The 72,089-nt window shown below is 39.2% G+C and overlaps 1 protein-coding gene across 1 annotated transcript; it reads right to left on the reverse strand.

Moving 5' to 3' along the window:
- Positions 1-12,388: 12,388 nt before the first annotated feature.
- Positions 12,389-40,383, reverse strand: HAS2 (hyaluronan synthase 2). Its single transcript, XM_024741247.1, has 4 exons — positions 39,859-40,383; positions 26,771-27,397; positions 15,951-16,052; positions 12,389-14,019 (listed from the first exon to the last, which is right to left on the reverse strand). The coding sequence occupies exons 2-4, from the start codon at positions 27,395-27,397 to the stop codon at positions 13,090-13,092; spliced, it is 1,659 nt and encodes a 552-aa protein (XP_024597015.1). The 5' UTR covers positions 39,859-40,383; the 3' UTR covers positions 12,389-13,089.
- Positions 40,384-72,089: the final 31,706 nt, after the last annotated feature.

The raw sequence follows: 72,089 nt of genomic DNA on the forward strand, positions 1-72,089 counted from the left end.
GACTTTTGTTTTGTGTTTACCATGGGATTTATATGCGTGGCCTGCTGGTATAGTATTTGGAGCTCACCAGCCATTTGTGGGTTACCTACCCAGGGGTGTGGGTATATTAACTATCTTCTTACCTGTATCTTCATGGTTCCTTCTGTATATCTTTAGTTGTGGAATATCTTTTCTTCTAGTCTTCAGACTAGAAGACTAGAACTATCATTGTTCTCAATGATAGTTGCTCTGTAAATAGTTGTAACTTTGGTGTGTTTGGGGAGGAGGTGAGCTCAGGGTCTTCCTACTCTGCCATCTTGGCCACTCCTCTTTGTATTATTTCTAACAATGGTATTAAAATTACAATTATTATGAACATTTAAAAAAATATATCAGCTCCAAAAAGAAATGTTTTGTGGTTAACAGGTACAGGTCATTCTAGTCAAGCTCTTACTGACTGTAGTATCAACAACTCTAAGAAAAAGGATTTATCTTATATGAGAAAGTATTATCTTGACTTATTTCTTAAGTAAGAGGGATTGGAATTGATTAAGCTGTCTTTCTCCACAAAGGATTCTCCTGCTGTATAATAAAAGAACATGCACAGATTTTCTTTGTTGCACTTGTGAATTATCCTTGCCTATGCCTGTCTAGCTTGGTAGAAAGGATTCTTGAATTTGTATTTTCAGAAAACCTGAATTTAGGTCTAGGCTATGGCACCAAAATTTGCTTTGCTTCTCTTTTCAGATTCAGGGTTCTCAGCATTCTTAGTTTACTCTTCTGAAATACAAGAGGATGTCAAGATAAAGAATGACAATGACTAGCCAATCTCTCTAGTTTCAGCTACATCTAAAAGGTTGTGACTCTGGACTTCCAGTCCTAGCACAAATGTTCTTTATAGGCACAAATAACCCTCCACATTTGGGCTTTGAAGAAAACAGCTGGAGGCACCATTCTTACTTTTGTGTAATAAAGCACACTTTTACAGAGCAGATTTGGGGACAACCTCTCACTCGATTTTCATTAAAGAATAGCCAAGAGTGTTAATGACATCCCTCCAGGAGGCCCTGAAATTTTGTCCCAAGTTTTGGTAATAAAATGTAATATTTTATCACAAGTTGGTTAGAGCTGGGCTTGCTGCCTTTTGGAGAGATTGGCATCAATCTACAACCTCGTCAGGAAAAAAAAAAGTGAGAAGAAATTGAGGGAAAAATGAAATGGGCCTTGTACTTATAAAGATCTATCCTGGGTAATCTGGCAAGGAGAAGGTCTTCTGATAAACAGGAAAATTCTGACTGAGAATGGGGAGAGAGGAAGAATATTAAGAGAATATTAAGAGAAGAATATTAAGAGAATATTAAGAATATTAAGAGAAGTGCTCTTTCAGTTGAGACATGGACTTCAACATTTATTGAAGTAATTTTTACTAAAACATAGTCAGAAGTACAAATTATATGAGAATTTTCTGGGCTGTTGTTGAGACGTACAGACTCCTAAGGTCCACCAAGGGCCTATTAACCAAAAAAGCTCTAATCACCTCGAATCTGCATTCTTAATGAGCACACCATAGTAGAGGCAATTCCTATTTCCATGCTTTAGGACAGAGGTACTTATGCCCCCAGCTACTAATAGTACTATCTGTTGTTAAATGACAGTTGAGTTACTCCCTGGGAGTTTCCCAACTCTGAATTCTTTTCCCCTGTCTCTGCCCCAGAATATCCTTCACCCAATTACTGATTGATATGGAGGGAGAGGGGTATTAACAAAAACATGGGCCCCTTGCCTAAATTTAGGAAAACTCTGGAGGCCCATTCCATTTCTAGAAGCTCTGAGGGGTAGACTGGGACCTTAGTTTCAAATGCACCTTAAACAACTTTTCCTCTGTCCATTCCTATTTCCCACACTATCTTTCAGTTGTTTTTTGTTTTTTTTTTTCAAAAAGCAGACCTAATAACCCACCTGGAAAATAAAAACTTTAATTTCAAAGTATTATTACTGAGGAATTGGATGGAAGACACACTGTAAATAAGTATTTTTCTAGGTGCTTATCTCTAGACTTCAGAAAAATCAACAACAAAAGACCTCAGTCCTGGACTATGGTGTTAAAGCCCAGGAATCTGTTTTAATCTTCATGGGTTGCCACCTACACTCTTAAGTCATTCAAAAGTTGCTGCAGAGGACCAACTGGAAAGGCCGGCTGTAATGAACGTGTTCATTGTGCAAGTAACAGTAGAAATGGTGACCACAAGAAACATCAGCAAGAGAAAAGCAATGGAAGCAATGTTAAATGGAAGCTGCAACAAAGCAAGAAGACAGCTTCAGAGGTAGTCCAGTGGGGTGCCAAGCATATAGAGCAGCATCACAACCCCTCGTGGAAGGAAAGGACTTGGACAGTCACTTCGGAGACTAGACGTCCTGTAAGAAGTAAAGTCAGTGGAAGACAGGGGCAGTTGGCATTCCAGCAGTCATGTTCACGAGGGTTCACCAAGAGACTCATTATCGACTTGTGGGTTTACTGTTAGAGTCTGGGACAACAAGTGTAGTTGATACATACAAAATAGTCTGCTCATCCTTCCTCATCTTCTGAATTCTGCTCTCCATGGTCACCATGCAGGAGGGTGACTCTGCTTCACAACACACCTACACAGGTGAGGGGTATACTGAGCTGAGCTTAGCGAATCACAATTTCTTCCTCAAGCCCCCTTGGAGGAGATGACCTAAATGACAGGAAGAAGCCAACCGTGCCAAGTTCATAGAGAAGAGTGCTTTAGGAGCTACAGGTAATGATTCCAAAGTGGGAAAAAGCTTGTCTTGGCTGAGAAACAAAAACTGCCAATATATAGTGTAGTAAGGAAGAAAGATAGAAGCTCAACAGGAAATCATGGAAACAGACAGAAGGCAGATCGTGTAGGACCTTATGAAACAGGGCATCCTGAGACAGAAGACATCTGAAAGCTTCTAAGCACACGAGTGACATGATCTCACACTGGCTGTTCCCTGGAGAAATACAGATGAGCAAGTGCAGAAGAAAGATAGATAAATAGGTGTCTCTGGCAATAGACACAGGGTGATGGCAGCGTGGCTAGGGTGGAAGCAATGAGGATGAAGACAAGTGTCTACAATGACTCAGGTCCTAATCTGACCTGTGCCATGGGAAAATCTGAATGTCTCCTTCCAATGCTCAGAACTAATAACAAGAACTCAAATTGGAAGAGTTTTCTGAATTTCTGGCATCCTATGAGGTTTGTAAAGGGGAGTCCTTGTAGTTTTACAGGTAGAGAAATTAGGGTGTCCACCCACAGTCAACCAGAACACGGACAGTGGCTCCAGGACTCAAATCCATTGGATGATAATGCCAGGCTCTTCCTACTGGCCCATCGACCACACTTTAGATGTTCCAAAGCATTTGTTTTTTCAGATGCAGAATTGTCTGTACTGAGTTCTTCTGGAGGTCAGAACAGACAGTTATAGCAGTTGTCCTGTCTGTGTCTAAAGGAGAAGAAGGCCACCTATTTCTAGAGAAAATCTTAAGGCTGTAGCAAAGCCCCAAATTGGGTGAATTAAAATGCACTTTTGAGGGCTTCCCTGGTGCCGCAGTGGTTGAGAGTCCACCTGCCGATGCAGGGGACACAGGTTCGTGCCCCGGTCCGGGAAGATCCCACATGCCGCGGAGCGGCTGGGCCCGTGAGTCATGGCTGCTGAGCCTGCGCGTCCGGAGCCTGTGCTCTGCAATGGGAGAGGCCACAACAATGAGTGACCCGCGTACCGCAAAAAAAAAAAAAAAAAAATGCATGTTTGTGAAGTAGAAGTCCTTTATATTTGAGTTAAATGTCCCAGTCCTTGGTCTAGTGGTTTGCTGAATAAAGAAAGTTTAGAAAACAGTAAGGAATGAATGAAGAAAAAAACGAGGAAAGGAACATTAATGCAGTTAGTTGTTTAGGAAAGAGGGGAGAGAAAAGAAAACTGTATTAAACCTCTATTATGTGGAAAGTATTACTTCTAGGTACTTTTCATATGCTATCTTAATTACAAATAACTCTGAGAGGTGTCATTCCCATTATCATTTAGATAAGGAAATGACGCTCCAAAAAAGTGAAGTAAGTTTCTATAGCTGATGGGTAGCAGTGTAATCGTTTGAATACGAGTAAATCTGTAACCAAAGCCAGAATACGCCATGAATCAAAGTTCTAAACTTGTTCTGGCCTTGTGTACTTCCAAAGTGAGTAACAAGGTAAAACTTCATTTTGGGGTGAGAACTTTAGAATCTCCATTTTTGACATGTTATGATATTTCTTAATGGTGCTGAAAATTTCAGGTACTGTGGTAGACTACCCAGGGTGGCTTTTTATTTAAAATCTAAATATCAAAGACTCATAAGCCTTAGAGCTTATAATTTACAATTCCTTTTGGTGGAAATGGATTCAAGCATAGTCTCGATGTCAAATTTAAGAGTAGAGTAACTGCCCAGAAATTGCAGATTTGAGGTTTTCTGCATTACAAATCAGGTCCAAAATATCTGGGTAAAAGAGACCCAGATGCTAGCCTCAGGGTTTATAGCCAGCTGTGAAGCCTTGAGAACAAGGTGCTAAAGTTAACTGAATTGTAGTTTATCTTTTGAGATAAAGATCCTGGACTTTCTACCCTCTCCCTTTCTTTCTTTGTACCTTTCCCCATTCCAACAAAGATCTGAGGCAGCTGAGTTGCACTGAATAACTTGAAGTTTTCTTTCTACACTGATTCTGCTAATAGCTTCATAAAACTGGCCAATCAACTTTGATTCGAAAAGGTCCTTCTTCCAGGACTTTTATTTCCTGAAAGCTTTCATCTGGTTTTTTTTGCTGTTTTTTTTTTTTTTTTTTTTTTTAAAGAAAAATTTTTTTTTTTTTAGTTAAAGAGACACTTCACGTGTCTGGAGAGATGGGATGGGATGTGTACTTACATGACATACTCATGCCTCTGTTCTTTCTAAGACTGAACACATGTAGTGTAATTTTATCCTGATCTGGTCAAAAAATGATTGCATTTGATCTTGTGACTCAACTCAATCCGAGGCAGAGAATAAAATGCAACCTTTCCCTTATTTTATACAGCAGTTGTTCCTCTTTTGAGTCATTGCTGTCATACATTGCCAAAGTTGTTTCAAAGAGCAGGCTCACCCACTCACTGTACTTTTCCCCAACATATCAGGATTAAACTCCTTGCTGCCCTGAATAGCAGAGCTAAAATAAGCCACTTAGGCTTGTCTTAGCTACAGTGTGGAGAGCTTTCTGACAGCAAATGGGTAAACCAAACTCTTTTGAGAAGACCCTGTTTCTATAGCTCAGGGGCAGAGACAAAAGATCCTGCAAGCTCCTCCCTCTTTCCCCGTGGTCTTCACATCTGGAGCTGATTACTCAAGTCATAAGCAGGTTAAGCTCTGAGTGTTGTTTCTCAATCTTGAGTGAAAACAAATCCAACTTGTGGTGTCAGGCATTGTATACCAGCATTGTCTAAGCTATGTACTGCAGGACGATAGTGTTAATCCAGATATTAACCAACATCCTTGTGGAAAGGATACCATAGTTATCAAAGTGTAGAGATTTCTGTACGTAATGGGCCTGTTTTGCTGATTCATAAAGCTCATCAGCACGCTGAAGGTTTGTGAGAATTTCTTCAGTGAAGAAACTTGATATCCTCAGTGTTTCCTAATCACGCCTAAGGATAACACCCTTTTATTTCATGGAAGATCACTCATCATCTCAGAGCACTGGAAAAGCAAGCACTTACTCCATTAAGAGTTTTCCTTCTAAGCACGGAGCCTGGTATATAGTAAACTCCTAATAAATATTTGTAGAAAGTCAAATAAGTACATGAATGAGTGAAATTCTATAAAGTAAGGATATATATTTATCTACACAGACTTGTACTGTGAATAATTTTTTTCTGACAGAAGTACATTTAACATCACTCAACCCATGTTTATTGAGTTCCTGCTAGTTAAGAGGCTCTATGCTAGGAGTTGAGGACTGCAGAATCTAGAACAAGATGATGGTAACACAGTATCATATATGGAAGAGAGATAGTAAGTATATGGTGCTATGGAATATATGTGGCAGTGGTACAGGGTAGATTTCTGGAGAAGGTGATATCTGAGTTGAGTCTTAAATGACAAATGAGAGTTAGCCATGCAAAGAGGTGACTCTACGAATATATCCAATGTGCATGTATAGGAAAGTCCTCACATGTGCTGTATTTAAGCAATTGTTAATCATTTATTATTACCCATATATTTTATGTTTTGAAGACAAAACTCACTATCAGAAATGCTTTTCTTGGGTAAGAGGACTGACTTTATATTCCAGGAAACCAGATAACAGAGGAACACATGTCAAAAATACCCAAAATATATCAAGGAAAACATGAACCACAAACCAAAACAGGAAATGCAGCGTTTAACATTAAGTTATTAAGTTAAAAATGTGATTTTTTTTCCAGAATTGTGCATCCTTATTACAGGAATTCTAGTGAATCACTGCTTCACCTTTCTCATAACTGAAAAAGAGCCTCCTACCCATAGATGTTCCTTTCTCTTAATTATGAAAGCCTCACAATCTCTATTTTCTCTTTCTGCCTTAAGTTATAAGACTGTCCAGGGATAAAGGAGTTCTTTATAACTCCTGGACAGTTCTTTACAAATGGAAAGCTGGGAGCTTGATTTTTTTCTACAGAACTTCAACACTGGCTGTTTCTCAAGCTGTACTGGGAGTTTCACTCTCTCACCCACTTTTTTAGTTCACAAGCTTTTACGGAGTTCCTACCATGTGACAAACTATATACTAAGATCGGAAGATGGGAGGCAGATACACTCTCACACAGTTCCTTCTTGCACTGAGTTCATCCACTAGTAAGAGAGACAGATATTAAGCAATCATAGAGATGAAAAAAAAAGTACTAAAAATGTTCTGTTAGATAGAATAGGGGAATGAACCTCATTATGGTAGTTGTGGAAGGCATCCCTGAGGAAGTAATGATTGAACTGCGTAGTATAGAAGATAATTAAACAAAGATGGTGGTGGGAAGGAAATTAGGTTGGGAAAAGCTTTTGGAAATGCCCACAGGAGAGTAAGAGCGTGGTTTGCTGGAGAAACTCAAAGAATTCCTTTAAGGCAAGCAAAATTTATTATTTTTGAAATCCCAGCAAAGTCTGGCACATAATCACACTCAAAATCTGTTTGTTGAATGAATGCCTTAACTTGGTAGACAATGCCAAGGTAACTCTCTTTCTGGTGATAGAGGTATCAGCCCACTGCCCAAATCAAAAAGAAAGTGGAATCCTCACATCACAAAGCTATTCCTGTAAGCAAACTGCAAAGAATGCCACAGATTTTCTTTAAAGAAAATTCATTACTTGAGTCCATCCTTTATTCCTTGTTCTTTTATGTATTCATTTGCTTATTCACCAAATTGCTAGTCACTAAGGAGGATTCAAAAATGATGAAAATGTAAGTGTCACCTTCAGAAACCTTTTGGTCTACCAGGATATTAGGATGTGCACCGATATTCATAACACAAGGCAGAAGAAAAAGCCTGGACTGCATGACAGAGATAAAATGAAATATGAGAGTAAGGGGGAGCAAGAAATCCCTTTAAGTTGAGGCATTTGGGGAAGAAGATGGTAGTAAAATTATGCCTTGAATGAAGAATATAGAAGAATTTTGACAAATAGATATGGGGAGGGAAAAAGCCATTTCAGGTTGAGAGTAAAATGCAAACAAAGATAAAGGACAAAGTGTGTGCAAGAGGGAGCAAAAAATCTAGTTTAGTTAGACAGCAAAAATAGGAAGATGAAGGCTTGCAAGAGAGGATATAAGTAGATAATCATCAACCCTGAATCTTTTTTTTTTTTTTTTTGGCTGCATTGGGTCTTCATTGCTGCACATGGGCTTTCTCTAGTTGTGGAGAGCGGGGGCTACTCATCATTGACATGCTCAGGCTTCTCACTGTGGTGGCTTCTCTTGTTGTGGAGCACAGGCTCTAGACACGCAGGCTCCAGTAGTTGTGGCACGTGGGCTCAGTAGTTGTGGCTCGTGGGCTCTAGAGCACAGGCTCAGTAGTTGTGGCACGCGGGTTCAGTACTTGTGGTTAGTGTGCTCTAGAGCACAGGCCCAGTAGTTGTGGTGCAGGGGCTTAGTTGCTCTGTGGCATGTGGGATCTTCCCAGACCAGGGCTCGAACCTGTGTCCCCTGCATTGCCAGGCGGACTCCTAACCACTGCGCCACCAGGAAAGTCCCCGAGTCTTTATTAAACATTTAATGCTTTTATCTTGTTGACACTGAGATTAAGTTAAACCTTTGTATTCAGAGTTAGACCTTAGAAGGATAATTTTCACAGAAATGTAGAGAATCCATTGGATGAAACTGAAGTGGGGGAAAACGAAGGATTTAGGAAGTGTTTTTAACAGTTCAGGTAAGAAATACAGAACATCTTAACCAATGTGAGAGATGAATTTGAGGGACAAGGCAGAGGTGGAATCAAATGGTCGTAGTGACCTGCTGGTTACAGGGGGTATAAAAGAAGGCAAAGATAGTATTTGGGCAACTGGAAGGTTGTGATGCTATTAACTGAGGATGTGAAACGAGAGGCAGACTTGGAGGAAATATGATGAGAGTAGCCAAGGAAGTGACTGGAAGAACAATACCAGTTTATTATAAGCACACTTGAACGAAATCATGTTATAACCATAATGTTTGTGTGGGATATTCAAATCCAAAACACCATAAAGTAGTTCAGTTTACAACAATGGTAGCACCCTATTCAAAAATATCTGCATGCACTACGATCTTTCAAATTTAAACATCACATTCTAGTGTTCCTCCCAGTTGGATTATTGTCTTCCATGACCCATCCTGAAATTTACTTTCTGTAGTTAAATCTCAACTCTTACATAATACACAGCCTATTAATTAAACTTGTCAATTCTGTTTTAAAATCACATATCAGAATCACACCTCTATTGTCCATATTAATTCCCATATGATTCTTTTCATCTAAAAGTCCCTAGTTCCCACCCAACTTTGCACATCTTTAAGAATCACCTCAATACCATGCTATCTCGAAGCCTACCTTTACAGAACTAATTGTACATTTCATTCCTTCTTTTTTTATACCACTATTTACACTCCTATTATTTCCTTTTGTGTCAAAAGCTCATATAATTATATCACTCTTGCACAGTTATAAGCTTTTGGGGTATAGAGAAAATGTACACCTCTTGATTATGACAGGTGTTCAGTAAACTTAATTAAAACCAGATATCTACCAACATACATATATGATAATAAAAGTAGAAAAGTTCAATAGGAAAATACAAATTTTTGAATTGAGTTATCATAGAAATTATACTCAGTCTAAGGGAAACAATATAAAATACTAGATTAAAGCAACACTTCTCAAACTTGAATATGAGTAAGTTTTGGGGATCTTCCTAAAGACAGATTCCAGGGCCTAGCTTGAAATTTTGATTCAATGGGTCTGGGGTGGGGTCACGAAGTTACACTTCTAACAAATTCCCAGGTTATGCTGATGATTTTGAAAGAGGAAGACGTTTGAATAGCGCTAGTTTAAAGGGTCAGTCTGACATCAGAATGCCTGGACTTAAATTCCACCACCACAATTCACTAGCTTTATGATTTTACGCCTCTCATTTAATTTTATCAGTGAGAACTATTAATAAAATAGTTGACCCATAAAATGTGTTTCTGGCAGTACCTGACACATGACACATGCTCAAAAATTAGGTGTCGGTGTGAGAATTCAATGGTACAAAGAAGTCAACAGATTCCTAAAGACCAGAGTGGTTAAACTGTGGCCTGCAGTCCAGATCTGGCTCACCACCTATTTTGGTAATGCTAGTGAACTAAGAATAGTTTAAAAATTTTTAAATGATTGAAAAGTACCAAAAGAAAAATATTTTCTAACACGTGGAAATTATACAAGATTCAATTTTAGTGTCCATTAAATAATGTTATTGGAATACAGCCACACAAATTTGTATACATATTGCCTATGGATGCAGAGTTAAGTAGTCACATGACAGACCATATGGCCAGGAAAGCCTGCATTGTATACTATCTGGCTCTTTACCTTAAAAGGTTGACAACCTCTAATATAGCACCAAGTGACTTTTATCAGTAAATTACTGGGACTAGAACCATCACTATTTTGGTGTCTAGAGTGGCAATAATGGTCAATGGCTATAGTGTTCTGTTCTTAATGTAACTGTACCGAGGTAATAAAGGATTCTTAGGAACCGAACAATAAAAAGGATTGGGAAATAAGATGAATTTGAGGGATAAGTAGTAAAATGAATTAATTACCACTAAAGCTCCTCAAACCAGGAAATGCTATTAGATGCCCCAACCCACTTTTTAAAGAAAGCAATATTTATTGTCCTTTTCTGATTATAAAAGCAATACATGATTACGGTACTTGGAAAATACAAAAATGTATACAGAATATAAATCGGTCATATTCCCAAGAGTTGAGATAACCACGTTTAAACATTTTTGTTTTTACAAAATTGGGATATTAACTGTACAAAATGGTTATATATTTTTAATGTAACATTTCTCCAACAACTTCATATTCTGAGAACATTATGTTTAATGGGTAATAATATTCCATTGTTTGGAAATGCCATAATTCATTTATTTATTTCCCTCATCATTAAATCTTATTTTAAGTTTTTGTTATTATTTGTAAATAATGCTATAACAAACTTGCCTATGACGTCTCTGAAAAATTGGTGATTTTTTTCCCACTATGACAGATTACTATAGTAAAGCAATTTTAGCCTAAATTTGGGCTGTTTTCAGGGAAGGAGAAGAAAGAGAAGATTAACGAAAGACAAGGGTTGTGTTAATTGGGACTCTCTCTCTCTCTCTCTCTCTCTCTCTCATTTTTCCAGATTTCCAACTATACCAACTTTGGAGATTTCTACCTCCTGATTAGTAACATTAAAAAACTTCCATTATCTTTGACCAACAATGTTTATTTTTCTGTATACCCCATTCTTAAATCCATACCCTTACAATCAAAATAAAACATTTTGTTTCGTTTTGTTTGAATTCCCCCTTCCCTTAGAAAAAAAGGCAATAATCTTATCAAAAATATTTTATTTACAAAAAAATTCAATTATACTATACATCCTATACTGGAAATACATTGAATAATTGCTAAAATAAATACAGGCAATTAATTCAATCTTTTATAAGAATGAGAGAATTTGACATTTGAATGTTATCAAAGCTTAACTTAGAACATAAATAGTTAAAAAGGCAAACTCAAGTTTTAGTTTCATTTAATGGCATGGTCTGTTTGTTTTCCACAAGCTCCCCAATCAGTGAGAGTCTAAGTTGTAGAATGTTATATACTTTTTTGTGCTCTGAAGGTAGAATGTGTAGGTTTTTTCTTAGACAGGATGGATGAAATATAGAAGTCTACATAAAAAGGAAGCAGAAAGGCAGGAAGCACATGGTTGAACACTTCACATTTCTGCTTCATCACAATACTTTTTTCCTGCAACTCTTCATGTGTTCAATTGTTTTTAACACAGGTCTACACAGCACCAGCTACAAGGCAAGATGGGTCATGTCAAAAGTCAAACTGGATAACTGAGGCCCCGGAGTAGCTAAATTAACCAGGCCGAGGGTCCATCAATTTTTTTTATGTGCCAATTCTTGATACAACTGTTAAACCTTGATATCATGTCTACTATGTAAACACATTTATTTAGGTCAAGAACAGAAGAGATGAAGCAATTATCTGTATAATTCAGAAAAAATCTTCCCTAGAAAGTTAAAGAGTACACATGGAGCTTGATTTGGCCAATTTTGAATCTATATGCTTTATCCTTATTATAATTTATCCCACTCACCCGTATAAACCTCATACTAACATGTAAAGTGAACTGACAATCTGGGAAAAAAAAGGTAGGTAAAGTATGTTCAACATATAGACAGGATCCAGTGAATACAGGTCACAGAACAAAATGATGAACTGCAGTGTATTTGTCCAAATTATACCGTCAATTTTTCCCACTTTCCTTTTTCCTTAGCCTGGGAAAACACTGTGAGAATCTCCAAAAACAATCTTTGATACCCAGATTTTGTCCACTGCTGGATGCCTAGTATTTTCTTTTGAGAACTGGCATTCCCTTTTTTTTCCAATCTTATGAAAAAATTGCACTTTTCTACCCCTTTGGCCTTGATTTTCAATGACTTCTTTTTTGTACACACAAGTATGAATTTCTACTCCCGAAGTGTGACAGGTATATTGGCCTTTTCTAAAAGAAATGAAAAAAAGTTAAAATATTGAGACTTTAAATACTTTTTCACAGAAATAAACTATTCAATTTTAAAGGTAGAGAGAGAGAGAGAAACATTTTATTCTTTCTATCATGAACATCATCAGTCAACCAAGCTTCACATTTTGGGTAAAAATTTTTTAAGTATGAATTTTTTCAGAACCTATTTTATTAAAAAAAAAAAAGAAGAACAGGTGTATTTTGGCAGAGAAGTAAAATATAAAATATGCAAAATTTGTTTTAAAATTGGCATACAAAATTTTAAAACACAGTACAATTATATAAAAATACAGCACAGCCAACGGCCTGTAAATTTCCTTTGGCATTTCATTTGGTAGAGTTAAACAGAAAAACCTTTCTAAAAAAAAATTAGCTATCAACACAGTACATAAGTTAGGTTGTATATGTTGAAAGAACTTTTCCTTGAGTTTCCAAAATCCTTTTCTTACATGATAACCCACATAAAGCATGACTAGTGAGGTATATAGGGCAAAACACTTAGGCAGATGTACAATAAGGAAAAAGTGCATAAACAAAGAATTCTTCCCATTTTCATAGAAATATCAGGTTAAATCTGAGTTCTTCTTGATGTATCATTTTACTTTGGCAGAATTAAAATAAACCCATACAAATGTCTTTGTTCAAGTCCCAGCAGCAGTGATATGTCTCCTTTGGTGGCATTATCTGACGCCACAACCAGACAGTCCCTAGAGGAAGTAAGGTTTTGTGTGTGTCTGCATCTGTAACTGCAAACATCAAACGTAAGATCATACATCAAGCACCATGTCATACTGTTGTCCCTTCTTCCGCCTGCCACATTTATTGATGAGAACCACATACAGTGTCAAAAGCATGACCCAATAGCATGCATACAGCAACGTTCCAACAATTAAAACTGTCTGTTTGGATTCTGAGAATGGCTTTTTAGATTCCTTATAAATGGTGAAAATCACACCACCCAGGAGGATTGTAAACCAAACTGATACTGGAATGAGTCCTATGAAATTAACAACAATGGTTTTCCTTCCAGATGTGCCCCACCCAGCTTTGTTTATCGTTGCAATTGCAAACATCTTGGCGGGAAGTAAACTTGACATGTATAACACTGAGTAGAGGGACATGAAGACCATGACGATATTTCCTCTAAGGCAGCTGGCAAAAGATGATTTTATGAGACCCACTAACTGGACAGTTAACAAGAAGAGGAGGATGTTCCAAATTTTACCCCTGTAGAAAAGCTGGATTACTGTGGCAATGAGAAAGAAAGGGAAGAACCCAGTGATGACTGCTTCATAGGTCATCCACAAGTGATGTTTATGAAACCACATGGCATTGTACAGCCACTCTCGGAAGTAGGACTTGCTCCAACGGGTCTGCTGGTTTAACCATCTGAGATATTCTATAGGTGTTTCAGTAAGGCACTTGGATCGAGCTGTGTATTTTGTTGCATAGCCCAGACTCAGCACTCGGTTCGTTAGATGCCTGTCATCTCTAAAACTACATTGGCTGCCCATAAATTCTTGATTGTACCAGTCTTCCACAAATTCATGCAATAAGGAGTTTCTGTACATTCCCAGAGGTCCACTAATGCACTGGACACATCCAAAATAAGACTGACAGGCCCTTTCTATGTTAAAAGCCATCCAGTATCTCACACTGCTGAGGAAAGAGATCCAGGAATCATACTTGTTTAAAATCTGCAAGAAAAATAAAAGTAAAAATAATTAAATAAAGGTAAGCCCCAGCTAAAAATTCCAGCAAAATCTGCACCATTGTGAGGTTACTACCTAGAGTAATGTTTGTTTTTGTTGTTGTTTTTTAATAAATTTATTTATTTATTTATTTATGGCTGCGTTGGGTCTTAGTTGCTGTGCGTGGGTTCTCATTGCGGTGGCTTCTGTTGTTGCGGAGCACGGGCTCTAGGCACGCAGGCTTCAGTAGCTGTGGTTCGAAGGGTCTAGGGCACAGGCTCAGTAGTTGTGGCGCACGGGCTTAGTTGCTCCATGGCATGTGGGACCTTCCCGGACCAGGGATCGAACCCATGTCTCCTGCATTGGCAGGCGGATTCTTAACAACTGCGCCATCAGGGAAGCCCATGTTTGTTTTTTTATCCTTCTATTTAGCCTCTTTCCTTTTTTTAACACAATTTTACATTATTTTCTTTGATTTTATATACTATATTAATTTGATAAGTCGGGTGTACGTGTTGGGACTTCTTGACAATAATTTTTTTCTACTCCATCACGCTCTGTTCTCTTTTGTTATGTGTTTTTTTTCTTTTTCTTGTTATGTTATAAGATTGAGATTTTTTTAGGCTTTGGTTCTCAGCCCTTAAATTATTCTCCCACTGGCAGTCCAGTGGTTAAAGATTTCGCCTTCCAATGCGGGTGGGGGGGGGTCCATCCCTGGTCGGGGAGCTGGGATCCCACCCACACGCCTCACGGCCAAAAAACCAAAGACATAAAACAGAAGCAATATTGCAGCAAATTCAAAAGAGACTTTAAAAAAATGGTCCACATCAAAAAATCTTTTAAAAAAAATTATTCTCCCACTTTCTTACTATCTAATATTTGAAAGTTTTTAAGTCCTATGCTCTTCTCTTTTCAACTCATCCAACTCTATTATTCTCCTTCCTCCCCAGTTTTAGCAATGCCAGTGATAAAAGGGTTTGCTCTGGCTTCACCCCAAATCTGGAATCCTGAAATAATGCTTTACACAAAGGCTATTAAAATTATTAGTTTTGGGGGGCAATATTTCTTAATTCTCTCCTCTGTCTCAATTTTGTTCAGTTTTCATCTGGGTTTTACATGCTTCCTTTTTATCACCAGGGTATTTCTTTGTCCATCTAGTGTACTTTCTTTGCCTTCACTATTACCATGCATATAAATATGGGTTATACAGCAACACAATACCTACATTTAAAGGCAAAATTCCATGTGCTTCTCACATCTTTTGCTAAAATCTAGTGCACTTTTGCAAAGGGCTCATTTTAATCTTCATATATTTTCACATATTTGTTTTCCCATTCCATAAATTCAAATCACCTTCATTAATATTTGTTTCACTTATTGTTTCTCTATTGATAGCAAAGAATGGGAAATAAATAATAATTGGAAAACTCACTTAATTGTTCCCTTGACTTTCTCTCTAGTGTAAATTTGAGTTGCTGTTTCTCTATTTTTTCCTTTGTATTCCAATTTGGATTTTTGACCAACCATACATTGTTCAGCTTTTAAATACATAGTTATATGACATAGACTCCATCTCCTGCCATACCTCCATTTTTTAACCCTTGTACTAAATGAATTCCAACATCATTTTACCAGAACATTAAGTTGTGGCTCAAGAAGATATGGCAGAAATTATTACACATTTACATTATATTTTATATAACTTATCAGCCACTACATACTTGTGTCATAACCCAGGATTAAGCAAAGAAATCATAAGTTACTTCAATTTAGACAGCAGAAGAGGTATAAAGTGGGTCCAAGGCACATTCTAGTATGTCTCTGGCACCAGAAACAATACCGGGCACAGATTTGGGTGTATAATAAATGTATGTTCAAAGAATCAGTGAGTGAGGGTACTACTAAAAGTGACTCATGCAAAAAGTAAACTCATGTACCTGGACATCTCCCCCGACACCTCCAACCATGGGATCTTCTTCTAAAACTTTTACCATCTCCACAGATGAGGCAGGGTCAAGCATGGTGTCTGAATCACAAACCTGCAAAGAAGAAAGTGAGAAATAAGTTAAAGAAGAGAAGATGATGAGTGTACTCCGTGTAGTCAAAAGTGGGCATATATATTATGCCTTCAGCCTATTGTCACAAGGCCTCAATAAGCGAGTAACACAGGGATGAGCGTTTGCTACATGATGGCCAATACAAAGAACCTGCAAACTCAATATTTAAGCTAATGACATGGCTGGATAGAACAGCTAAAGTGATGACCTAGGCATGTCATGTAGGGTGACCAGGTTTGCCTGGTTTGCCATGGATGTACACAATTTTGGCAACGAAAGTCTCATGTCCCAGGTAACATCCTAGATTTCCAGGACGTGGAAAACATCTTGGGTTGGTCACCATAGATATCTCTTTTTTTAAAAAAATTGCCTTCAATAAGGCTTTTAGATATCTTATCCCTCAGGTCTGAATGATGATAGGAAACTCCTATGACAGTATTGAAAAAAAGGCATGTTTAACAGTGATTATTTTTCTCTATTTTAATATGGTGATTAAGACAGGAAAGCAGTTCTACTAAGGCTGGTTGTATAATTAATTCTGAAGCAAGATGTCCATTTGACCTGGGCTTAGCAGATGACATTCCATTAGAAAGGAAGCTAGCCTGATGGTCAGACCACCTTTTTATTTTAGAGTATTAAGTATTCGTCTAGCTCTTTATATACAGAAGTAGATGTTAAATTATCTTAAGCTTTTCTAGAAGTGCTAATTATTATTCTTAAAAACAAACTTTATACAGGACAAAAAAACAATTTTGAAACCAAACCAACTACAACTTTAAGAAAATTATTAGGATTTGTCTATACCCATTAGCCGCTCCCAGAAATTTCTACTGGAGGCCAAAGGTACAGGGTTATAAATAGTACTTTTCTTCCCAAGCTGATTTATGAACTTATTGAATGAAACAGAAAAATAAAGGAGAGGAGAAACCAAAATATTACATGTATACTCGTAAAGCTGGTATGGAGAATAGGGCTTATATCAATGGAGTAGCAGACTTTGTAACTATGTTCCCCAGAATTAGACTGATGTACCAATTCCAAATAGCATCGAAGTGGCACTAGTCTCCTGAAGACAGTTAATGCCCCTTCGAAAGGTATGGCAGATGCCTGCTCCTTCATGGCAGCTCACTTCTAGAAGAAAGGGGCAAGAAGGAGCTAGGCTACCCCTTACTCCTCCCGTACTCACCAATCAGATTAAGTCACTTCTCTTAGGGAGATATTAGGTACGTTACACCTGTGGATGGAGCTCCTTCCACATGATCAAAAAAATCAAAAGTAGGAAAAGAGCTGTCACCTCTCTATTCCTGGTTGATATTAATAAAATAGTATCCTTTTCTGGAAAATGCAGCCAGGTCCAAGTAGACATAAAGTGATGAAAATTGACATGTAATGGACCAGTTTCACATCACCATCTAAGCAATAAATGATATGATTGGCAGAGACGGGAGTGTTATCTGCAATTCCACTGTTTTTCTATGTAGTCTGGCTACATTTATGAATTTAATCAAGATTTAGTCTCTTTATTTATATAAAAAGCAAGTATTTGTGCAGTTCTCAGAGCTGCTTCATAAAAGTAGTATGGATTTGGAATACCAGTTTTGAATGAAAATAATATTTAGAAGTATGAACTCTGAGTTAAAGGGGATTTTATATGTCGGAGGGGTCCCTCACATACATAGCTAAGAAGTCTCAACATTTAAAAAAGAGTGCCTATCTTAATTTTATTAATAGTTTTTTTCTGAAAAACATTAATATATATTAATAAAGAATGTTGGTGAAAAGAGCAATTTAAATGCCTTACTGTAACATGACTTAAGGAGTATATAGGGTATCCAATTATAAAAAGTGAAATCATCACCTCTCTGGACTCAACTAATTATAACAATTTTAAAGTTAATTTCTGAATTTTGTATATTACTTTACCTATTTAGAAACAGGCATTTTCTAAATAACCTACTGCCCCATTTTTTTTGGGGGGGCATTCTATTTTGGTCTGCATGGTCTTACTTATTTTAGAGGAAAAAAATAGACAGCAGCTAGGCATTAGTATTCCATTAAAAAAATAGGATTTTTCTAATACTTCAGTTTATACTCAAGGGTCCCAAGCCTCAGAAACCTAAGCAAATTCCTCCAATAGCGATATTTTGCCTCTCTCGTGCCTTGTCTGTCACTGTTTTGTATACGGCCAGTAACTAGGGTAGTAGAAAGTGAAGGCATAATTTCAAACCCACCTTTCAACCTCTCAGCATCCAGAGTTTATGGCCACACCCACCTCTATTGACTCAAGCTGGGAAAGGTAAAACCAGAAAGCTAAAATAAGACTAAAAACAACAGGAAGGGGGCAACCTAGAATTAATGTTCAAGTAACTCCGCCTGCTTGTAAGATAAGCAAGCCAAGGGAACCGCCTCTGTGAAATGACTAAACTTGAACCAAACTTCTGAGGTTCTGCATATTTAAATTGGCCCTGCCCCTCCCAGTTTCCAACAGCAAAGTGCCAGAAGTTCTCTGAGAGAGATTGTTCACATGGTGAGTTTAACTGTCAGAAGGGAAAGCTCTCAGAAATCTCCTGGGAGGGGTTTGTTCTAGTGAGATCAAAGAGTTTTCTAAAGAAGTTCAATTTCTGGATGTTCTTTGGTGATAGAATGCCAACTAGAAAACCACCATCGATGACAGTCTGTGAAAGCATGTATATTCATGGATATAACAGTATTAATTTGTTTGTGTGTAAAGGGTATAACTCTAGCCCTTCTTAAAATCAGTCTAGTAGGAACAGGATTTCTAGCTGTCTCCTCACCAATTAATGAGAAATGTGTGATTTCACGAAGGTTGGCTGTTCAGCTCTGGGCTAGAAACTGTGGGAGAAATCCACCAGTTCACAAGGAGCTTAACCTCACACTGGGAAAAACCACAGGACTGATTTGCACCCAGCAAACAACTGGAGAACAAATCAAAATGTCTTTCTGTCCACGCTGAATGTATCACTGTAATTTGTTTAAACTACATGATCGCCAGTCATAAGATTTCCCACTAGGAGATATGGAAATGAGGCAAAGTCACCAAATTTTGACTAAAATGAGTGGAAAATGTCAAGACAAGAAGACGTTATTGGGAGGAACCAGCCACCTCAGTCTTAACCACAGAATCATCAGCTAAATTGCTTAAGACCATGGCTCCCCCTCCTTCACTGTTCTAGCCAAGAGACAGTGCCGCCGTTTTCTCCGTATCTAAAACAGGAGTTGGCGAACTAAGGTCTACGGACGAGTCTGCCTTCCCACCAATTTCTATATGGCCTGGGGGTTAAAAATAGCTTTTACCTTTTTAAATAGCTGAAAAAAAATTTTTTGTGACACATGGAAATTATATGAAATTCAAATTTCAGTGGCCATAAATAAAGTTTTATTGGAACCCAGTCATGCACATTCAGTTTCATATTATCTATGGCTGCTTTCACACTAAAACAGCAAAGTTGAATAGCTGCAACACAGACCATATAGCCCACAAAGCTTAATGGTTTCTATCAGGCCTTTTACAAGCAAGTTTGCCAACCCTGAGCCTAAAAGAATTGGTTGGGGAGCCGGGGGTGGGTCTCTTTCATAAAAAAACAAAGAACAAACTAAAAGAACAAGTTGAGATAAAGTATGTTCTAAGTCCCCATTTAACTCTACTAGAGGTTTTTACGATTGCCTCTCTCTCCTATTCTTATAATAGGCCAAGATTTGACTATTATAACAAATCAAGAGGCTTACTACTTTTATGACCTTGAACAAACTGTACCATCATCATGATACCAGAGTGACACACTGTATGTAAAAGTACTTGGTAAATTACAAAGGTTCACAGAAAAGTCATATATGCCATTAGTATAGGGTAATAATCTTTAATTGTTTATTCTTGCTAAGTAAACCCACTTATTACCATGAACAGGTGACTCAGTAAAGAGAATCACCAAAAGGAACATGAGAATGGATTACATATCAAGAATATTTTGGGCTTCCCTGGTGGCGCAGTGGTTGAGAGTCCGCCTGCTGATGCAGGGGACACAGGCTCGTGCAATTGTTTAATTGTTTATACTTGCTAAGTAAACCCACTTATTACCAAGAACAGATGACTCAGTAAAGAGAATCACTAAAAGGAACATGAGAATGGATTACATATCAAGAATATCTTATCACAATGAACAAGTTCCAATGTATCCAAAACACCTGTAGCAGTTAGATATATAAATTGCTATAAATGTGTTAAATAAGCTGTTAGACTGTAAGTCCATTCCAATTTATCTCACTGATCTTAAAGTTAATCTACCTCACAACAATTTAAATATCCTGTAGAAATATTGTTAGTTATTCTACCATATGTTTTTCAACTTCTAAGACCCAAGTCTAAAATGCTGAGTATCCATGTTTCACCTTTTTTTAAACATATTTCCTTTCAGACTGACTGGTGGATTCTCCACCTCTGCCTGCCCCGCACCACTTCAAAGGGCTCTGAGAGCTACACAGCAAGAGGAAGGCTTAACTATTCTGGCTGCCTTCGATGAGGAAACAGGCTGAAGATAAATCAAGACTCATTCTGTTGCTACTGCTTTCACCCTTTGCCTGCTTGTAAACCTCAATCCTTTCTTAATCTTGACCCTTCATCTTAACCTGAACCCAGGGAGATGATTTATTTCAACCATGTTTGAAGTTTACTATTGGTCATGATCTCACTGCCCAGTTTCCCTTCCAAAGCTTAACCACATAGTAAATGGAAAGTACCCCCTACCCCCTCTTTCCCCCAGGACATTCCCCCTAGTGAAAAGAAGTCAGCCAGAATTTTAAAATTCACCAATAGTTATTTACTGGCAAACACAAGATGGTGCTAGCCCCCAGAACTCATAACAGTACAATGCCAGAGTAAACACACTACTGAAAGGAAAAGAAAGCACTATGCAAAACCTTGGAATCAGACAGATCTGAGTCCCAATCCACAACTGACCAGTTATATTCCCTTGGACTAGCTTTGTAACCTTAAACTCCTTACCTCACCTTTCTAAGTCTCCATCTCTCAGGTGAAAAATATGGATAAGCACATCCACCTCATAAGTTTGCTGTAATGGAGAATTAACTAGATAATGTATGTATAGCAGTTATAAGGGCTAGCTCATAGTAAATGCTCATTAAAAGGAAGACATATCTACTAAGAAGTGATCATCAAAACCAGAGGCACCAACTAAGAACACTAGTCCAATGAGGGAAGGGGTCCTTCTTATCTGTACTGCAAATAAACCATGACTCGCTCAGAGAGCAAAAACTAATGCCTTGTCCAATGCCCAACAAATTTAAATTAAACAAGCTGGATTATTGAGCAGGCAATATAAAAATCCTTAGATTGGGCTGTCTACTAGGGAAAAAGATTAGAGAGCAGTTTATGGCAGACTGTGAATGGCAAAAACAAAATCATAAAATGTAAGAATTTTAGGACTAAAAAGACCTTTTGAAATTAATCAGTGAAACCATTCCAGGAAAAAATAAATGCCCTCAAAGAAAAATACAGAAACTTTTTTGGGGGAGAGGGATGGGGGATAGGGAAGATGATTCTCTCATAGTAATTTTGTTTATGGTATAAGACCTCAAATCTAGCCAATAAAAAGCCTCTAAATCATAAAAACCTCAACAATTTGGCCCTTATTTGTTGCTCTTTTTAAAAGGAATTGGGAAGATATATACCTTTCTTGTTAGAATGTGTTACCCAAATTGTTATAAAGTGACATTTGCCTTCACGCAACCTAGAATCTTTTTAAGACATTAAGGAGTCATTTGGTTTTTCTCTTTTCTTTTTCAGGAAGGCTTATACACAAGTAATAGTTGTAGGTGTAAAGCAAAGGTGACAAGCCAGCTGGAAAAATGAGAAACCAAATGTTGTCACCTCTAGGCTTAAGCCAGGAAACACCCTTATTCCAAATGGTTGGAAATCACGTAATGGTTGCCTTAAATCAGGGTTTACATTCAAGAACCCAACTTTGAGGGAAAGTGTAGATTAAAAATGAAAAGAAAATTCTAATGCTATACTCCCTTTTGTGTTGTTGCTGTTTGTTGTTTTTGTTTGTTTGACCCCAATCTTGAAAAGCATAGATATGTTGCTAGAAAGAAATTAAGACAGTCCTAAGTTAGAGTCTTTAGCTAAAAGTGATCTCAGAAATCATCTCTTCTACCAGTTGAGGCCCGTAGCAAGTAAACAGTTAAATCAAGAATTCAGATTTCTCCATTCTTATTTCAATGTGCTCAATTTCATCCTCTAAGATGAAGCATACAAAGTCACATTAACATTCTCAACATGACCCTTCAGAAATTTTCAGAAAATAGGAACCAATCAAATGTTATACGCAGTCAATCCTCATTATGCACGGTAGTTATGTTCTACAAAGCTTCCATGAACAGTGAGTTAGCAAATACTAAAAAATTGCTTCTAGCGGACATATAGAGTTAGGTTCCTCAAAGTCTCTGGTCACGGCATTTTTGTCTAGTGATCAATACCTAACCTTGTTGTATTTGTGCTTACTTGTTTATTTGTGTCACCTTATTTAATATGCATTGTTGATTCATTAACATTGAAATCATGTCCAGCAGCATTGTAGCTCATGCCTGAACAAAGTTCATCTAACAAACCTATTTTCTCCATGAGGCAATTATAGCCTTCTTGTGTTACTACCACTAGACAACATTTCAACACTACACTTGGGGACCATGTTAAACAGCTACATCAGCAACCAAAAGCACAAAAATGTGAAAAACATGATATTAAACAGACTAAAGAAGCTACTTGTTTACAGTATAAAAGGTAAAACAAAAAGGCAAAGCATAATCTTGTGTGACCTCAGCTGGGAACATGCACAGCAGATGACTCACTTTTTTTTTGCCATTCTGCACATGTCTGCAAATGATCCCAAAAGCACTGCAGCTACTGATTTTCGGGTAATAAATACATTTTAGTCAGTAGGTTAACTTGGAAACACAGAATCCATGAATAATAAGGGTCAACTCTACTCTTATGAATGATTTAGTCTTAGTTTCCTTCTGCTCAAAGAATCTTGGATAGCTATGGTACTGCCAGATTAAATTAGTAATAAAATTGCTTCCTATAATCTTCCCTTTTAGAAAATGTTCATACTTATTGTATAAATTTTACCTGGGAAATTCTTAATACACACACCAGATGATACTGTTTTTTTCCTTTGTTATATAGACTGGTGGCCACTTATGTGGAAATATCAATGTTCAGTGAAAAGAGATATGAATAAAGCAATTATCTAATCTAGATATCAAAAGACACTTTAAAAGTCTTCTGATATTGTTAAGTAAAAAATACAGAAAAGTAAACATGATATAATCTTAAAATTGTTTTTAAAATAAGGAAAAATAGAAGAGTACATGCTGGAAAGTATTAAATTTGATTATATATGGGTCATGTATTCGCTTCAGATGATTTTTTTTAATTGAAGTATAGTTGATTTACTATGTTTCATGTGTACAGCAAAGTGATTCAGTTATACATACATACATATCTATTCTTTTTCAGGTTCTTTTCCATTATAGATTATTACAAGATATTGAATATAGTTCCCTACACTATACAGTAGCTCTTTATTATCTATTTTATAGATAGTAGTGTGTACCCGTTAATCCCAAATTCCTAATTTATCTTTCCCCTCTCTGCTGCAGATTATTTTAATTTTGCTCATTGCACTTTTCTACATCTTTGTAAAAGTTTCTCCAGAAAATACTTTGATTCAAAATAAAGAAAATCTTCCTCATTCACCTCCTTATTTCTCATTCGCTGTATTTGATTTTCTCACTTTAGTTTTCTTCTTCTGCTTTTCTATCTTCTCTACCTCTGGAAGCAGCCACTAGCATCATAGATGAATTTCCTACCATGCTGGCTTCGTCTTAAACTAAAGCTTCCCTCCATGTTCTATGTCAGCATTTATTATTTGAGAGGCTACAAGGCTGAAAGAGTAATTACTATAGAAGACTAGAGATGAGAGAGGAGAGATATAAGAGGTGGTGATGGAGAAAGGCTTGCTCTGAAAGAGACCAGAGGGAACCAACCCAGAAGGCTCAGGAGTGCAGGTAGAAAGGTTAACCTTGAGATAGGAGGTGAGGTGTGGTACCCTTGAAACTGTAAGCAGAAGAGAGTCAGATCTTGACGGTCTTCACAGCCTGTACTTTTGCTGTTCTCTTCTGTAGAAGGCAAGATCATCTGTTTGTAGTTAAGCAGGGAGGAGTTTGGGTAAGGCCCTAGGAGAGTGATGAAGATCTGAAATAACAGACGCGAGAGGAATAAGCAAGACATCTATTCAAGATCAAGCGAAAAGAGTGCTGACTAGTGCTGAGGATCCAGCTGCAACTGGAAACCAATCATTTTGGCCATCTCTCTGCACAGTTAAACAGTGTTCTCTAGCCAGGTTAGCAAGTATGAGCAGATGGTCAATTTCTTCCCCTAGCCCCCATTCTCTCTTGGGTATTAGCACCTGAATTTTGCTTCCTTCCATCCCTAACCAACTTGAACTCCACATTCAATCACTTGTAATATTCAGGAGACAACATCCTCAAACCCCTCCCTCTTTGTCTTTCTGTGGCTTCTGCTCTGTAACTCTTGGACCCTGGGTCAGTCAGAAGGAAGGATGAGAGTACTATATTGGATTGAACTTTATGCAATTTCTATTTTTACAGGGCATAGATGAGGCATGGCAGGATAGTATTTACTAGTTTCAGAATGCCAAAAGGTTTTTTTACCCCTGTTTGAGTGCTCTGAATGGACTGGAAGTCTCAAGCGGATTTGGGGCCCAGTTAACAGCTGCTGCTAGGGTCAGTCTATCTGGAGGCTTCAGCCTGAAGGAAGGAAAGTTCTCAAGCCTGATGAGGGCACTAGCAAAAAGCCTACTCTAAAATTTTATATTTTGTATTAGTTTTTCCTGGACAGGCACAAGTCAAGTCGTCAAGGATAAAAACAAAATTCCAAACAAGATGTTGGGAGAAGGGGCTTTGGGAGAAGCAGGTTAAAAAACAAAGAAGAAAAATCTCACAATAATGTCATGATTAGAAAGGACAAATGTAAATTGTTTTAACTAGAATTAAAGGCAAAACATCAAAACAGATGTTTTCTCATTTTAGGCCCAGAGCTTCATTCTTCAAATCCTCTGTAAGTTCCCTAGCCATTCCTTATTTAAAAGTTTCATTTCATCCTCCCATCTGGGCCTGAAGTTGCAATAGGTAAATATGTAAAAATGTCTTGGTTTAGCTAAAACAGCCTTATTTGTGAAAGTTCTAGAAATTAGGAGACACTTGGGGTTGAAACTCTAATCAACTCCCTTTTATGCAGATGGTATGAACTGAAGAAATACCTCAAAATTCTTCAGATATTAGCTAAATTAACAACATGTTAATTAGCAATTGACATGTAGTATCGTTTTCAAGTAAGGACTAGATAATCATATAAGAAATAATACTTTAACAGCAAACGCTTTAATAATATTAACAATGCCATTATCAACAACTTTCACTAAGCCCCTTTGGATACAGAATTTGAAATAATTTTCTCAAATCCCTTGTGAGATTGGTTCCTTCTAATCAGGTAACTGAGGTTTGGGAGGTGGTCTTGCTCAAGGTCAACCAGCTACAAATTGTTAATTAGAACCTCAGTCAATTGACATTGAAGCCAGTGGCCACTGCCACCCCATTACACAGAGAGACACACTGGGCATCACTTTGCCTTGATAAATCCCCTAAAACATATGATGGGTCTTCCAAAAACAAGGATTTCACATTTAAGAAAAGAGGAAAAGTGTCCGGATGGATATTTGAAGCCAGAGATAGTTCTCCTTTCTCAATATCATCATGAATAAAATCTAACTAAAATATCTGCACAAAAGTACAACTAGAAAACTCACATGCACCCTATTAATGTTCTAAAGAAGAAACTTTCAGTGAGAACTAGAAGAGGAGAAACCGTAGAATTAGCAGTCAGGGAACTAATGAGAGACACAGCCTGTCTAATTTTCAGGCAAGCAAACACCATCACAAATGCTTTCAAAGGTCAAGTTGCATGGAGTGAGGTAATGCTGTTTGGGGAGTGAAATAAACATGACTTAGATTTTGTTCTGGGAAGGTTGTTTTTTTGTGTTTGTTTTCCTTTTCCCTTTTTCTTTTTCTATGTGTTTCAGTTTTGAATCCCTACACTTTTAAATCAAAATTGTTTTTATCGCCCCCATTTTGCCTAGTCTCTGTGAAAAATATTTTATAGCTTTCCCTTGGCCCTGCAGATTTTCTCAAGCTCCTTCTGCTGGAGCAAACACTATTTTCTTACAACGCTGGAGATTTTAAGAGTGTGGAAAATGGGGTTGGAATTGATTTGGCAGAACCAAGGGGGCAGAGAAGGTAAGGGAGGGGAAAAGAAGGAAGGAAGGGTCTCATGTTCAAAATAATCTTGATTTCCAACCAATAACACTGCACAAGCTAAGCATTTTCATAGATAGTTTTAACCGTTTTACAAGATTTTTTTTCTCTCTCTTTCAGAATGTGCTTTCAACAGTCATGCTGTTTTCAGATGAACTGAAAGAAGCACTGTGTCCAGAAGGGACAAGGATGGACTATAGCATATGACTGGAGAGATACAAAAGATGCTTTATTTAAATGTGTTTGTCCTGGCAGATGCGGAAACCTACCTGTACATAATCCACACTTCGTCCCAGTGCTCTGAAAGCCGTGTACATGACTTCTCTTTTTCCACCCCATTTTTGCATGATGCAAATACTCTTGTTGGACAAGACCAACTGGGTGACATGTTGTGAGCTTTCTTTATGTGACTCATCCGTCTCACCAGGGCCTTTCACGTGAAAGTTGTTTTTCCAGATATAAGTGGCTGATTTATCCCTGCCCATGACTTCGCTGAAGATGTCCATCATGTAAAGGTCATCTTCTGAGTTTCCATCTATGACCATGACAACTTTAATTCCAGGGTAGGTTAGCCTTTTCACAGATTGCAAACATTTCCGTAAGTAGTCTGGATCTTCTTGATACGCAGCAATGCAAAGAGCAACAGTTTTGTTCAACTTAATGGGGGTTTCTAGAGATTTTTTCATTTTTCGGTGCTCCAAAAAGGCAAACAGGCTTTGGATGATGAGGTGTGATGCTAAAAAGGCACCATATAGTCCAAAAGAGAAATAGTAATTATCTGTTTGGATAAATTGGTAGCCAACAATATAAGCAGCTGTGATTCCAAGGAGTAGAGAAACTCCAAAAAGTGTGGTTCCAATTATTCTCAGGATACATAGAAACCTCTCACAATGCATCTGTAAAATAATCACATGATATACTTGGTTAGCCACTCTTGTCCCATACTTGTTGTATACATGGTATCTCAGGGAGAGCATTGGACTAGAAGCATTCCAGGTGTTCTAACCTTGAGTTTCTCACTTAACTAGTTGTATGACTTTCTACATCTCAGTTTGCTCATCCACAGAACAGGGATAAGGATGCCCTCTCTGCATACTTCAGAGAACTCTTTCAAACATCAGATGAGCAGCGTGCCATTGAAAACCGTAATGCACATATGCATTATTTTTAGGACGTTAGATCATTTGTCTAAGGACACACTCTATGTATGTGGTCATAGCTAAGCGTAAAATCTAAATATTTTAGTGAGCCAGGCACTCTTTCTTCTTGTGCCATCGTGTTCCCTCACCCCAAGACTGACCAGTGAAAAATCTACAGGTTTTGCTAAATTTCTTATGTGTAGTTTTTTTTTTTTAATACATTTATTTATTTTATTTATTTATTTTGGGCTGTGTCGGGTCTTCGTTGCTGCGTACGGGCTTTCTCTAGTTGTGGCTCGCGGGCTCTAGAGCGCCGGCTCGGTAGTCGTGGCGCACGTGCTTAGCTGCTCTTCGGCATGTGGGATCTTCCCGGACCAGGGCTCGAAGCTGTGTCCCCTGCATTGGCAGGCGGATTCTTAACCACTGCGCCACCAGGGAAGTCCCTCTCATGTGTAGTTTTATCTCATCTCCAGTGGAAATCCCTCAGCTCACACCTTTCCCATGCAGCTAGCCAAGGTTGAACATGAGGATACGTGGATTCTATCCTTCTAGGTCTTCCATCAACTAGCTGTGTGACTTCCAGCCAGTTGCTTTTCCTCTCTGGGCCTTAGTCTTTAAAAATCTGTTAAATGAGGGCATTTAGACTCAATTATTTCCCAAGTCTCTGTTGCCATTAAAATTTCTTTATGCATAGATATCCTACACAGACATTTATCAAAGCCCCTGAAATTCTGTATTACATTCCTTTGTTCAAATGGCTGTCTCCCTCATCCACCATTAATACCAGCTGGTTCGAACCTGGTAATCAGGAACTTTACTGGAATACGGTAGGAAAACAATAAATGTTTGCAGAAATAAATCATACAATTAGAGAAGAAATAGCATCATGCTTAATTTCAACAGGTAAATTTTCTTTTGTCTTAAGAGCTTTAACACATTAGACCTAAAAACACGTCCCAGTTCTTAATGATATACAATTTTGTACACCTCCCTAGCCTTTGTGAATCTCCTGAAATATTTTGAACTAGAGTACAGGAGGATCATATATTTCGTATTTCTCAAAGCATCTCCAATTATGAGCATAGAAGAGGTGCTTGGTAGACCTTTAAAATTTGTTTCTTTTTGGTTTCCTAGACCCAGTTCCAACATGTGGAGGAGAGGGGGTTTCCTACACGTCACAAACAATTCTGTGGACACCTGCTGGATGCCTGACAATTAAATCAACGTTGATATCATATGCCTGACAGAGTCAGATTCCACAGGCTAAGAGGTCCGTCCTACAAGACTGCCCCCCACAAACACCCACACTTCAGATGCCAGTTGCAAGCCCAGGTTGTTACCTGTAATTACGATAAACTGGGTAAAAATCAGAGGTTCACAAGACCCCCTCCCGTGTTCAATTAATTTGCTAGAAGGAACTCACAGAACCAGGAAACCTGTTTACTCATTAGATTACTGGTTTATTATAAAAGGATGTAACTCAGGAACAGCCAGATGCACAGGGCAAGGTATGGGGAAAGGGCATGGAGTTCCAGGCCCCACTCTCCCCAAATCTCCACATGTTCATCGATCCATAAGCTCTCTGAACCCTCTCCTTTGGGGTTTTTACAGACTCCATTATATAGGCATGATTGATTATATCATTGACCATTGGCAACTGAACTCAATCTCCAGCCTGTCTTCCCTCCTCAATGGTCTGGGCAGGGAAATGGAAGTTCCAACCCTCTAATCACATGTTTGGCTCTACTGGCAACCAGCCTCAACCAGGTGCATTCCAAAAGTCACCTCATGAGCATAACGAAAGACATCTCTAAATTTGCAGGTAACTCCAATTTAATCTTTTCCCTTAATTCAACTAGTTTTTGAAAGCTAAGTAAATTTATTTTCAAAGTTACTTTGGGCTAAGCAATTACCTCTGCAAAATCTCTTATTGGATATGCTATTTATATTTCCCTATTCCACATTAAGACTTAAAATTGAATGTTGAGGACTTTCCTGGTGGCGCAGTGGTTGAGAGTCCACCTGCCGATGCGGGTTCGTGCCCCGGTCCGGGAAGATCCCACATGCCGTGGAGCGGCTGGGCCCGTGAGACATGGCCGCTGAGCCTGCGCGTCCGGAGCCTGTGCTCCGCAACGGGAGAGGCCACAACAGTGAGAGGCCCGCGTACCGCAAAAAAAAAAATATTGAATGTTGACATAAAACCTATTAACATCTTGGTTTACTAGCTGTGTGGCCATCACATCCCTCAGCTCCAAGTGCCACCATTCACATTCTAGCCCCTGTGGTCATCACTGAGGTGGTCCTGAGTGGGTATGCATTACACTTTAGGGTAGCTTACTGTGACTGCTCACCAACTGTGTTTCCACTCCTTCTGAGCAGACTGCTTGATGTGGCCATGGCATCCCAGCCTTTGTTAATCTGAGATGTGTCACGTCCAATAGGGCTTTTAAGGAGGAGAATGGGCCTCCTGCAATATCTCTTTTCCCTCCACAGTCTTGATGTACATATCAACAGGTCCTAAGGGATTGCAGAGCCCAAAGATAGAGGGAGCTTGGTCCTTGAACTGCCACATGGAAGGAAGCCAGCCACCAATGCCACCAATCAGGAATACCTGCCTTGGACTCTTATGTTAACAAGAAATAATTTTTGAGTTTGTGTTTGTTTGTGTGCCCATTACTCATTTTGGGTTTAGTTTCCCAAACTCATTACAATCTAAGTAATGCAGAGCAGGCTGGAGACCAGGGTTTGAGCTCGTGGACGTTATTTTTCTTTGTGAAATGGAGATGATGGTACTTGTCAACAGCCCTTCACAGGGCTACAGTGAGGAGCAAAATCAAAGTGTTTGTGAAACTCTTTTTAAAAAATCAGAAACACAATACAAAGTATCAGCTAACATGGAAGCTAAAAAAACAAAGCAAAACAAAAACCAAATGTGCGTTCCACTTTTAGCACATATATAGGATTTCATAGAATGCAACAAGTACCCTGATAAAGGTAATCACAACACAAATGGAAAGTTCAAGCTGCTGGGCAATGGTGAAATGCTGAGTTTTCAGTGAAAGGCAAGAGAGCACAGCATCCCTTGTTAATTAAAACTTCTGATCGGATGCTGAAAACTCCCAAAGTGTACATTAACTAATGCCTAAAGGTGCTGGGAGCACCAGACTAGGAACTTGTCTTTTCCAAGACATGAGTCATTCTCCCAAGAGTGAAAAATTTCAAGGCGACTAAAACTCTCTGCCTGGGAGAAGCTTAAAAGTGCGTTCTGCTTGTGTTTCAAATCAGCACAGCCAGCAAAAGAACCGCCTGCCATTCTTTTCCATTATTCACATTTTCCTTGCTTTTATCAGCACGTGTGGACACAGAGAGTGTTCGCATAGTTCGCTGGCCACTGCTGAAGTGGGAACACCCTCTTACATCATAGGAGTCTACAGAATGTCCTTTTTCAGCCTGGGAAAAATTGCTAGTAAACTGCAGCCATAGAACCTTTCTATTTCTGCAAGGTATCGCGTTGTTGCCTAGCACGACACATGTAGCATCTCAGTACAGGCCAAAGAGTTAAAGAGCCAGCTGCATTGAGGGAATAGATTGATCTCAGGGGCTGACGCACAGGATGTTTCTTTATAATTTCAGAGATATGGGCACCATATGTGTGAGACTTTCTAAGACAATCCCCAATTCAAATACTCTGTTTCATAAGCAAACCCTCCTTCTCAGACATATGGTTTATTGCTAAATTGGAAAATATGGTTAGTTTCACCCTAGATCATTTGCTGAGAGAAGACTTAGAAATCTACCTCCCATAAAGAGTGAAAATATAATACTTGGATTTTTTTTTGCCCAGGATTAGACTTTAGTCTATTAATTGATTTTTAAGTTGCTCTTGGACTTGATACCAATGATTCACCAAGGACTAGTCTTCACAGAATTCTAGGCCAAACCAAGTGTTAAAGAATAGCTTGGTGCAGCTTAATGTAAACTCCACAAAATCAACAGATTTTATATATTTTTTTCCACTAATGTGCCCCAAGGACATAGAACATTGCCTGGGTTATGGTTGGTATTCAGGAAATATTTGCTGAATGATAGATGTGACTTTATTCCTAAATATCATCATTGGAATCATTATTATGTCAGCTAACTTTTACTCATCATTTACTAGGCTCCAGGCATTGAAGCAAGTTTTGTTTACTTGAACAGCAAAATCCTATTTAATTTTAATAACTTTAGTGGTAAATATACTGTTAATCTCATGTTCCAAGTCACATATACATATGACAAGGCAACCAAGACTGAGTGTTTAGGTAACTTACCCCAAATCACACAACCAGGAATAGGGTTCACATGGTGGCATAATGCCAGGTGACTAGACTGTCCTCAGTAAATAAATGTTGGCTGAACAGATTTGAACCTTCATGACAAAATAGGCAACATCCTTTTGCTTCTGATTAATAAACATGTTGTGTAAGGGAAGATTAGAAAAGAACGTTGAAAACTGTTTTCCTGCTGTAATGGAAAAATGGATATCATGTACGCAGGTACAGATACAACACCAGCCTATACTCAGAGAAGATTGCTGGGGTCCTATACCTTCCTGTGTGTGTACAGTCAAAAGGGACCTGGAGTGATGTTGTCCGAAAGGGAGCTGGCTGGTGGTTCCACCTACGTGGCATCAGTGTTGCTCTTAATGCCAACGGTCAAAATCCTGTTTAACCATAAGAGAGGCGCTTCGGTTTCCATTTGTTTCATCTGTAGAGCAGATATAAGCCTTTCTGTTTGCTGGTATACCCCAAGTGGGACTCTATAGGTCATTGGGCATCAGAGCCTTTTCCTCCCCTTGACCTTCCTTGTATTAACCAGACAGCAAATGGCAGATGAGAGAGAATACCAGCTGCTCTCACTGCCCTAGTGCAGTGGTGAGAACTGAGTTCCCTCAGCTTTCATTAAAGGGGCCTTCTGTTTTGGATCAGGGAGAAGCTAAAGTGAATTCAAATGAGTCAAGTCAGCATCTAGGAAAGGCTTCAGGCATTAGGCCAAGTGATACCTCTTCTGAGAGGCCCTAGCTTACCACTACTTCCAAAGTGTTTCCTCCAGTAAATCAACTATACTCCAAAAAAAAGTTTTTTAATAAAAGGAAACATTTTTTAAAAAAATGACTCCTCCACCCTGCCCTCTCTTCACTCCCTGTCACTCTCTCTTCTGACCCTGTTTGATTTTCTAAGTTACACTAAGAACACTCTTTGGCCATAGGGACTTGCATATCTCAATTAGCTCTGTATTCCTGTATCATAAAACAAGGTGTGGCACATAGTAGGTACTCAATAAACACATTTTAAATAAGTGAATAAATCATGTGGACCCACGTTGTCAATGCAGACTGACAGAGCACAGGGCCCTCCTCTATCTTTGCTGCAGGGGCAATGAATATGCTGAGCCCTTAAGGGTATCCTTCATCCAGCAGGTTTTTTCCTTCTTTTAAAACCAGTTCTATGGTTTCTTGCCCAGCTATTTAAAGGTCATGATTGTAGAGGGTACCAGACAGGCTCTACAAGACCTTTGGGTAACAGACTTTAAAAAGGCAAATGGGGGCTTCCCTGGCGGCGCAGTGGTTGAGAGTCCGCCTGCCGATGCAGGGGACACGGGTTCGTGCCCCGGTCCGGGAAGATCCCACATGCCGCGGAGCGGCTGGGCCCGTGAGCCATGGCTGCTGAGCCTGCGCATCCAGAGCCTGTGCTCCGCAACCGGAGAGGCTACAACAGTGAGAGACATTTCCTGAAATTATAAGTTGTAGTCTGAGCAATATTATGAGTTCAGGGGTCAAGTTTGGAGCATGAGGGATAATGAGATCATCTTTTTTTCCATTTAAACTCTAGTTGTCTTAGAATATTTATTGTCCATTAATCTACACTCCGCTTTGTGTTTAGTGCTAATGACTTGTGAGTGTGTGTGTGTGTGTGTTTGGGTGTACACACCCACATATATTGGCCTCTGGAACCAGACTGAGTTGGAATAGACTCCTGACTATCTTTTAATGGTTTCTTTTAAAGATTGGGTAACCTCGAACAAGCTACATAATACTTGTCATCTTCAGTTTCTTCATCTATAAAATGGAACTAGTCATATGGACTTCACCTAATTATGAGATTAAAAGATAGAGCCCATTTAAATACCTAAAAAGAAATCATCAGCAGAGCTCAGTGATGTCAGCTCTCTGCGGGTTAATACCCTGCCAGTACCTACCTAATCAGCCTGACTCTCCTCCCCTTTAAGCTGTTGTTTGTAAGTTAACAAGGGGTAACTCTGGCATAATGGAAAGAATAACAGGGCAGGGGAGAAATGGATTCAAGCCCAAGTTCTGCCTCATATTAACCATCCAACTTTAAACAAAGCACTTGAGGGGTCTATGAATGAGAGCCATGTGTCCTTGGACAATTAATATCCCTGACATCAAATATTTTGGGGTATAATTCAATTTGTTCATTTTAATGATTTTAACCAGGGCTGAGTGTCTAGAAGAAGGATGGATGCAGGCTGCACTGTGGGCAGTCTCATCACAGTCACCTGAACAAGGGTGAATGCAAAGAGCGAACTGATATTGGGATCTACTCTCTGAGCCTCATTTCCTCATCTGCAAAATGGGAATGATACCTTTTGCAGGCTTACTGTAACCAGGTAAGGAATACATATATTTATTGCAGCTTTAATGGGATATTAATGGCTTCAATATCTTAAAATAAAGGAACAGTTACTCTTGCACAAGTAACACTTGCACTTTCTATTTCTGCGAGGTATCTCGCTGTTGCCTAGTATCACAGTACAAAGGGATAAAAGGCACATTTAGAGTAAGCTTTACTGAGGGAATAGATTGATCTCAGGGACTGACACGCAAAATCTAATAAAGACAAGATCAATGTCCTTTTACTTGTAGCCAATATTTAAACAGACAAAAGCACAAAGGACAACAGGAGATATTTTTTTAAATGTTTGTTTAGTGAATGCATGGCTCAAGATCACATCTAATATAAATAAGTAGCAGAAATGGTTTTAGAACACAGGTTTTCTTTACTCTTAAACTGGTGTCGTGTGGGAGGAGGGGGAAATAGGTCTCAAGTCACGTAGAATGATTAGAATTAGGAATATTTACTTAGGCAGGTGACACTAGCAAGGCATATGGAAATGTACTTCTTTGTAACAAGACATATTCTGCTTGTGGCCATTTGTCTGCTAACAGTGGATTAGAAAGCATGGTGAGCCAAAGATCAAAAAGCAGTGGTTCCCAAATGTTGATGTACATCCAAATCACCAGGGAATCTGTAAATATTACTGATGTGTGGCTTCTGAAACATTCCCAGTTAATTGGCATGGGGTGCTACAAGGGCATCAGGAGTTTTTAAATCTCTTTAAGTAATTCTAATTGTGACAAAGTTTGGCAATCACTGGGTTAAAGTCTATGAAAACTTTCATGATCTCATTTGCATTGTTATACATCCCTCAGGTGTATTGCCTCTGCTACCGTCCTCAACTAGAAATCCTAAGAGAAGTACCCAGATGAAATCTCCCAGCACTCTACACGTTAGAGCACATGACCCTCCCCTTCTCCCTGTCTGACCTCCTCTCCCTCTCTGGCTTTGAAGCTGGCCTTTGTCTTTCCAGTCCCACTGCACTTACTCTAGCAGAGACCTGGACCAGAGCTTGCAGGGGTAGGCAATGCACCTTTCGAAGACCTTGTCACCTGAGCTGTCTCTGGATCCAGAACTTTACGTTTCAGATTTCTCTTCATTTGCACCAGCTGTATTGATCAAAGACTTCCTAAAATGTGCATTCTCCCAAGTGCCCTATTGGCTCCTGAATTTTGCCATCCTAAACTTCATCCTAAAGTTCGCTGTGGCAAAGAGGGAAATTACAGGAAGACTTAGCATGGAATCCTAGCTCTACATGGATCCTCCATCATGGGCCCTGTCTCTATAGGTCATTCCCTATGTAGCCATATATACCACAATGCCAAATTTCTTCATGAAATCTTTCCTGATCTCTCTCAATCAGATGTGTTTTCTCTTCAGTGTGAACCCCCATAAAACTTGACTAACCCAGCTGCAGTATAGTCCAGCTCAAGGGTGTTATATTCAAGAATTCCTGTATTAAATTTCATCCACTCTCCTTATTAACACTGTGACTTTGAGTGGGTTACTTAAGCTTTCTGAGGCAAGGTTCCTTTTTTTCATAAAGTTTTCTTTGGTGGGCAGGAGGGATACTAGATATAATGTATGTCAAGTATCTACTTCAAGGCCTGATACGTATTAGACATGTGATAAATAGTAGCTATTACTTTACTTCTTTATGGGCCAGATTGCATTTTGCCTTATACTGTGGTTATTTAAAAACTTCTTTCAGGGACTTCCCTGGTGGCGTAGTGATTAAGAATCCGCCTGCCAATGCAGGAGACATGAGTTCAAGCCCTGGTCCGGGAAGATCCCACATGCCACAGAGCAACTAAGCCCGTGCACCACAACTCCTGAGTCCGCGCTCTAGAGCCTGCGTGCCACAGCTACTGAGACTGAGCTCTAGAGCCCGCGAGCCACAACTACTGAAGCCCGCGCGCCTAGAACCCGTGCTCCGCAATAAGAGAAGCCACCGCAATGAGAAGCCCGCGCACCGCAACGAAGAGTAGCCCCCGCTCACCGCAACTAGAGAAAGCCCACGTGCAGCAACAAAGACCCAACACAGCCAAAAAAAAAAAAACTAAACTTCTCTGAGTATGCTTTTTCTATGATGAATTCGATTTAGATATGCACTACATCTTGTTCATTTTTAAATAAACTGCAGTACAGATTACGCTTTTAAGAGACATTCATTTCTAAATATTTTATTATTTAAATTGAAAAATATTTGAGTTTGACCTTGTATTTATTTTGACTCATATATCAGTGACATTTTCTTAGATTGTAAGGCAGTATATATATAAACTCCACATGTTATAGCTAACTAAGTTATAGGTAACATTCAAAATATTATTGAATTTAAGGTATATGCAGTGGGATGATACTAAGTCTATGCAGATTGCTGCTACATAGGAAAGGATTAAAACCAAATTGGCGTGATGGAAATGATTTTCCTGCAAGGAGCTGTCCCCCCATTCAGCTGTCCTAGCACTGCCACTGGTTCTGTCCTTACAGCCTCTTCGTGGAACACAGCTTGGGTATGCATGGATAAAAAGAGAACCCAGAAAGGGACAATGGGGTTCATGCTCTATTCTGCAATTACATTAACTCATAGCTCCCACACTGTATAAAACTCAAGAAGTTAATAATGTAACATGCTATTTGTTCTTCGATTAAAAATATAACTGTGTAATATAGCTTTGCTAAAGGGGATCTCCCCATTAATCCACAGATAAGGCCTTTCTTCACAGTGCCAATGATAGAAAATAAATGAATCAGTGACAGGCATGAATTTAACAATTCAAGAAATATTTCTTCAAAATAAACTTAGCTGATAAGGAAACCATGGGCAAAAAAATATTTATGAAATTCAACATCGTGGGACTATTCTACAGACTTAACATTAATGATTAGTTTCAATATGACTTACTTTCTAGTAAGTCTGTTACTCATTTGTTGCACAATTCTTGTTTTCCAGAAGGTAGCTGACTAAACGTTTTGTGGAGAGTGACATTCAAATTTGATGCTAGTCACTGATTTAAGACCTTGAATTCTTATAAACACCATAGCTTTCTCTGATAAGAAAGGATTCAGTTCTAGGTACAATACAAGTAATTCCAGTAATTTACATGTCAACACTTTTACAATAAGCTTTTCTGTTTACCCAACTCAGATGTTATATAAATAAGAGAAAGAAAACAGGAGAAATGATATCCTCATTATAATGCTCTAATCCAGAAAGGTCTCAGAATTTTGAATTATTAGCCCCAATATTGCTTAATACATACACAACTATACATACTAAAATTTGTACTTCAAAGAGTTAAACTGTATTGAAAATTTAAAAGAATAGCCAAAATATTAGGAAAACCTTTGGTGGGATATGATAAGTATTAAAAAAAACAGTATTTCAGCTGCCTGAGTAATCTTATTTAGCTTCTAGAATAATGCAGTGAAAACTAATGTAATGAATGATTCAATTTGCACAAATTGGAAGGAAAGGAAAAAAAAGTTTAGAAGTGAGTTCTTTTCAAACCGATTCTGTCACATTTTCAATTGTATCTACAAATAGTTTGATGGGAATAACTATTTGTTCTACCCAATTCTATATAAATACACATTTTAATTTTTAGCCTTTCATCATTGGCATGTTTGAATGTGTGCTGACCTTTACAATATTTTGTTAAAATGACCTTTTCAAAAAAATCTCAATCCTGTTTTAAACCTTCAAAGGTACATTACCCTATGCCTTCACTACAATAAGAAATCTGCCGGGAAAAAGCCTTGAAATCTACAATGGGCCGTGAAGTTGTTCTTATCTGTCGCTTCCCTTTTCCAGCAATGTTCAACTACCGAATTCCTTGGCTTTACTCTAAGGCTGAGCTGAAAGTGTATATATACTCAGGCCTCAAGTTGGGGAAGCCCTCGGTCGCCAATCAGGACTTCCCGACCTATTGCGTCACACCTCCCCCCTAGGTGTGACGTCAAAGGCAATCCCAGGCCAGTCACGTGGGTTGGAGTAGTGTAGCCTTTCTGGGCAGCTGTTCGGGAGACACCCGGCAGCAATGGCCCCCAAGGGTGTGGAACCGGGCAGAGAGGAGCCAGCAGAGCTCCTACACCCACCTCCTGGGAGCAGGGCTGTAGCAGCTCACTCCACCCAGAGGCGCGTGGGGCTGGTGACTCCCAAGTACTTAGCGCGGGCGTCTGGGGATTGGAGGGAGCGGCCGCGGGAAGCTGGCACCTAAGGCTGTGTAATAGGACCCAGGTCTTGAAAACCCTCCTCCCCAGGCACCGCCTCCCAGCTCCCAGCCTCTCTTTCCAGCCTTAATTATCCCTTCAGAGCCACTTCCCCTCGGCTGCGTATCCTCAGCCTGAGGAAAAGCCTCTAGTCTCTCAGTCCTCGCTCTCACACAGACCCTCCTTTCAGACCCGCCCTCCGGTTCACAGGGACCCATTTTGTAGCCCTTTCTCGCGCTGGGCGGGAACCACCGTGACGAATTCCGCCCAAGGTGTTGATTATCCATCCCAACCTAGCCTCTGGCTCGCCTCCCACCTTCACCCCGGCTCCCACAGCCCATCCCCCACCCGGGGCTGGGCGCTCGGGAAGGCACCCCCAAATCCCCACCCGACTGTGTCCCGCGCTGCAGCTGCGGGAAGAGGCGCCAGCGTGCTCGTTGCCACGTCGGAATTGGCTCCCGGGACGCTGCAGCTGCTTGCGCGCAGCACGCGGTCCCCGCGCACGCCCTGCCCTCGCGGGCCGGCGGGCAGCCCTGCAGCCGAGAGGAGGGATGCGCGCCCTCCTCTCGCTCGGGTCTCCGAGTGCCACTGCTTGGGTCAGGGACCCCAGACCGTAGTATGGCTTCTGGAGCCAGGCTGAGCCCGGACAGACCCACAGTGACACTTTAATGGGGTGCAGGGAGTGCAAAGGAGGGGAGGCCAGGGGAAGACGGGGAGTGGCCGAACGAGGCCGGTAGCTTGCGAGGAGGTGGCGAAGGACCCTCCTTCTCTGGGGCCAGAGCTGGGACCCAGGATCGCTTTAACCCTTTGCATTCCAAGTAAGAAACAGGCTTCCCACTTGGAAAACGCGCTAGGCTGTCCAGGGCTTTCCTTCCTACAGAGAATGTGTAGGAAAAAAAGAAGAGAAGTGATGGGAATAAGGGGGAAGGGGGAGGCTGCGCGGAATGCATTTTCCATACACAGTGGAAATACTTGTTTCCTAACTCGTGAGCCCCTCTGCAGCTCGGGAAGATGCGGAATGGAAAAGTACATCCAGGGACTTGCAGCCTTTCCCAGGCAAAGAGGTTACCTGTGTTCCAGAAAGGCAGCGGATTTCTGGCGAGCGCCCCAGGGATGGGAGAAGACAGAGGAAATGTTGCTAAGCCTGACACTGATCTGAAATATCCCCTGCTTTGCAGTCTGTTGGAAATTTTCAGACCTCAAACTTTTCTGTCGAAAACTGACTTAAATTTGTTTTTAACTCTTAACGTGAATAATGTCTTCCCTCTCCCTGGCCTATTCGAGGACCCTCACCGTTCACCAAATCGCGCCAGTGTAACGTACCTTGTTCAGCTCTTGGTCATAAAGTTGTCCTCAGCCTGTCTGTGTGGTCCCGGAGGGTCGGTGGCGGGCAGTTTCCAAAACTGAGGTAATAGGAGATCAGATGAATTTGAGACGACCGGCCAAAAAAAATAAAAAATTTAAAAACAACATTTAAAAAGGATGGGGGAGTCTTAAATGCTTAGGTCTCCCTCACTTAAAAAAAATCACTAGTATTTTTTAATATTTCCGTTGCACTTCAGTCTTCTAACTCTTAAAGAAAATGTTATCTGTGCTTTGAAAATAAATTAACTTTATTTTATTTTATGCTCTAGTTCCCCCTCCCCTAATATCGGAAAGTCTCTTCTTCGTAAAAAAAAAAAAAGCCTGGTGAAAACTCAGCAGAACCCAGGAAGCGTAGAATCGGGAGAAAGTCTTTGGCTGGGGCTGGTTCAAGTCCCTGGTTCAATGGGCTGCTGGAAGCCAGGACTGGGTAATTCTTTCCAGACGTCTTGACTTCTCCTTCCTCGCGGTTGTTGCCTTTCTGCCTCCTCCAACTTAAGGGGGTCTTAACAAGTGAGCTGGTGGGTGTTTTAATAGGGCGGAGGAGGGAGTGGGGGGTGAGGGGAGTGGAGAAGGGAGGTGCGGACTGGGGAACCCGGAGGGGAGGGAACTGGGAGCGCGGGCGGGCGGGAGACGGGGAGGAGGAGAGGGAGAGAGAAATTGGCCATTCAAAGCTCTCTCTGAACTAGCGACCGGTTCTAAACGCCAATGAATTCAATTAACTTGATTGCAAACGTGTGCAGAGAAATGTGCACACATGCTGGCCACCACCTGATTCCCTCCTTTCCTCCAGCAGTGGAGCCGGGAGGCCACGCTGTGTAGACTGACTCCTCTGAGCTACAAGGATTCCCACTTCGCGATGCCCTGCCAGTTCTGTTTAAGTAATTTGCTTTAAGACCAAATGGTGCCCTTAGGCTAAGTAACTGCCCTGGGGAGAGAGAGCTGGGAGGTGTGTGTGCGTGTGTGTGTGTGTGTGTGTGTGTGTGTGTATACACCTGGAGCCTCCGAAAGCCGGCTGAAACTCTAAAAGATCCGTGACTGCTCTACCACTTGTTAACCCTTTCTTCCCACCAACTCAAAAGTTTCTGAGCTGATGTCTAGTGTCAAAAGTCCCTTTTACATGGAAGTTTCACTTTGGGTGAGCGAAAAAGTACAAAAATAATTGTATTTTTTCTTAACCTGGTCCCCTAACATTAAAATACGCCAACAGCGAGCATTATAAAGAAAATAAAACAAAATAAAAACCATCCTCTAGAGGACTCCAAAATAGCGCCCTTAAAAAAAGCTATTTTAAGGGAATGTCTTAAGTGACTTTTGCTTCTCGCGAGCCTTTAAAAAAGATAACGAGTCAAAATACTTATTTTTGCTTCGTAATGGTCTTTTCTCATCTTTCTTCCAATGACCCAAGGCTGGGAGTTAATTTTCTCTGTTCTTTTTTCCCCTTTCTTTATTTCTCTTTGGTCCTCGCCAGCAAGCCTCCTGATGACTTCAAATGGACAGTAGGTGGCACTGTTTAGGAAAAAATGAAAGGGAGCTTACAAATTAACTGTTTCGGTTTTTGGAGATTTCCTGGAAGTTACTATAAGATAAAAGAGATTTCTTTTCTTTTCTTTCTTTCTTTATTTGTTTTTCTTTTCCTCCAAGGTTCCTCTGAGGAGTGGACTTCCTTCGAACTCGACTAGGCCTTGAAAACTGAGTTCTTGCTCCTTATCATGTATCTTCTACAATAATGAACAAGCCAAAACAGAAGAGTCAGTAAACTGGGAGCGATGCTTTTCAACACGTCTCACAGGATGTGGTGTAGGGGGCTGTGATTAGAGGTCAAGAATTTTACTACAACACCAGGTGTCAGCCCGTCCCCAGGGACCAACCTGCAAAGTACTACGGTTTCCGACGCCCCCACCTTCACCCTACCTCCACCCCCTCACCTCCACCCTACCTCCGCCCCATCACCTCCACCCTACCTCCACCCCATCCCTCCACCCTACCTCTACCCCATCACCTCCACCTTACCCCCACACACAGCAGTTACACCTCTGAGAAGTATTATCTTGGCCTGATGACTTCACACCTCTGCAGGGAAACTCACTTACTAATTTTCTCCTGCAAACCTTGAAGCCTTCAGGCTTTGTTTGAACCCTACCTTAGGTGGTCAACTCTTGAGAAACTGGTTTAAATTTCAGAGCGCAAGTTCGTCTCACTGAATCAGACTCAGGCTTTGTGATTTTTAGTTGTATGGTGATTTTTACATGCTAAGTTATAATTTAAAATATATTATCTAACGTATGTACTCTTACATGTAATGTGAATTAAACTCACTTAGAAGTAGGGTGGAAATTGTGGGATGTCAAGTGTCTAGCTGTGGGTCCCCACAAAGGAACACAACCTCACCTCTAAATTTCCATGAATATTATATGTAATGCAAGATCGTTCATTATTTCTTGGTAGTATTTAACTGTTTCTGTGCTAAGAGTTCAAGCAATGAGAACGTTCAGTAAAATTGGGTTTCTTTTCTTTAAAACACACTTGTTGTTTATCCCCTTCTACTTGTAATTCATGATTCATAAAGCAAAAGTAAAATGTCCCCTAACTATAGATGAATATAAAAGCTAATTACACATTCATGTATTTCTATCAGTCTCTTCCCCCTCCCCCACCCGCAAAAGACGAGGGAAGAGGATAGCACAATTTAAAGCCAGAGGTGAAAGTTCCCTGAAGGCAGAACATTGTATCTACCAGATTTTCTTAGGGAGGGGATCCAGAATAAGAAAGACCTTAACTTCAAATCCCACTTTTGATGCAAGATTGCATGATCCATTTGTGTAATCCTGAAATCATATTTCACCTCTCTAGACCTCTATTTCCTAGCTGATAAATGGAGAATACCTGGTTTACAGAGTTGTTACGATTATAGAATGTGTTAAATTATATTAAGAGATTAATGTGGTGCCTCTCCTTTAGGTAGAGCTTCCTAATGTAACTCAATGGTTCCTAATATAACCACTGTGAGTATTCAAAACCATAATAGTACCTTTCTCCTGGCTTTCTATTCTTTATATTATTCTTGATAAACATTAACTAAAGCTTTACCCTATGCTCACTTATTGGACCTACTTCAGCTTTCTTCTGCCCCCTCACTGACTCTCATAGGTTAAATTCTTCTGTGTGCCCACAGATATACCCCAAACTTTCACATTTAGCTGAAATTCCTTTCTGAGTCCCGGCCTGACTTATGGCTGTCAGCCATCTAGTACTGACTCATAAGCAACATATTAAGAGACGTGAGATCCAGTTCACAAACAAGCTATGACACCAACCAATTGAATAACGTTCGATAATTAATTTTGAACATGAGCTGCTTGGATCAGAAGATGATAGGTGTTTCAGGTTCTGACATTCTAAGACCTACCATATCCAACCTGTATCTATTACATTTTCAACTATACAAGACAATGTAGCAAAGAACTGCAGAAGTAGGAGATTTGCTGGAGTTGATGTGACCTGCTACTGATCTCGTCCCTCCCACAACACGAGCAAGTGTTTATGTGTCTGAGAGACAAGGTTTCCAGAACAAGGATTTAAGGATTTATTTTCTTCTTCTTTCTATTTTGGCCGCGTGGCGTGGCTTGCAGGATTTTAGTTCTCCAACGAGGGATTGACCTCGCACCCCTGGCACTGAAAGCTCAGAGTCCTAATCACTGGACTACCAGGGAATTTCCCCAGAACAAGGATTTAGTACCTTCATAATTCTCTGCATAAGTGGGTCTCAAACATTTTGGTGTAAAGTACCTCTGTACACTCTTAGAACTTATTGAGGTCTTCAAAAAACTTGTGTATATGGGTTATAGGCATCAATATTTAGCATGTTAGAAATAAAAGCTGACACAACATTGTAAATCAACTATACTCGAATCAAATAAATTTTTTAAAAAGCTGACTAGAAAAGTTTAAAAATATTTTTTCCTTCTTTTTTTTATACAGCAGGTTCTTATTAGTCATACATTTTATACACATCAGTGTATGCATGTCAAAAATATTTATTAATTCATTAAAAATAATACACACAATGACTTGTCAACTTAATAAAATATTTTTTTGAAATGTGGCATTGTTTTCCATGTTTTCAAATCTCTACTATCTGGCTTAATGATAGGCGGATTCTCATATCTGCCTCATCATTCAATCATTTTGATTGACGTATATTAAAAAAAAATCTGGCTTCAAACAGATATGTAATTAGGAAATGGAGAAGTATTTTAATAGCCTTTTTAGTTATTGTTCTTTGATGCTATGTCAAAACTTGACAAGCAGTAATTTTTTAAAGGTAAATTGCAATGTTGAATCTAAAACAATAGGAATGAACTTTGTGTACTCTGTCACATTAAAATCTGCTGGTTTATCTTACACTTTAATTGCATCTTTGACAACCATTAATGAATTTGTGACATCATGTATCAATCATTTATAAGATATCAGTTCACTAAGTTATGTAGATTTTCCAATTGTTGGTATATTTCATTATTTCATATTTTAAAAAATCACAATCATTGAATCACCACCAGTCTTATCCAAAAAAGTCTTCCAATATTGGGAAACCGTCACGGTCATGGTGGCAAATAAAGTTTACTGAAATTCTAATTTTCTCTTGAAAGCTCAGATATCTTCACTAGCATCAAATAATGTCAGTAACTGTAGTTTTCATTGTAATGACAAGTTCACTTCACTTATTTTTCAAAAAAATAAAATGTCTTCCAAAATACCTAAGTCTGAATAATAGTCGTTTGTCTATGAGTTGTTCTTGTATTCCAGGATAAAAGTGGCTAGCTCAGCTCACAACTTAATCACATGAAAGATTTTCCTCCAGAAAACATGATAGCTTGGTGTGTCTTCACACAGAATGTTAAAAAGCATACACTCAAGAATTCACATTTAATGAAATTAATAATTTTTTACTGCTTTATCAAGAACTTTCTTAAATGAAATTTGCTTTTTATTTCCTGTAAATGTATGGGGGTAAAATATACAAAGACTGATAGCACAGTTTGATGCACTGCCTTGTTTCATGCTACAGTATAAGCAGCTTTATTCACCATTATTTTTGTATCATCAGTGTAAATGTCAACATATTGAAAGATGAAAATAATTTCTTAGTCTTATTATTATAAAAATAGTGTTAAGCTTGGTGGTCCCCTGAAAGGGTCTTGGGGTTCCCAAGCATCTACAGACTCTGCTTTGGAAAATGCTCGTTTATATTAAGCATACCAGATGCAGTAGAGTATAAATCTGAGTGTTTTACTTTAAGAACACAGGCAAACTGTTTCACACTGAGTAGAGACCTAGCAGTGGGAAGATGAATCTTAATAGTAATCCTGTCATATGAAACATGACTATAGGAAATAGAAATGCCTAGATTGACAGAAAAGGTTCAGAGAACCTAACAGACACTGGAAAACTTTTACAGTGCTGGTATACACATGTGAGATTTAAGATATTCTCTATGAGCTTAAGACGGTACGCCAATAGGGATTAAAACACAATATATCTCAGCTTCATAAAAGGTAGAATTTTGTAAGAATCCGAGTTGTGCAAAGATGGAAAGAGATTGCTCTGGAATTTAGTTTTCCAAATTGGATGATGTGAAGAAGTTTCTAGTAGTTCATAGAAATTGGACTGCTTACTTTTAATGTTAATTCCAAAGCTGAACTCTTGAGGCTCTAGGATTAATTCGGACCAAATTTTGAAGAAGCTATGGCTGTGTTTTTCACTGTGGGTAGAGGGAGATATTGAAGCACCTATCAGATACCCAGGAAATTAGAATGAACAGGTTGGAAGAGATCAAAATACTTATTGATACACTTATATAGGTAGAAGAGGATGATTTTACTTCTCATCGTAGTTTTTGAAGATCTCACTATATCAGATAGAATAAATTGTCAATTGTTGATTATTTTAAATTAGATTCTGAGTATTATTAAAGTTGTGCTTCAAAGGTTACCCAAATGAAAGAAAAGGGACAAAAACTCCCTTTCCTCATCATATACACTCTTTTTTTTAATATACCTTTAAAAATTTTTTATTTTCTTATTCAAGAGCCATACACATTCAATGTAGAAATTTTACAAAGAGCAGAAATGTGCAGAGAAAATCCTTCTTAATCCAATCACCTGGAGATAAACTCTTTTAAACATTTTGATAATGTTCTTTCAACCTTTCTTTTTTTTTTTTCTCTTTCTTGTTTGGCTTCTTTTTATTATTTATTTATTTATTTATTCTTATTTATTTTACATCTTTATTGGAGTATAATTGCTTTACAATGGTGTGTTATAATCGTCTTTCAACATCTCTTTCCATGGGTGAGGAAACTAGCTTTAAAATATTATATGACTTAGTCTAAACCCTAAAAGATGAATACTCAAAAAGTACCTGAGACTTATGACTGTGATTTGATTGACATCAAAATTCCCAAATACAACCATCTGAATGAATTATTTTAAAAAAGAAAAGAAGGGAAAACCTTATATTTTAAAACTTTACCTTAAAGCATTGAATATGTGGGAGTTTTCCTTTCATGTTTTTGGACTATTTAAATTTTAAGAATTAGCCCTTGGGTCATATGTGTTTCAGATTAGAGAGGGATAAAGTTACTTCAAACAGCCTAAATGACATTTTTATCACTTGCCTTTTCTGATCCAGATTACAGAAAAGGACAAAACTGTTTATTCTCGATTTAAATACCAACAATTTCTGTCAGCAAGAGTTTATATTTTACATGACAAATCAATAAAAGTAGAGAGCACTGCTTGAGGGGAAGTGTGAAACTAACTGTCCTTTGATATTTTAATAGTCTTCCTTATAATGACTAAGGAGAAGATTTTGAAATGGAAGTGCCCACAAGCAATTGCTAATAGTTGTAATTGTGGAAATAGAAATACATAATTTAAATCATCTTCTTTGGGGATCAGGTGGCATTTCACCTTTTTCCTGAAAAGCTTGACAAGATTTCCAGCTTTTAAAAATTTTGAAGATATGCTTAATTTCCGGAAACTAATGTATTTCTTATTAGAGGGGATAGTTAAAAGTTTTCTAGGTAGAGGAACCTTTTTTATTGATAATTAAGAAAAAAAATGACTGTGAATATACGCTCAAAAATGTCCATAATTTCAGGGGCTTCACAGATTGCTTTCCCTCAAATCTGTTCATGGACAAATTAAAATTTTCCTTGTCCAAGAGAAGTATTGTTCAGTTTTCAGAAATACTATGAAACTCTAAATCTTTTAGTTCTTTAGAGACCACATCATATAAAGTTTTTTTAAAACACAAGGGCGGAGGGGGAACTAAGTAAACCTTTTATTTTCTCTAATGATTCACACTAATTTTTTTTCGTGCCTCAATTTGGGGGAGGTAAAATCTCAAATTAAGGGAATCAGGCATTTGGGAGAAAGCCATCCAAGGGTGATAGGAAATCGGGAATATAAGATTTTTAAAGAATCCATTCGTTTCCCTTTCCTCGGGCATTGAAACCTGATTTTATACTTTTAGGAGAACAAGAAAATCTAAATTCTACTTCAAGCTTTTGGGGTAAGAAGCCTGCCTTCAAATACAGGTGGCTGAAATCCTTGAGAGGAAAATCTTGAACCAACTCAGTAAAGTGGGACTTCCTACCTTTGTCCAAGCGAGGTGTTAGCTCCAAAACCCGATTAGCAGAATTACCATTCCAAAGGCACCCGAGGGCCGGTACTGCTGCTGTCAGCCCTAAAAATGCCATTAAGAAGTGTGACTGTATGCATTGCCTTAGTCACATCCTGCCTACCTTAGACTTAAGGATAATGTGAAGATGAAAGCAAAGTATTGTCATGCTAGTCAAAGGAATGACATTCTCTGCCATAGCATTGCTTTCCAGTATTTTAAAGTTTCCAAGTTCAACCCAGATCTGTGTGGGTCTGAGAACTTAGTATGCAGTGGTGCCAACTATATACTATGCTTAAGCGAAGGACTGGAACGTATTTTGATTCTGTTCCCGATTCTCTTCTTGCAGACGGCACCTGTTGTTTGTTCACACTGAATTTCTCAAGACTTCTAATTAAGCAAATGGGGAAGTTGCCATGTTGTTTATTTTGAAAAGCCAGGTGACTCCAAGAATCAGAGGTGAAAAGAAACTTAAAGACGTCTCAGAGTGTGGACTGAGGGCAGCCTGCAGCGCAATTGATCTTGGGTGGCCTCGGCCTGCAGCGGCTTGAAGCAGGATTTCGGTTCCCAACCAGAGATTAAGGTCGGGAAGTGGCAGTGAGAGCATTGAATCCTAGCCACCAGACCACCAGTGACAAGGTCCTGGCCCATCAGCTATGAAGGAATAAATTTCCACAGAGAGATGGAAAGTAGTGAAGCAAGTAAAGTGTCCATTAGGAAGAAAAAGGGTACAGTATGTGTGGATAGACACATGGGGGGGGCGCTCAGAGAGAGAGTCGCACCCCATGGCAGTTTGAATCACTTTTATGGGGCGTTTCTTCTGGGTTTCCTTTGACCAATCATCTTGCTTTGCCTTGTTCTGAGTCCGCATCTGGTATATCTCAGGGTCCTCCCCTGTGTGAGTGGGCATCTCTTAGCCAAGATGGATTCTAGTGAAGAGGTCTACGTGTAGTTGGCATCACTTACTATGAAGTGGCGCCCACTCCCTTTTTGACCTCCAGGGAGTCTTTCTGAGCATGTGTGGTCAGGGAGGTCTCCCTGACTTTGAGAATGAGGAATATGTGGTCTCTTATCTTCTATCTGGGCAGGGCCCAGCCTCCTCCATTATCCTGCTTTTGTGGAGTTTCTGTCCACAGGGGAGAAACGTTCAGCCTGGGGCCCATCTATCTCCTGCCTCACAATCACCTGGCTGCTTTTAAAAATACAGATTCTGTGTCCAAACCACAGACCTAGTTCACCAGAATTTATAGTGGTGAGTCCTGAGAATACACCTACTTGGAAAGCTTCCTCAGGTAATTCTTATGCACCCTGAAGCTTGGGAACTTCTGCTTTAAGAATATTGTAGACGAAGGCATTGGTTTCTTGGGCTTTCTACACATAACTCTTTAAAATTAGATTTTTGGTCTTTACTTGGAAAACAAAAGAGCGAAAACTCTTCTTTTGCAAAATACAGTTGAATTGTGAATTCCAAAGAATTTCTCTGTTCAATGACAGTATGATTACCTGGAACGTGATGACGTTTGTATAATCAATAGGTTATCAACTGGCATGTTAATCTACTGATTTCGACCACGAGTGAGGCAGTATCACGTGTATACCTGAGGGCTCTGGACTCAAACTACTTGTTTTGGGTCCCCATACAGTTAGTACCTGGGTGGTCTTGGGCAAATTGCCTGATCTCTCTAGGTCTCAGTTTCTCTCTATGTAAAATGTGGAAAGTAGTAAAACTTTCCCTTAGAAGTTCATGTTGGAAGTAAATAAAATTATCCATGTAAAGCTCTGATAAGTGTGCAGTAAATGTTAACCGTAATTACTGGTGTTGTTGAAAAGAAAGTGCCTAAGAACTTGCTCCTCCCTTGTCGTGGACATGTTCAATTTCTCCTGTTCCGGTTAGGCTTCCTGCTACTGTAACTTCTAGACTATGATCAGAATTCAAAAATTTAAGAAGCTGGTCAAATCTTTTTGAAGATGTAAAAGCTACAGATTTGGCTTTCAATTCCTAAAGAAAATCCTTTTAAAATACTTACTGAGCGCCAGCAGTAAGTAGAAGGTATTTGATATATGAGTATTCACTGAGTTTACCTAAATTATAAAAAGCCGCATGTTTGAGAATTAAAAGCCAAAGTTAAAATACTTCTTTGAAAGAGCTGAATGTTCTTTTTTTGGCATAATGTATTTACCCAAGGAAGCTAACTTAGATGGAGCATCTGGTTTTCAGCATATTCTTGCTTTACACCTATGTTTCCAGCTGAAAAGCTCTGAGGTGAAAAGAGGTCAAATGAATTGCCCCACATCACACGCAATGAGTCAGTGATTCAGCCCAGAATGAATCAAGGATTTTTTGGCCAGGGCTTCTGACAAGTTTCTTTGGTAGGAGTGTCCAAAAATAAATGGTTAACTGAAAATAAATCTTTACACCTCTGCTTTTAGAGCAAAGAGAAAGGATATATTTGCTATTTTTCATGTCTTTATTTAATTTAAATTCCCAAATAAAATAAAAGATATTTCTAAATATAACAACCTGAACATGACTTCTCAACTCTCTTCCAAATAACTGAATTTGGGCTGTTTGACAATATGGAATTGACAGTATAGCAGAAAAGTTTCCCTCTTAGAAATTCTGGCCAATTTGGTTTACTCTCTGTCATCTCTCCTCATTTGGAGTCCTTGTGTTCATTGTTGCCAAGCATTCATCCACCAAAAGTTGATTGAGCATCTACAATGGGCCATCTACAGCTTTACTGCTAACATGTGCAGAACTCAGCACAGGAGTATTAATAGAGGCTCACATGCCATGTGTCTAAATGCTTGATCTTTATAAATCAAGCTGGCAAAGTAGTCAATGAAATTAGCTCCTCTTCCTACCTTGAAAAATATACCTTTGTATAAACTTGCAAGTCTTCAAAGGTAGAGTTCTCAAAAACCTTAGCATTCTGTGCCAGAACAGCAGTGAAAAAACACACTACCAGCCACCAGCCACCTGGCACCAGTCTCCTGCCTCTCGTCCTGAGACCATCCATGTTATTTTCCCCACTCCTGACTATATGCCATAATGTGATGGGCCTTGCAGACATGCATTGAATATACCAGCTTACACATCCAAACACATCCATAGTTCCCCAAATCAGGCACCCACTGCACAATTCTTTGGACCCCTGACTTCCAAATCCAGGGTAGAAGCTTATGCTGGCCCTGAAAATAGGCTCAGAACTGGGGGCCTTCATGCCTGGGTCTAAGGGTTGTACTCCCAGTCAGTGTGCCAGGGCATCCATATAAGGTGAAATCGTTACACTGTGTAATCTGAACATACCGTTATTCTATTCTAGAATATCACCACTTTCCATTGTTAACTCAGCAAAGGCCCAACTCTTTAGTTTGATGTTTCCTTAAACATTCCAATCTGATAGCAGACCTTTCCACGTGAAGCACACTAGGTTAAACAACTTAGAGCACATTTCCATCTCAAAACCTTAGTCCATTTGTCCTTTCTGCCTAAAATACTCTTTTCCCATCTCTGCCTGTATCAGTATTCTTCTTATCTCTCCCTCTTCTCATCTCTTTTGATGCTCCATTTATGTTTGTATACGTAATCTCTCCTAGCTTTGGCTGTAGAATCTTTGAAGACTATCGTGCGCTAGTTATTTATTTTCAGTTCTTTGAAAATAGCTTTATTGTTTTTGTAGAAATCTTTATTCATTTTAAATGAGCAACACCACAAAAGAGTACAGAAAGAATAAAAACTCAGAAATGGTGCCAGTTTTTACATATAGACACATGGATCGATGTACAGAAGTTACAAAAAGAGGAACATTTACTTTTTGTAAATTTTTCTTCATTTAACTGAATATTTTGTATATTTTCAGTTAATGATCTAGAGATCTACGCAATCCTTTTAACGACTGTATATGGTTCTATACTAGTAATACTTCAAGAGTGTATCTAACCAATCTCTCTTGCTTGATAGTTTATTTTGTTCTTTCTTATCTATTATAAAAGTGCTGAAGACATGACCTTCATTTAAAATATTTTCAGGTATGTACAATTGTCCCCTTGGGATAAAGTCTTAAAACTAGGGTTTCTGTAATATCAAAGGAATTGTGTCATTCTCTTCTGTATCTCTTGGAGCACCTGATACAAAACCTTGAAAATAACAGGTATTTCATAAATAGTGGCTGAATGGATAAATTCAAGAGTAAAGTCACGGCTGGTTACTTTGTATCTCTTTATACAACTGACCTAATGCAGTACTGTGGTTGGATGTTCTGGGAGGAGCCAATCCAGATCTAAGCTACTTTTTTACACAGACAAAAATTTCAAAAAAAATAAAAAGGAAATAATAAGGCATAAAATAAACGGAGTACGAGACATTTGCAGTGAACGTGATGTGTGTTTATTTGTTCTTCCTTCCTAGCAATGCTGAGAGGATAAAACTGCTACCACTGCATCCATTCTGCAGATAAGAATCTTACCATCAGGACAAATTACTTGCCTTTGGCCAGGTGACTTAGAGGAGGAACACCACTTTGTCTTACCACAAGTCCAGTGTTCTCTTGAACATGCCCCTCTGCCTTGAAGCTAAATAACAGTTTTCCACCATTTCATCTTAATAAAGAACTCTGCGTCAGGAACTGGTTTCTTAGAATAGCTGTTTGTACAGGAGGATCCTCCCTTTACCAGAAAACATAAACTGGAGAAGACTAACAACCTGTCTTTCTTCAGTGACCTCTAACTGACCAGCTACACCTGAGCATGACTAGGCATTTTTACTAAGAAAGCTGCTTTGTCTTTTTCCGGTTGTTGAAGATGGCAAGATTGCTGAAACACTTGTACCTTGTTTAGATGAGGAAGGAATGTGTGTCCTGCCTATTTAAACACATGTAGTTCACTGTAGGTAGGGACGGAGTCTATCCCATTTTTGGATTAATCCTTAGCACCAAGCATACTGCCTGGACCATGGTAGATTCAAAAAATACATATATTTATATACAAGGAAAGGAGGAGGAAGGGAGAGAGGGAGTCTAATATCTTGTACAAATATTATTCTTCAACGATGACTGTCATTTGGCTTATTTTTGTTTCGATAGATGAAATTTTAATCATCCCAAAACCTCTGCGTGACTGACACACTTAAGATTAAATCAGCCTTCAAGGGTTCTTTGTTCTTTTGTCTCTCTCCAAAGGGTCCTATTCATATTTTCAAATATGAGACCCAATCTAAAAGGCTAAGAGGTTTTGTGTTTGTTTGTTTATTTGTTTGTTTTGAAAGGCAACATTAAGGTCAGTGAGAGAAAATAATTGTGGTTTAAAAATAATTGTTTAAACAAATTGACATAAATTATGCTTAGTCTAACTTTTACAAATATTCCTTTCCTTTGTAGAGATAAACTTAAAATGTTTTCTATTGCTAAAAAATTTTATTAATAAGTTGAAATAATTATACGTTCATCCTCCCATCCACACATATATTTTTAAGTAAATTGATCACATAGTGAGGATTTACTAGGCAGTTCCAATTTCAAATATTATAAACACTTATTCACTTAATATATATCATACCATTCATGCAAGTCTTGAGTTTAGGAGAAAAAAGTGGTGTCAATGCCTACAGCTAATGTAAATAATGTGTTCCTGTAGGACAATAGTGAAAGTTATTGGTGTATATCAGTCAGCTGAGGCTAAATTATACTACAACACAAAAAACAACCCCAAATCCTAGTGACTTATGAAAGCAAAGGTTTATTTCTCACTGTGTTTCATGTGATTGACTGAGGCTCTGGTTCATGACTCTACTTCAGGATCCAGGCTGAGAGAACAGTTTGGGACATGGCTTATCTCCGATCAAAGAAGAAAGAGAAGATGGCAAACTGGGCTGGATTCAGGAAGCTTCTGCTCAGAAAGGACACATCACCTTTCTGCTCATAGTACATTGGCCTGAACAAGTAAGAGGGACAAAGCTGACATCAGTGGGGTGGAAAGTGTAATTCTCCCACAGGGAGGGGCCCTGAAGGTTCAGGACATACAGGAAAAGAAATGGAACATTTGGTACAACCATACTACATACATCTATTGTTTGGTGATACCCTATACTAAGTCTTCCCAGTTAGAGATCAAAAAGTTATCCTTTTGTCTGCCACTTCCCTCATTCAATTAACATTCAAATTATTTTAAATTTACCCTCTAAATATTTCTCAAGTATAATCTCCCCTCTCTATCTCACCTACCATTCCTTTTTCTCAGGTCCTCGGTATTCATAAATAGGTCTTCCAGTCATAAATTAATTCCATGTAGAGCCACCAATGTGAGGTATGCAAAGTGCAAAAATATAAAATGTCATTTTTCTTTCCACAAATGTAATTGTATGATAAATAGAATATATGAAATCGGAGGTAAAAATCGGTCCATTTATAATGACAATATAATAAATATAAATACATGTATTAAGCTTACTTGGATAAAAAAGACATTTCCATTCTATCACACACACACACACACATGCACACACACACAAGATTCTATTTTTTTCCCTAAACATCAAAAAAGAAAGCCAAGCCAAAAAAAGAAATTAAGAAGAAACTAATAGAAATTTGGAAAAGATGAACGATACACAGCAAACGAAAGCCAGTTTCATCTAAGTTGCTACTTTATTCCACTACTCCTAAACTGCAGGTACTTCTATGTTTCTCACATTTTTTATTTGTTTCCATTTCAGCAATTAGCAATATCCTTTTTTGTCTTAGTCATCTAAATTTGTAAATTAGTAGTAGTAGAATAAAGTAACAACTGGTAGGATTATAAGAATATATGGATTAATGTAAGTTAATAGTTAGATATATTTTTTAATTTCTCTCATAATTATTTAGATATTTCTTCTTTTCTAATGTAAGAATGTAAAACTATACATTTCCCTCTTAGCAATGTTTTAATGACATCCCACATGTTTGGATATACTGTATTTCTATTTTCATTCAGTTAATTGTACTTTTTGATTTACCTTGAAAGTTCTTCTTTGACCCATGGATTATTTAAAAGTGTGTTGTTTAGTTTTCATGCATTTGGTGATTTTCCTCCCTTTCTGTTAACAATTTCTAGATTCGAGTTCATTGTGGTCAGAAAACACACTCTGTATGATCTCATTTCTTTTACATTTTTGAGATTTGTTTTATGGCCCATAATGTGGTCCATCTAGGAATGTGTTCTGTGGGTACTTGAAAAGAGTATATTCTGCTTTTGGTGTGTGGAATGTTCCACAAATGTTGATTAGGTTCTGTTGGTTGATGCCATCCAGTGCTATTAATTTGCTGATTTTCTATCTGGTTCTTTCAATTGTTGAAAGATGTTGATGTTTCCAACTATAATTGTGAATAGTTCTATTTCTCCTTTCAATTTTATCAATTTTTCTTTCATAGATTTGAAGTTCTATTGTTTAATCCATATACATTTAGGAGTACTATGTTTTATTGTATTATATATCTTTTCGTATGTGATATTTTTTGTTGCTTTGAAATCTACCTTAGCTGATATTAATATAGCCATTCTTGCTTTGTTTCCATGTTTCCATGATACATATATATATATTTTTAAAGGTTTTTTAAAAATTAATTTATTTTATTTTATTTAGTTTTGGCTGTGTTGGGTCTTCGTTGCTGTGCGTGGGCTTTCTCTAGTTGCAGCGAGCGGGGGCTACTCTTTGTTGCAGTGCACAGGCTTCTCATTGAGGTGGCTTCTCTTGTTGCAGAGCACGGGCTCTAGAGCACGCAGGCTTCAGCAGTTGTGGCTCATGGGCTCTAGAGCGCAGGCTCAGTAGTTGTGGCACACGGGCTTAGTTGCTCCATGGCATGTGGGACCTTCCCGGACCAGGGTTCGAACCCGTGTCCTCTGCATCGGCAGGCAGATTCTTAACCATTACACCACCAGGGAAGATGATGATATATATTTTTTTAACTCATTTACTTCTAACCTGCTGATATTGTATTTGAAGTGAGTTTCTCATAGACTGCATATACTTGCATCATGATTTTTTTAAAATTAATTTATTTATTCATTTATTTTTGGCTGCTTTGGGTCTTCATTGCTGCGCGCTGGCTTTCTATAGTTGCAGCGAGCCGGGGGCTACTCGTTGCTCTGCAGCATGTGGGATCTTCCCGGACCAGGGGCCGAACCCGTGTCCCCTGCATTGGCAGGCGGACTCTCAACCACCGCGCCACCAGGGAAGCCCGCATCATGTTTTTTATCTTCTCTGCTTATCTCTGTCTTATAATTGGTGTATTTAGACTTTACATTTAATGTTATTATTGGTAAGTTAAGGCTTAGGTCTGCCATTTAAGTCTGTTTTCTGCTTGTTCTCTCTGTTTTTCATTTCTTTTTTCTTCTCTTCTCTATGGGTTGCTTAAAGTTTTTTTTTTAATTCCATTTTGTTTCATCTATAGTTTTTCACTTTATCTCTTCATATAATTTTTTAAATGGTTGCTCTAGGAATTACATTTTATAAAAAAAAAAAAAACTTGTGTTGAGATTTTATTAGCTTGAATGAAATTTTAAAACCTTACTTCCCTTTATGTTCCTTTAACTTTTACTTTTTATGATAGTTTTAAACATTTCCTCTTCACAAATGTTAGATTTGTGACAATCCCACAGGTTCTTGGGCTCTGTTCATCTTTTTTCCCTGTGTATTATATTCTTTCTGTTTTTCAGAAACAGACCTTCAAGGTCTCTTTTTGTTTGCCTTACATATAATTTCCAAGGATTGTAGGTATACTTAGTATGAGGAGTAGGGAAAAACATATCTACTCTATCTTTTTAGAAGTGGAAGCTTATCCGTTTTTGACAGCTATTATGATTACTTACTTTAGTAAATTATACATAAATTAACAAAACAGTGTGTGTGGGGGGATTAATTGATCTATAAAATATTGTTTGAAATTATTGTTATCAAATTAGGTATGGATGAGAAAAAGTATTTGAGGTTTCTGCATTGAGATTATGTTCCAAGTGTTTCCAGAGTTCTCACTCCATTCTAAGGAAACCAAGACTGGAAGTTATAGAAATTGCGTTACTAATATGGCTTATAAAAGATAGATGGGGCTTCCCTGGTGGCGCAGTGGTTGAGAGTCCGCCTGCCGATGCAGGGGACACGGGTTCGTGCCCCCGTCCGGGAAGATCCCACATGCTGCAGAGCGGCTGGGCCCGTGAGCCATGGTCGCTGAGCCTGCGCGTCCGGAGCCAACGGGAGAGGCCACAACAGTGAGAGGCCCGCGTAACGCAAAAAAAAAGATAGATGACACAGATTAGTTGATATATGCCTCCCATCTCCCCCAAAATGCCCTAACTGTAAATCAAAAGGCTGACAAATTAATGTGCATTTATATGCAAAGTTAAAATTATAATATTTATTGTTATTTTTTAATACTCTAACTTTTGAAATCTTGATTGGGAAGTATGAGAGGTAAGCATCCTCTTGATTTGACTGAATTTGGTTTTCCACTTTTAAATGTATTCCTTTCAATGAGCTGAGTTAGAAAATTTAAGTTTTCCCTTAGAATGTTTAGGTTTTTTGTACAAGACCTAGATTATTATTGACTGAAGGATAAATAGCTTTGACTGGTAATAGAAAAATCTACCTGAAGAGCAATTCTAATTGAATTTCAATGTTTTTATAACTTACCTTTTTAAGTATGCATTTTATAAGATCTGGTCCTTATTGTGCATGTGGACACACACACGTACAAACATGAATGTGCTTCATAAAACAAAGCTAGCTATATCCTTGCACCTGCAACTTCTGGGTGGCAATAACCTGAATTACATTGAAACCCATGTGATGGAGATGTTAATTTCTCCACTCTCTTTGGACAGTGGAACAGATGCTGTCTTGAACTTCAAAGGGATTTGACTACTTTCTGAGTTTCATTAATGAACAACAACTTTTCACAGCCTAGTTTTTAAAAAACTCTAACAAAACATACAAAGGAAAAAGATCAATGAGGAATTCATCAGTCTTTTCCTCCTGAAATGTTTTTTAGGGATAGAAAGGAAGTCAAATTCAAAACATTTGATCTTTCCCAGGAAACTGAACTGCACTGTATTTACTGCTTTTCAAATCTGACAGTTCATCCTGTGGCCTCACATCATGGTAGGGGACCCAATTCTACCAGGAGAAGATGGGCTTTGGGAGATAAGTTGTTAAAGAGATTGATAGAAAAAAAAAAAAAAGAAAACCCAATTGGTGATAAATATTTTTGTTCTCTACGACCTTATCTAATTCTGGCTCTTGAGTTTAGCTCAAGTAATGCACCATTTGTGTGGCCAGAAGACTTGGTTCCAGGACCTTCTGTGTCGTTAACTAGTATAAGATAACAGATAAGGATGGAGCTGACAGTTAATACTGCCTATTGATCAGACACTGTTCTTAGCATTTTACATATGTTAAGTAATTGAATCTTCATATCAATCTTACACATAGATGTTATTATCATCCTCATTTTACAGATAATTAAAAAAGCACAGAAAGTTTAAACAACTTCCCTAAAGTCACAGAGCAAGCAAGCAGTAGCAGCAAGATTCAAAGCCAGGCCTTCTGCCCCTACAGCCCATTCTCTGAAATACCAAGCTCTATCTCCTCAACACTATTAATATGACGTCAGCTCTCTGACCTCTGGTTTTCTCATTTTTGAAATAAAAGGAGAATAAAACTGCACATTGTAATTTACTTGATGTTACACTCACAGAATCTGGGCAAATAGGACTTTAGCAGTTACATAGTCCAGATTAACATGTTGTAGCTAAAGAAACTAAGTTCTAGGAATTAAGCAACTTAGGGTCACACAATTAGTGACAGACCTAAAACCTGGTCCTTTGAGACAATCCTTACTGAATGGCAAACAAACACATCTAATGAGGTTACACATATTAATATGGTTGGACATAGCCCAAATTTCATATTTTGAAAATAAATAATAAACATTAATTTATCACTGTTTGATATTGGGTACTATAATGGAGGTGTATGATAGAGGGCCATACAAAACTGAGGACAGTATATTTAACACTGCTGGGAGTGTGCGGGCAAATAGTAAAAAACAGAAAGGAGGTAACTTTTCTGGGGGGAGGGGGGTTATGCGGGCCTCTCACTGCCGTGGCCTCTCCCGTTGCGGAGCACAGGCTCCGGACGCGCAGGCTCAGCGGCCATGGCTCACGGGCCCAGCCGCTCCGCGGCATGTGGGATCTTCCCATACCGGGGCATGAACCCGTGTTCCCTGCATCGCTAGGTGGACTCTCAACCACAGCGCCACCAGGGAAGCCCGGAGGTAACTTTTGAACTGATTTTTGAAGGATAGGGAGGAGTTGCTTTGAAGACAACGAAGAAAAAGCCCATTGAATCTGAGAAAAATTCTTGTTCAGGCCACCAGTTCAGGACAGCACGCTCAAAGAAAGGGGTCCACTCTCCTTGTCGGTAAACTTCAAGCCACCTGAGCTCCCACTGGAAGTTCTGTGGTTAGTGTAAGACCACACACGTCTTTGGCAATTAGAAACTCTAGTCTTTTAACTATCAAAATCAAGAGAATGTTTGGGTCAGCTGGAGTTTCAGAAACATAAAGATTTATGTTCAGAAACAGAAACATAAAGATTCCAGTGCCCAGGTTTCCTGGCTGTCAGTCTTTAGAAGATAATTTTAATTCTTCCCTTGGTTTCTTCTAAACCAAGTGGGAGTAAGGACAAGATCCTTTTTCTTATCTTTATGTCATCATGGCCTGATACAGTGCCTGAAACAGAGTAAAATTTATTTAACAATAAAAAGAAATGTTTATTGTGCATTTACAGATGTCAGGCACTGTGCTCAGGGTTATATGTGCATTTTCTATTAATCTACACATCTGCCCTATGAGAGAGTAATCAAGATTGGCCCAGAAAACTGGAAACTTAGACTGAGAGCATGTCCAGGGACCCCCGATGATGGAGGGAAAAAGACTTGATACAGTCCCCCTGCCTTCAAAACCTGCGGCATTTTCAAAGTGTGATGAATTCATTTACAGTTACTTGCATGATATTAATGTGGCTCATAATTTTCCCAATGCAAATGTATCTTACGAGTATTGACATGTAATTTTAAAAAGATGACTTTGCATGGAATGAATGAAAGTGTTTTAAAGACAAAAATCTAGAAGCAGTCGCTATGCTTTTCAAGAAAAAATTAAAATATGACACCAATGTGCACTGAGATATTTTTAATGTACAAATACTTTTTAGAAATGTAACAGAAGAGCATTTTTCTACTTTTTAAAAAAGAAATCATTAAGCATTTTCTTTTTAAGTATTGCCTTTACAGAAAACGATTATCATATTAAAAGCTCTTTTTAAAAAGCCTTTAAAACACTGTTAAGTGAATGTAAATTCAAACACATGTGAACAATTGCAGTCTTCTTTTATTCTGCTTGCTTTCAAAACTGAACCTATGGATAAGGCTAGGCTCTCCCACAAGACACTTTCAGAATTAGAAACATCTAGAGATTAGGGAGTTCATCCATATTCCAGTCAGCTTGTTGATTAAGCCAGCCCTTGTGTTCAATTCATCAGGTTGACTCCTTCTAAAAGAAAAGGATAGAAACTTTACAAACTCAGAGAATTAGGTGGGTGTAGATTCTCCATACTGATTTGCATATCTCTACAGTACTGCCTCTAAATCTCTTATAATCACTCTTAATGCAGCCCCACCCCATTCAATCCTGTTTGCTGTTCTGGGAATCTCAAGAAACGAAACTGACAATACAATTCCAGTAAGAGGTAATTAGAGTCGCTTGTCTCACGGCATGTGGGATCTTAGTTCCAAAACCAGGGTGCTGGCATGTGGGATCTTAGTTCCAAAACCAGGGTTCAAACCCGCACCCCCTGCATTTGAAGCATGGCATCTGGGAAGTCCCTGAGTAAATTGTCAAATTAACCAGGATTTGAGAAGCAGCAGTGGCAAATGACTCCACAAACTGCCATCCAATTAGATGCCAGTTCCAATTAGATCAATCCAGTGGGATCTCATCAAAAGGGACAGAGACCTGCCATGTTCCCTATGCTGGGAAATAAAAAATAAAGAGGGCTCTGCTGGCAAGAGGTTTATCATCTAACAGAGATAAACCATAACAACCAGTCAGGCCATTATATGCAGTGCTGTGAGGAGGGTGTAGACGGGGTTCCATGACGTAACAGAGGATGCAGAGACATGCACTCTATCGCAGCTAGAAAGAGTAGAGAAGGTAAACCTCAGACTGGGACTTGAACCCACGTGCCAGGACTCGAACCTGGCAAAAAGCCACGGTCTTCCAACCGAGATCACACACCTGGTTTTAGGACTTAATGAAGCTCAGCTTCTTGATACCTCATCGCAGAAAGAATTCTTTGAAAGACAAAATGATAGGTTAGAAGTGGATTTATTTAGAGAGAAACACATTCCACAGACAGAGTGTGGGCCATCTCAGAAGATGATAGGGGCACCAGGGTATGGGTTTGTCAGTTTTTACAGGAGCGGGTAATTTCATAGGCTAATGATGAGTGGGAGGAATATTCCAGTATTCCAGTGGCCACCGCCCACTTTTTGATCCTTATGTTCGGTCTTGGAACTGTCATGGCGCCTGGGGGTGTGTCATTTAGAGTGCTGATGTGTTACAACGAGTGTATACTGAGGCTCAAGGTCTAGTGGAAGACGATTTCTCTGTCATCTTGGACACATTTGGTTCTAATCAGTTTATGTCATGTCCTCAGGCTATGTCATTCTTTCAAAGGTTGTGCCCTGCACCCTTCCCTCCTGTTTCAAAGGGGGACTGTGGAAGGCAGATGGGGGAGATCAAAGAAGATGTCTCAGGGGTCTCTGAATTTAGTTTATATCTTGAAAGGAAGGCACAATTTCTAAAGGCTGAAAGGGAAGAAGCATTCAAAATGGAATGAAGTACTTGAAAAAGGTATTGTAATTACAGTGTGAAGGACACATGGGGTGGCATAGGTGAAAGTGGTTTGACTAGAGTGCCCTTAAATGAAAGTCAGAGAGTCCCAGGACCCTTGCTCATCCAGCTCTTAGTCTAAAGGTTAAATAATATCAAATTACTCATACATTTTTCTGCCAGTTATTTTATCTCCATGTGATATTTAATAATTATTTACTTATAACTATCAATAAATATGTAGAATGTATTGAACCCTTAATATATGCATTGTTCATTTTATCCCCAACAGAACACTGAGGAAAGCGCTATCGTTATCTCCATTTCCCAGAGGAGAAAATAGAGCTGAAAAAGATCAAATAACTTGTCTGAAGTCCAAAGGTAGCAAGAAATTTTGGATTTCACATTCAGTTTCTAGAGCCACAACCTTGACTCCTGATACACACTGAGTGCCCACGACATGCCAAGATGTTTGCTCAGAGCTGGAGTTAAACACATGACCAAAAGTGACACAGTCCATCTTCTCTGGGACCTCTTCTTGTTCCTTAAAAGTTTCAGCAGCTTAGTTTAGATGGAGTAATAAAGCCACTAATAAAAAGCCAGTTATAAACGCTCCCTACTCTTTGGTACAACTACATGTAATTAAGTGGGTAAAAGGAGGAGGAAGGAAGAAAAAGAGAGCAAAGAGGTAAAGATGTCTGTCTCTCAAGGGTAGGGTGAGCTAACCAGACTGGTAGGATTGTAGTATTTATGATGGGCCCTCCTGAAGGATAGAGAATAAGCATATGTGTTAAACACCTGATATATTGCAAGGTACATTTTTTAACAGGCATTAGCCCATGTAAATCTCACAACAAACTTGTGAAGTAGGTATAATGATCCCATTTTATAAATATGGAAATTACAAGGTTTGACTGGTAATTTGAGACCACGTTATATGAAGCCTTGAAGTCTGACATGACCATACCCCTTCCCTCCCCTTAACTGGTAACCTCTCAGTTTAAACCTTCTGCTGCATATTAGAAATGAGTATTAGAAACCATGGCAACTCCAGAAACATTCAGAACATAACAGATATATGTGGGATAGACGTGTGTCCAAGAACACAGCACAATTCAGGACAAGAAGGTCTGAGGGGCACTTCCTGGGAGGAACCAAGAACTTAAGTGGAAGCTTCAATATGAGTTCCCAGATGGAAAAGATAGGATTTCTTATACACAGAAAAGAAGTTTCCCTGCAAAAGTTGGCAATGAGTAGCTTGACTATCTGTAGAGATATGATTCAATGAGCTGCACACTCAACTTCAAGTTGACAATCTGTCTTCCAGATATTTACTACTGACACTGATAATAATAATGACTATTTATTTAACACAGACAGCGCCAAACCCCATGTTGGATCTTTTCCATACATTATCTGGAATCCTTTTGTCAAGCCTACAAGGTGAGAATTATCTCTGTTTTATAGATGAAAAAGCTGTGGCCCAGAGAATTTAAGTAACTTGTCCAGTTTACCGGAAGATGAATAGAGCCAGAATTAAACTCATAGGAACTTCCTGGTGGCTCAGTGGTAAGAATCCGCCAGCCAATGCAGGGGACACAGGTTTGATCCCTGGTCCGGGAAGATCCCACATGCCACAGAGCAACTAAGCCCGTGCCCCACAACTACTGAGCCTGCGCTCTAGAGCCCGTGAGCCACAACTACTGAACCCACGTGCCACAACTACTGAAGCCCACATGCCTAGAGCCCATGCTCCACAACGAGAGAAGCCACCACAATGAGAAGCCCGCACACCGCAACGAAGAGTTGCCCCCGCTCGCCACAACTGGAGAAAGCCCGCATGCAGCAGTGAGGACCCAACACAGCCAAAAATTTTTAAAAAAATAAAAAAGAATTAAACTCATACTCTTTCCACTAGGCCATCTTGCATGCATTAGACACTATTATTTCATTTAACCATGCTCCCTGGTGACACAGTGGTTGGGAACCTGCCTGCCAATGCAGGGGACACAGGTTTGGACCCTGGTCCAGGAGGATCCCACATGCCAAGAGGCAGCTGGGCCCGTGCACCACAACTGCTGGGCCTGTGCTCTAGAGCCCGCATGCCACAACTGCGGAGGCCCACGTGCCTGGGGTCCGTGCTCTGTAACAGGAGAGGCCACTTTGATGAGAGGCCTGTGCGTCACGGCAAAGAGTGGCCCCTGCTCGCTGCAACTAAAAAGGGAGCCCACACGCAGCAACGAGGACGCAACGCAGCCAAAAATAAATAAATAAATAAATTTTAAAAAGTGTTTATCTCAGGTTCCTAAAGCCCCAACAAGTGGCAACTAATTGAATAAAAAGAAAAAAAAATTACCTCAGCTCATACTGAGTGGCCCAGTGGCTCAGTGGCCCACACTGAGCTGAGGTAATTCTAGTCAAAAGCAAATAAATTATGTTTTGGTTACCATGCAGATATAGGTGCTACAGGTGGCAATAAACTGAGTGTACTGAGATACTGAGACAGGTGTCCGATCTCTATCCTTGTACTCTGTTTGTGAATACATCATTGAACTTGGATTAGGTTTTAAACCTCGAACTTTACCTATGTCTCAGTTTCATCGTAACACAAACATGTTGGATTTGAAATCTAAGGTTTGTCACGACTCTGTGATGCTCTGACTCTTAGGTGTCATATTCCAGTTCCCACGGGATGGAACCTCTCAACTGACTGGGAGTTTTGGATTTCAGGTTCTGGACCTGTGATTTCTTAAGAAGACTTAAGTAAATAAAGGAGCATTTTCCTGTTTGCAAAGGTAGTTTTTCTCCTTCTTCCCTTGAGGCACTGTGCTTAACTGCTTCTCTCAGGCTGAAGAGGCGAAGGAAAAGCTCCTGGTTATCTTTAAGTTACCTAACTTCGTGAGCTTATCAATTTGCCCTGTTTGATAGTTCTACCGTCCTAAACAGTAAGTAGGAGCTTGTGGCTTTATAGCTACCTCACAAATCATCACATGTGAAAACTGGAAACAGGACAGAGAAAATTATCTCTTTTTCCTAAGAGATAAGAGAAAGTTCTAAGAAGCTCATCTGTCGAAAAGCCCTTAAGAGCACATCTTAAGGATGCTCGGAAATCCGCATTCCAACGTGACTCTTCAGATCTACCAGGCTGCATCTGAAGGGGGTGCAGTCTGCTTCCTCTCCTCCACACCCAACCGATAATGCAGAAATGCCCAAGTTGAAGCAACTGGCGGCATGCCTATATCAGGCTGTCTCAGAATTAGGAAGTGGGAAGAGGCCATTCAGAGGGTCAAGATATAATCTAGGTTCAATCGGTACCAGGTCTTCAACCAGATTCAGGCTCAGCCATTGTCTAGACGTCAAAGCCAAGTTTCCATCAACTTTACTGTAATTAACATGTGCACAGACAGCCATTTCTTAGTAAGAGAGCATGAAACCAAACAGGAAGGTAACTAGCTGTTAGAGCTTAGGTTTCATTTCTGGGTAAATCAGTAGTCATCTCACAGAGTCATTCTTTCTTTGTATAATCTCAAACCAGTTAAAACAAATGGAATGAAATAAGAGAGGGTGTGTTAGCAGCTGCTCTTAAATTTCCCCTGGTTGTCAGGATTTGTCTTAGTTTGGGTTTTAGACTTTGTAAGTTAGCAGTTGCCATGTTCAACTTTAGATAACCCCATAAATCCGGAAATAGCTAATATGATTCATCTGGGAATCAGTTATGGCAATGATCTGTGTCCAAATGTTGGTTTTATAGTCATACCTATTCCAAGAGCTATGTCCTGTGAAAGGATACAAGTCATGCTCTCTGCAACCTTGAATCACTGCTCCTTAACTACATAAAACCTATGATCTCTGCTGATTCTGAAGTTGGCCTATCTTTTAGGCTCCTGGCTAGGTGTGGACCTCTGGGGAGGGAATGAAGGTGGACACGAGGGGAAGAAGGAAGTTCTGCTCATTGAGATGACTAAAAAGTGGATCAGCCGTTAGTAAGAGGACCTTTGAAGGGTTGCAAAATTACAACTGTGCTAACAAATTATTAATGTAATCTGCCTTTGTGATATAAAGCCTGAGGTAATTTTTGTTAAGATGAAAGATAGTGAAAGTTCTAGCAAAGCTGACACAATTTCCCCCCACTTCCTCCTCAAAAACTTCATCACCTTTATCTCAATTCACCAAAAATATATTGAAGATCTGCTTTGTAAAAAGCTCTCCTGTCAGAGGTTATAAATGCAAAGAATACAGAGTGCCAGCTGTCTCAGGGCTCACAGTCCAGTGGAAATACAGGAAAATACACATGTAATACACATGGAAATACACATGTAATTCTAAATCAGGGCACACTGGAAAGGGGGCAGAAATCATTTTCTCTTATCATCTTTCTCTAGCCTCCTAAATGTGGGTCTATGACCCCTCATCTGAACACCTACAACACACTGTATTTGTGGCAAAGAATGTCCATCACTAAACAATATCCATGCTCCCCTTCTTCTTAGTAACAGAACCCTGATTTTATTTGCAATAACACTGTACACACTGGAATAATATACTTCCCATCATCCTTTGCAGCTAGGTGTGGCCATATGACTAATTCCAGGCCAATGAAATGTGAGCGTAAGCACTCTTTGGCACCTCCAGAAAGCTGCTTAAAGGAAGCTGACTCAGCTGGGAGAAGTTTTCTTTGTACCCTTTCACATTCCTCCATGAGACAGCCTAGAATGCGGGTGTGTCAGCTGTGTGTTCAAGAACTATCTTTCCTGGTGGTGCAGTGGTTAAGACTCCAAGGCCCCAAAGCATGGGGCCTGGGTTCGATCCCTGGTCAGGTAACTAGATCCCACATGCATGCTGCAACTAAGGAGCCCGCCTGTGGCAACGAAGACCCAACACAACCAAATAAATAAATATTAAAAAGAAAAGGGCCATCTTGGACTGGAATTCCCTGGTGGTCCAGTGGTTAGGACTCCACACTTTCACTGCCGAGGGCACAGGTTCAATCCCTGGTCAGGGAACTAAGAATCTGCAAGCTGTGGGACGTGGCCAAAAAAAAATTTCCTTCCTTAAAACTCCTAGATGAAATAGGGAAAAGATCCCTGACGTTGATTTTGGAAATGATTTTTTGGACTAGACTCAGCACAGGCAACAATATTCCACTGAGGATGCAACTAATTTAATTAACTATCCCCCTTTCCCCAGACATATACTCCTTGCTTATTTTGAGGGTGTTTTTTAAAGAAATATGGTTTCATTTGGATTATTACTTTAGGTTAGATTGATTTTTTTTTAATTAGTAAGATTAATTAGGGTCAAAGAAAATGGCCTGTATTTTTTTAAACGACCAATTAAAAATAGAGTACAGGGCTTCCCTGGTGGCGCAGTGGTTGGGAGTCCGCCTGCCGATGCAGAGGACACGGGTTCGTGCCCCGGTTCGGGAGGATCCCACGTGCCGCGGAGCGGCTGGGCCCGTGAGCCATGGCCGCTGAGCCTGCGCGTCCTGCGCTCTGCAACGGGAGAGGCCGCAGCAGTGAGAGGCCCGCGTAGTGCAAAAAAAAAAAAAAAATAGAGTACAATTTTTTTTTCTAAATTTCAGGGTCAGAGAGAGAGAGCGCTAGAGGAAAATTTCAGAAATACTTCATTTACTACGTAGGGAAACAGAGGGCCAACGAAACAAATTGACTTGTTTAGTGTTACACATTCGATTATACAATAGATTTAGATTTTATACAATGGATTAGGTGGCAATATCGGGACCCAAACCATTATGAGCATCTTTAACAGACTTTTAAAAAAGAATCCTTTCCAATACTTTAAAAATATAACCATTGAATTAAACAGGTACTCAAAGCATCTTGACTCTTTCCTGTCACTTTTACAGTAAGCATACTTTGCGTAAAAATGGAAGGTATATTCTAGCATTTTAGAAAATTGGGGCTGGATGACAGAAGAAAAGTATATACAAGCATAAGAAAAGACATGAATTTTAAAACTGATCATTTTCTAAGTGAAAAAGAAGTAGGTTATTTGGGTCACATAGAAAATGGTACATATATCCTATCTGGTATCATGTTCTGTTAAAGCTCTTCTTTGTCAAAATTTTGCAAATATCTTTTTATGCACATTTCTCCTCACTAGTGAGGAAAGGGGCCAGGAATTTCGCCTTTACTCGTGATGTCAGAGTGCCACATATTTCTTGATAAATCCAGAAAGGAAAGAAGTTGATCGAGATTAGCTACAGTGAAATCAGAGTCATGTTATACGCCATGCTTTGTCAATTATGATACCTGTACACATAATGTTTTTTTAAACTAAAATAGAGCTAAAAGGTAGAAGATATATATCATCAACTTTATGATAAAGTTATGCTTTTTGTCAGAATACCTCTGGATAGATGTCTATGCCATAAGGATAGATTAAACCAGAAAAGTGGGTCAGGGATTGTCCTGGCAGGTTAAATAGTTGTGATTAGGAAAATCTACTTGGGAAACAGTAGACCTTGTGACACGTGGAAAAAAATGAGAAGGGAAATGATTTTTCAGGAGACAGTAATCACCCTAAGAATCCATTTATACTTTCACTCATGAAAATATATACTGATTTACTAAATGTACTAATTTACAACATTCTAAGTGCAATGCCCTAAGTCCACAGGTGCATGCTAGACCATATGTTGAACTGATGCCTAGGACAGGTTCTAGGTCATCTAGCTGTAAAGTTGTGGAGTTAGAATGTGAACCTAACTTCTACGATATAGAAAAAAATTCAGCAAAATCTATTTTGATATCCTTGTTCTGAAACACATTCCTTATGATTTTCCAAAACTTATCAACTCTTCAGAGCATAAATTCTAATTCAAATGATTAGGTTGCTGCTTTCATTTGTTTGTTTTGCTTTTCATTTCATTTCATTTCATTTCTTTTCATGTTCAAGGACATATTCTTGCTACTCTAAGTTATTTCTCAGATGCCATTAGGAGAACATCTACATACAACACTGTAGGGTTTGGGAGATTGGGATTGACATATATACACTAATATGTATAAACTAGATGACTAATAAGAACCTTCTGTATAAATAAATAAATAAAATGAAATTTTAAAAAACAACACTGTAGGATGCTGGCTGCTGTTATTGAGCGAATCTTACTCGTTTGCACACCGTACTGAAGCACCTATGTTTTGGGAGGGAATAGCAGAGATAAAGGAGGAGATCTAGGTGATAGTGAACTTTTAAGGCACTGATGAGAAGTATATATTTGATCTAGAGCAGACTCCCTGCAGCACTCCTCCCTTCCTGCACCATCTCCAGTGCTTTTTGTGAGCAAAGTCTTCTTAGCCTAGACCTGGAAATAAGCAGGAGGAGGTGGTGTAATTATGGGGTAGTTACGGGGTATGACTTCTGACTAAATCAGCGGCCACGGAAGAGGAAAAGGGTTTTACTACTATGGGAATCCTGTAAACTTCAGAGAGATGTGATAACTAGGCTTAGAGAGCAAGCAAGGAAACTTTACATCTTTATCAGTAGGTCTTTGTATTAGGCAACACTCTTTGAGTGAAAAAGACAAAATCCAATTAAAAATTGTTTAAGGAAAGAGAAATTTTCTGGCTCATGTACTGGCAAATTTCAGCTGTGGTTTTCTTCATTTACTGTTACATCAAAAGACTCAACCAATGTGTTAAAAGATAAACTGAAGCATATTAAACCTTTTAAGAGCTTATTTGAGCAAAAATCGATTCCAATTGGGCAGCACCAAACCACAAGTGGTTAGGAGCGCTCAGTGACAAGAACCAGGGAAAAGACGTATGTAGAGAAAGTGTGGCAGCAAAGAAAGGACATTACTTGATTGGCTATAGCTTAAAGCTTGTTTGGTTGTTTGTGACTGGTTGCCCTTAGCATTTTGATTTTCTAACCTTGAGGCATTTCTACGCTTAGATACTGGTTTGCTTACATAGGTCACCAAGGCATTAGAGCCACCCCAGCTTAATGGCCTGCTTGTTTAATTAACTTTACAAGTGTCACCAGGTCTCTGTCTCTCCCTGTCTTTCTCAGCTGAACTGTTGTCTCAGTTACTGCTTTGCAGGCAGCCCATCTGCCTCTGCCTAGCACCACCATGGTGGCAAAATGATGACAAGCGCTTCGCTATCACAGTGGGAAAGTGGCTGCCTCCTTTCCAAAAGTTAGGGAATTTAAACGCATTAGCATGGCTTGAAACCTTATCTCTAAAACAATTCCTGTTAACAGGATAACAGTGGAAACCCCAGGGTATAAGAAGGAGAGACTAATCCCAGTGAACCTATAAGATTAGATTCTGGGGGTTAATGAATGTTGAATGGGATGGAGGTATATAGGACAGGAGTATTTCTTTTGAGTTATTACAGATAATTCTCTGAATAATCTCCCAAAATGATTTTTTTATTTTGTTTTATCTTAACTGTCACAGAGTAGGCAAGAAACTTCACTGAGGTCCTGGTCCCACTGACTCTATAGCTTCTCCTTTTCCCACTGTGCCATCCACTCCTGAGGGGAAACCCTGAGTATTGCTTGATTTTAATACTAGTTTTGCTGATATTGAAGAGAATAGAAAGCCGTCAGGATCAGCTTTTATTCCCCTTCTTGCCCTCTCTGAGAACTTGGCCACTCTGGTTCTTGCTAAACCTTCTCTCCATATCACCTTGCTCCTTAATTTTCCTGATGTGATTTTTACTGGTCTTATATAAACATATGGTCTATATTAAGAACCAGCTGGGGGGGGGGGACCTTGAAGATGGCGGAAGAGTAAGACGTGGAGATCACATTCCTCCCCACAGATACACCAGAAATACATCTACACGTGGAACAACTCCTACAGAACACCTACCGAAGGCTGGCAGAAGACCTCAGACCTCCCAAAAGGCAAGAAACTCCCCACGTACCTGGGTAGGGTGAAAGAAGAACCGGCTGTCATTATATTCACAGAGTTCAAGCTTGGGTACTCCTGAGTCATTGACCAAGGTGATCATACAATTAAGAGCAATATTCACTGGCTACTTGCTATACACCCAACACAGTTCTCAGCCCTTTGCCTGCATTGTTCTATGGACTCCACCAGAAACTCCAAGATATATATTATTAGCCTCAATTTACAGATGAGGAAGATAAGGCAGAGAGAGACAGAGGTTAAGTAACGTGCGTGAAGTTGTAATGCATAGAGGGACCTGGATTTTTGTGCAGGCAAACTGGCATCGGAAAAAATGTTGGATAACATTGTTTCTCATTGTGTCCAAGAGGCCACAAAGGAAGACTAGGCTGCAAAAAGCTGGGAGGGCAGCAGGCCGGGAAGGTGTTTCTAAATGGAGAGAAGAGCATGGATCCACTCTCAATGGGTAGGGTGGCCTCCGGGGTAAGGAGACAATGATGGAGATCCTCTCTGTATGAGATCCAACACCAACCGGAGAGCCAGAGGAAATAAGCCAGCAGAGAACAGAGTGTTCCAGGATTGGGAAAGTATTGAATAAGCCATCAATAGACATGGGAAGTCAGATTGGAAAGTCAGGAGGGCTAGCTCAAGAGAGGAAAGGCCATGACTTGTCACGATAGTTTCATAGGGACCACATGGTATATCCAACATCTTACCTCAGTGAGCAGGGAATTCATGGTGCTTAATGTCTGAGATGTTTAGGTTTAGTCTGAGGGAAATATCTCTTTCCAGCATTGGTGTTTTTATAAACCTAAACTCCCGTCAGTGTGAAAAAGTAGGCAGTTATTTCTCTGTTACACCTGCAGTTCTAATAATGTTATTTTCTTCCTTTAAGCTGTATGCTTCCTAAACTTCACCTGTCTTTAAAACAGCTCACACTAAGGTCTAAAGCTTGTTGCATCTATGACTTTATTCTAAATGTGTCCCTGAGCATCTGGTAGATAACGGTACGAATTCAAACAACAAAACCACAGCTAATAATCACAGTGCACTATGCTATGAGACATGTGTCATGTCATTCCAAACATCAAGGAGGGTTCTTTTCTCCTAAAAGCTGTACTGAATATAGGATCTTAAAATTCACGTCTTAAAAGAAGAAAATCTAGGGCACTGAAAATTATATAGGACTTCAGCTTAAAAGGGAATCCTTACTTCTCAGTTGTTGGAATTATTAAAAACAATTCATTGGGAAAATTATACATTTTAATCCTTCCCCTTGACATTTAATAGTTGAGTTTGCACACACAGGCAGACATACACGGGCACACACACGCACAAGCCTTAAATTTAATTTACAGTGAACTAGTTTGCAGTGTATAGTAGGATCAAAGTTGTTAAAAAACTCAGCTTAATTAGAGGTGTATTCATGAATTTCCAGAGAGCCGTTTTCAGTAATATCATTAGCATCATCAATATTATTTGAGATGCTGTAGAACATAACCCAGGTATGCAATTAACTTTGCATTAAGATTTGAAGTGATGCAAGCTTTGCCTGTGAATATCATCTCTCAACTTGTAAATCTCCAGAGCATGGTGACAATTTGGCCTGACTACAGCTGTGTCTGAATGAAGTAATTTTCTTTTGTGCAATCAGTACCCTACTAGTATGAGAACTCCTTTTTCTCCTTTCAGTTTATTTT

The sequence above is a fragment of the Neophocaena asiaeorientalis genome, unplaced genomic scaffold (genome assembly GCF_003031525.2).
Source record: "Neophocaena asiaeorientalis asiaeorientalis breed wild unplaced genomic scaffold, Neophocaena_asiaeorientalis_V1.1 scaffold177, whole genome shotgun sequence".
NCBI lineage: Eukaryota > Metazoa > Chordata > Mammalia > Artiodactyla > Phocoenidae > Neophocaena > Neophocaena asiaeorientalis.

What these genes read in the sequence shown, in the direction of transcription:
- HAS2 (XM_024741247.1), bottom strand. Translation starts at nt 27,397, where the DNA reads ATGCATTGTGAGAGGTTTCTATGTATCCTGAGAATAATTGGAACCACA. An exon ending in GAAGTGTGGATTATGTACAG is followed by an intron (nt 16,053 to 26,770) that starts GTAGGTTTCCGC and finishes TCTTCTTTGCAG; the next exon opens with GTTTGTGATTCAGACACCAT. An exon ending in GTGTCGGGGGAGATGTCCAG is followed by an intron (nt 14,020 to 15,950) that starts GTACATGAGTTT and finishes TTTTTCTTGCAG; the next exon opens with ATTTTAAACAAGTATGATTC.